Below are 70,428 nucleotides of genomic sequence, written 5' to 3' on the forward strand. Positions count from 1 at the left end.
AAAAGAGAAGAAGTAATGAGCATCCCATTGTAGAAGCACCAGAGAAGGGACAGCCACTTCCTGGATCCTGAAGATGGCCTCATCATGGGCATGGGTTCCTTGAACCAAATGGCCATGCAGAGCCATTTCTTATCTCAAATTCTGTGACTTTCCATAAGGAGATTGAAGGGAGAAATGCATAGGACTTTTGGGGTGTGGAACTGATGGGGTAAGTCAGGGTAAAGGAAAGAAAGCTCTTCCTTACAGAACCCACAATGCTTCAGGATGGTGAAATCCAACCATTCAAAGGAGCCACCTAAAGCTGTGAACTCGGAGATTCTCAGGACAATTGCAACTGGGAGGAGTTCACAGGTAGAAGTTCAGAATTCTGGGGCAGGGGAATTCACACCTTGTCTGCGAGGCTCTAGAGGGGTGGGGCTGCCTCCTATAAAAGGAGAGCCTTCTTCTGCTCAGAAGCACTGCTTGGAATAGAAGTGAAGTCTCTTCATCTCAGCTGCTGCAGAAAAGAAGCAAGTGGAGAGAGGAGAATGGCTGCTGCTACTGCAGAAATGTTACAGCAATTGCAGAGCCAGATCACCTGTAGCATCTGTTGGAACTATTTCTGTGAGCCAGTCAGCATCGGGTGTGGGCACAGCTTTTGCCGAGCATGTCTCCCAAGCTCGACAGCTACAGCTTTCTCCTGCCCTGAATGCAGGCAAGTGTCTCAGGTCAGGGACTTCCCATTAATTAATGGGAGCCTGGTAGAGCTGACTAAACTGGGCAAACAGCTCAGTTCCCAGCTGGTGCAGAGTGCTGGAGGACAGAGGCGCTGTGCCACTCACCACCAAACCTTGGAGTTCTTCTGTGAAGATGAGCAGATGTTGCTCTGTCAGAGATGTTGCCAAAATCCAGAGCACGGGGCTCACAGGCTCTCTTCTGTACAAGAAGCTGCATCCAATTGCAGGAAGAAGATCCAGCACCTTCATAGTTGCTTACAGAAGTACTTTAAGGAAACTAAGAAACTTCTTGTTAAGGAAAAGAGACCTGTTATTGACTGGCAGGAGATGATCCGCAGAGAATACCTGGAATGGGATTCCTTCATGTGGCCCGAGGAATGTCATCATCTGGAAAGGATGAAGCAAGAAAAGAAGAACAAGAAGGCCAGACTATCCCAGCAAAGGAGAAGCCTTCAGGACCTCATGCTGGATCTCCAGGAAGCAGAGTGCCAGCCCAGTCTGGATCTGCTGCAGGATGTCAAGCAGTTGCTGCAAAGGAGCGAGTCCGTGTTGTCCCAAAGGGCCAAGGCACTCATCCCAGAGGTGAGAGTGTGTCCCATCTCTGGCATGATAGAGACGCTCAATCAATTCAGAGTGGACGTCAGGATGGAGCCCACATCAGCCAGTCCTTGCCTGATTGTGGCCGAGGATCTGAAGAGTGTAAGAGCTGGAGAAGGCTGGCAGCTGGACAGCCAATCTGCTGATGACCCCGATCTTCCCATTGTCCTTGCTGAGAAGGCCTACACCTCAGACAGACAGTACTGGGAGGTGGATGTGACCCAACTGCCTCAGTGGACACTGGGGATTCACACACCCTACTTGAGGATAAAAAGTCCCGGGAGAGTAACTAAATGTGTCTCTATCTTTTTCCTGAGATGTGTCAGGAAGGAAGATGGATACTATTTGCAATCTTATCCTGGATCATTGAACCACAAACTGAAAGGTCCTATTCCCAGGATTGGGGTATACCTGGAATATAAAACTGGCACCCTCGCCTTTTACAATGTTCTCCAGAGTTCTCTTATTTATCAGTTACCTGATATTTCCTTTGTAGCACCTGTTACACCCATGTTTTCTCCTGGCCCCCCACTTCTAGGAACAAAGCCTGGTGCCATGATTCTCTGTCCAGTAGATTCTCATCTTTGTGCTTGCTGCTATTCATCTCTCTGAGCCTTTCTCCAAGGAAGAATTCTTAACCCACCACTAGACTTCCTGGCTGATGTTTTTCCATTTCCAAACTTCCCCTGCAAGAGAAGGAGCATCACCAACTTCTAGATGGCTTGCCTTTCACCTGCAAGCTGAAGAGGACTATTCCCAAGTATGTTGTGCCTTCTGATTTCAGTGGACGCTGTCTATGAAATTTCACAATATATCAATTCTTTTTCAGCAGTTAAAAACATAATGAACAACTCACATGAGGACTATGGCTTTTATAGCCTTCCTAGAATTTATCAAAGTTCTTCGAAAGCCATACATTTCAATCTTTTTCCTCTCCTATGCAACTCGAATTACTGTTAACCCTTCTTTTGCCTCGTTTAATAAAAATGTGAAATGAATTCTAGCTTTTGGTGTGCTTATTTGTATTTTTCTTAATGTTCAGTTCTTTCCTTTGTGTCAAGCTCTTTGTTTTCTCCTTTGCGGTTTTCTGGAAGCAAAGTTATTTGTTACAATGAATTTAACTTTTCAAAAATTATCTTCATCTCTAAAGAATCTAAAACATTTTAAAGAATCTAAAAAACAACTTCCTGGTTTCTCTCTGCCCCTTCTTGGCTCTGTCCCTTCCACTGATTGTGTTTTAATCAACCTCATACATTATAAAAATTCAACAACAGGAAATTATTAATGGGGAATTGTTACAACTCATTACAGAAGTGAGAGATACTTTATTAGCCTTAGAAAATCACAAAGTCTGCCTAGTATGGCAGCTGATGCCAAAATGTGACTATAGATTTCACCCTTTGTGTGTCACTGCTGTAAAGGTTAATGAATCTGACTACTCTTAGGACAAGCTAAGAGCTCATTTGTTTAGGATGTTTTAACTATACTAAAATTACCATTGACATGGCAGCTTTTGAAAAAGAATCATTCACTCAAAGAAAGAACACTGGGAAATGAATGTAAACTGTTTGCAGTTTTGCTTTTCTTCCCGGGTTATTTTTACCTTCTGAATCCAATTCTCCCTGTGCAACAAGAGAACTGTTCTGTTCTGCACACATATATTGTATCTAGCATATACTGTGACATATTTAACATATATAGGACTGCTTGCCATCTGGGGGAGGGGATGGAGGAAGGGAAGGGAAAAATCGGAACAGAAGTGACTGCAAGGGATAATGTTGTAAAAAAAATTACTCTGGCATAGGTTCTGTCAATAAAAAGTTATAATTATTTTTAAAATTTTTTTAAATTAAAAATAAATAAATAAAGATAAAAAGAATCATTCAGAACATGAACCGAGCTTCTATAGATCAGTCAGACCTTAAGGGTATTGCTGGTGACATTTGGAAACTGTTCCAGCGAACCCTGCCTTCATGGCATTGGGTGCTCACCTTCCTTGGCCCTATTCTCACTGTGCTATTGTTATTCATGCTCTGTGGCCTGATCCCTTGGTTTTGTGGAGTATCAGGGGGTATTTACAAGCAGAGAGCAGTCACTAATCACCAGATACATCTGCAGCAAATAAAAACGGGAGAGTTGTGCTTCTCCAGGCCAATACACTTGCTTAACTGAATGGAAAAAAAGAATAATCTTCTCTTAGCCCCTTTTCTTGGAGGCCTGGTTATTCATTCTTGCTACAACTAATTAATGAAACATTGTTCCTCCTTTTCTTTCCCTTCTCATCTTTCTTTGACATCTTTTGTCTTTCTCTTTATTCTATCAATAATACCTACTAACCAACTGCTTGTCATTTGAGTCTGAATAAAATTTTAAATTCTAATCTTCATTCCGATCCATAAGATATCCAGTCAAGTGCACCAAGGTGGAAGGAATTACTTTCCAGCTTGATATTAGGATTCTGGATTGAGAAATTATCCAGTAATTTGGCATTTTGAGTAGAATTTATTGGGATTGCTGGTAGTAAGAAGGAATTTCCTTTTCTGGAATTACTGAGATAATACATATTAGTTCTGATGTCCTTCTCACATCTGTGTTTTGTTTTGTTTTGTTTTGTTTTTGAGGCCTGATAACTTTAATGCAGTAACAAATCAAACACTGAACAAATTCACAGATCATCATGTCACAGAACATTTTTTAACCATAAATTAGATAATTCAAGTTTTAATGGCCAAGTTTTAATTTTTGTGGTGTTCTTCTTTTGTATAATATATGATGGTTCTCTCTAGGAGCAGGTTTCTTGGGGAGGTTTTCTGGAGGCAGCCTTAGTTTTGGTTCAGAGTAATAATCACCCCAAATGCAGCCAGCTGTTAAAAATCCAAACGTTTATTTTCTCCTTCCAAGTCATATCTCTTTCCTTGGGTTCGAGTAGCTTTCTTAAAGGCCTATCTCACTCCTTGGTTCCAAGAGCTCTTGCAGCGTGTCCTTTGTAGCCTCCAGATTCCTTTGAATCTTGGTTCTGAATCTTCACAACCGTGGCCTCCACTCATTCCAGGCTCTCAATCTCCCAGAGTGCTCTTTGACCCTCAGAGCTTCTTGCTTTTATGCTGTACACTGAGTACATACCAATCATTATATCACTGGGAAAACATTATTTCTTGTAGGATTAAATCAATTCTAAAACATTGTCTCCTCAATTCCACTTAGTACCTTGTTTCAAGTTCTGGCCCATAACATCTCCTTATAGGATCAGATCAATCATACTGAACCATGCTAAATTAGGTAATTATTGTCTCTATCAATTCTAATGACTTAACACTTTGTCAGGATTCCAACAAATTTTCTTTAAATTCTTACTTTTCTTTAAATCTACAAATATCCCCCTAAAAGAAGCCAAATCAGTCCAAGCAATCTGTCATCCGGACGAGGCTCAAAATGTGGCTTGTTTACAGACCCAATTTAGTTGGAAATGTACATGGTCTTTGGATGTATCCAGATTGAACCATATGTACCTGGCACAAATCCTGTCCAATACGGTTAAGAGTCTGAGACACTGTTGACGAAGTAGACATCTATAACAGTAGTGACCTTGCACAGTGAACCCTTGATGGAAAATGCTGAAATGGAACAAAAAATCTTCCAGGTTCCAAGCATCTTTTTTGGACTGACTCTAATGTTCTTTAGAATCTTAACAGTAATATGCCTCCAATTGTTATGATATACAAGAATGATTAAAACACAAGTAGTTGAAAGGGCAGAGCCACGATGGCAGAGAGAAGCCAGGAGGTGTTTTGTTAGATTCTTTCGAGTTCTTTAGATACCTTAAGGAGATGAAGAGAATTTTAGAAAAGGTAAATTCCTAGTAACTACTCTCTTTGCCAAGAAAACCCTAAATGGGAAAACAAAGAGCTTGACCCAAAGGAAAGGAATGAACAACAAGAAAGGTACAAATAAGCACACTAAAAGCTAAAATTTATTTCACTTTTTTATTGACTAGGTAGGAAAGGAAGATTAACTGTAATTCGAGTGGCATAGGAGTAGAACAGCTTGAAATCTATGGATCTCAGAGAATTTTGATAAATTCTAGTACAGTTTTAAAAGCCACAATCCTAATGTGTGTTCTTGTTTGTTTGTTTGTTTGTTTTAACTATTGAAATACAATCACTTTATTGAAAAGTTTCATAGGCAATATACATTGAGAATAAAAAGGCACAAAACACTTGGGAACTGTTCCCATCAGCTTGAAGAGTGAAAGACAAGCCATCTAGAAGTTGGTGATGCTCCTTCTCTTGCAGAGGAAGTTTGGAAATGGAAAACCACCAGCCGGGGTGCCTAGTGGTGGGTTGAGAATTCCCTTTGGAGAAACGCTCAGAAAGAGGAACAGCAGCAAGCACAAAGATGAGTATCCACTGGACAGAGAGTCATGGCACCAGGCTTTGTTCCTGGAAATGAGGGGCCAGGAGAAAACATGGGTGTAACAGGTGCTATGAATGAAACTTTAGGTAATTGATAAATAAGAGAACTTTGGAGAACATTCTAAAAGGAAAGAATGCCAGTATATTTCGATTTGAACCTACTGAGGATATAGGCTGTGATCATGGGAAAAATCATTCAATGTTCCTGGGTTCAGTTCCTTGACTGCAAAATCAACAATACCACTTATATTACAAAATTTTTTGTGATCAAATAAAATGCTTCATAAACCTTAAAATCCCCACATAAATGAGAATTACCATTGTTACTTGAGGTCTGTTGCATTCTATTTATCATGATTCCTAATGCATAATAAAATACCTGGCACAAAGGCTTAATAAATGCTTGTTGGTTAATATAGGGAAGTAAGATGACTAGAAAAGTGCATTTAGAAATGAGAGGAAAATAAAATGCCTTAGCACTTGTTGCATCTTCACTGCCTTTCAGTAGTTGAAAATTCTGTTATAGGCATAGCTTAAGTCCTTTGAAGCAGGCATTAGTCACACAGTAACACCTGTGCCAATTGATACTGAAAAATTTATTGATCAGTTCTCTTCTGTTAGGAGCTAGCCCCTCCTCCTCCCCATCCCCCTCCTCATTCTCCTCTCTCTCCACCTCCCCTTTCCCTGGCCCTCCCCCTTTCCCTCCCCATCTCCCTCTCTAGTTCTCCCCCTCTATGTGTGTCCACTTGAAGAGAGCAGGAAAAGGCTTTTGTAATAAGGAGATAACTTGTAGATGGCAGCAGGGAGATGGAGGTCCTTGATTTCTTCACTTTTTTTCTTAAGAAAAGGGACCCAAAGTTCTGGATTGAGCAAACTACTTCCTCCCTCCCTCTCTCACGGAGGCACACAGACTCCGGTTTAGCATTCCATCACGTCCTGCTACTCTTTTCTATCCCCTTCCCTCCTTCAAACTTGGTCCATTGCCAAACGCTCATCAACTTCCTGACAAATTATCTACTATGGTTCATAGCCCAACTCATTTTGCCAGCTCTATTATTAAATTCATCAGTGGGGAGAATTGGTAAACATCTCCCCCACCCAGAGGTAGTATTAGGATTGCAGAAGAGGGGGATGAGACCTTCCCTCAATCCTCTAGTGAGCCTTAAAGAGGTGTTCCCTTTTCCAGTGTCTGAGTTGATTCCAACTGGGTAGATCCACACCTACCAATGGAGTCTCCCTGTTGTCTATAGCACATAACAGCAGATTTTTCCCCCCTCCCAATTGCTCAGCCCTCTATAACTGATTAAGCTTTAGGGATATGATCTTATTTTTCATATTGATTTTAATGGCTGACAAAGCGATTTAATACAAAGAAGCTCTAACTAGCAAGACTTAAGCATTGGTAGCTTGCCATTGTAGAATATTTATCTTAGTTAGATCTCCTAGGTCCTTTCATAAGCTATTAATCAAAATTGAATGTTAAAATATTTTCTGGTTTAAAACTGTTTCATCAGAAGCATCAATCTTACTCCAGTCTACAGATTTGGGAAAAGCTTTAGGAATGGTTTCTAAAAGGTTTTGGATAGTCTTTTCTGTTTTGTTAAGTAAAACTTGACAAATATCTTCTAGGAGATGTTTCCAGTCAGTGATCCTACAACAGTGTTCTGCTTCCCTGGGACATACCAGAACCTGCAACAATTGATAGATGTCAGGGAGGCCAGGCTTATAAAAAGAAAAGATGAGTTGGAATTCTCAAAGAAAACCTCCTGAATCTTCCTCGATCTTTGGAAATTCCTTGGTCATAGCCCAAAGTATTCTAATTTGATTACATTCTCTCTTCCAGATTCTTTTTTATCTTAAAGGAAAGTAGGGATACAGGGGCTAAAACCTCAGCATTCTCTCCCTCCTTTTTTCTTTCCCTAATCTTATCCTGAATAGAGGAAGTCTTACTGGAAAAGAATGGATAGATTTTCTCCAGGCTGGGTGGTTTGGTCTGATTTGCACACAAATCCCTGATTCCTATTTCAATTTAGCAATATAATTTTGACTATCATTTTGAAGAGCACAGATCTTTTTTGTCCTTTCTCCATTCTTTTTAATTCAATTTAAGATTTTCTTAAAGGAATCCAAGTTACAAGAAACTTTGCATTTATTAATTTTGAGTAGCCATTAAGTATCAAGGCTAGTCATTAAACACAAGCAAAGGTATATGCGAATGAGGAAAACTGACTCATTGCAGGTTGCTGATTGGTTCTTTGCAACAAATAAGTTTATTGTGTATATAGAGCACTTGGCTGGTAAGGTAACTCATTGAAAACAGACATATTAATCTGAGGGGTACTTACATGCTTCTTGATGCTATCACCTCTTAATCTTTACAAGCTTTCCTTTCTTAGTATGGAAAATAGAGGTAAAATCTATACATGTCATTTTCCTTACCAGATGTGATAAAGATCCAGGAATATCATTTATGCAAAGTGCTCTGCCCATCTAGTTATACAGAACTATAAAACCATCAGAGGAACATCTCCCATAATTCAATTACCAGAAAAATGAAATCTTGCTAGTTAGAGCTTCTTTGTATTAAATAAGAAATAAGCCAGTTTTTTTTTGTTGTTGTTATTCCACAGTAGCTTTTTAGACATTTTCAATCCTCACACTGGCAGCTGTGGAAAAGATGAGTTAGAAAATAAAAAGACATTTAACTAGGAGACAGATGTGGAGATCACTGCAATAAAGAATAAGTCATGAGAAGTTCATTGTAAGTGCAATAGAAAAATGGACAGTGATTTCTTAGATATGTTGTCATGGGGAGGGCCTTCATGGGTGTGTTGAAATAAATGACTGGAAAGGTTCCTTTCAAATCTCAAATCCTGTGACTCTTCATGAATGGATTGAAGGGAGAGATAAAGAGACTTGAGAACTGATAATGTATGACAAGGTAAAAGAAAGTAGGTACCTATGATCTCTTCTGTTTACAGAAGATCTGTGCACGAATCAGATTGAAAAATTGAACTAAACCTCCATGTTTTCATAGCATTCTTTCTAATAGACATAAGAGCACTCTCAAGATGATGAAGCCCATCCATCCAAAGGAGACAAGCAGCGGTGTGAACTCTGAGGACCACAGAGCCACTGCAACTCCAGAGTTAACAAGTTGAACTTCAGAATTCCAGACTAGAGGAACTGACATATTCTCTGGAAATTCCTAGAGGGGTGGGGTTATTTTCTATAAAAGAAAAGCATGTTCCTCTTCTGTCCCCAGAAAACTAATGTGAAAAGGAAATCAGAATTAATATATATTGCCTGTGTAATCCTGGAGGGCAAATTTTCTTCTTTACGGCTAGCAGTCCTAATAAATCCTATCCCCAGTGCCAAATAGTTCAAGAATTTCTCAATCCAGAGGTCCTGATTTGCTGCTAGATTGTCATTCCTCCTACATTGGTCCATTTGACTGGATGTCTTATAGATCAGGAGGCAAGATTAGAACCTAAAATTTTAATAAGTCTCAAATAACAGGCAGTAAACAGTAGACAGCATTGACCAAAAGAAAGAGAAAGACAAAAAAAAAAAAAAAAACCACAAAGAAAAAAGAATAGGAATCATCTATATAAATATGTTGAGAGCAATTTTTCATTTGAAGCAAGAAGCTAGAAATCAAATGGATATATATCAGTTGAGGAGTGACTGTACTTGTTATGATATCAAGATGTAATAGAATATTCTTGAAACGTAAGAAGTGATGAAGAGCACAGTTTCAGAACATCAGGGGAGGAATTTCACATTTGGTCATCTGGATAAGATAGGAACTATAGACAGGATTTAGTCCCCGCTCCCCCCGCTCAGGAGTTTAAATAGGAATACAGTAAAGTATTGCTAACATATATATATATATATATATATGAGCTTGTCAATATCAAATATATTGCTTTTTTAACACTAGTTTTTATTTTGAAAACACGCAAAAACATGACAATTGTGGAAATGTGCATGGACACATTACATATGGTTAATCTATTGAATTACTTGCCATCTGGTAGAGTGGGTGGGAAAAGGAAGGAAGAAAAGATTTGGAACACAAAATTTTACAAGGGTGAATGTTGAAAATTATCTATGCATATGTTTTGTAAATAAAAGCTTTAATAAAAAATAAAAATTAAAAAAAACATATGTAGGGATAGTTTTCAACATTCTCCTTTGCAAAACATTGTTTTCCAAATTTTTTCTGCCTTCCTTTCCCCTAGATGGCAAGTAATCTGTGTTAAACATGTGCAGTTCTTTTATACATATTTCCACAATTATCATGCTGCACAAGAAAAATTAGATCAAAAAGGAAAGAATTGAAAAAGAAAACAATAAGCAAGCAAAGAATAATAAAAAATGGAAATACTATGTAGTGATTCACATTCAGTTCTCACATTACTCTCTCTGGATGCAAATGGCTCTCTCCATCACAAATCTATTGGAATTTCTTTGAATCACTTCATCATTGAAAAGAGCTACATCCATCAGAATTGGTCATATAATCTTGCTGTTACCTTGTACAATGATCTCGTTCTATTCACTTCACTTAGTATCACTTAATGTAAGTCTCTCCAGGCCTCTCTGAAATAATCTTGCTGATTATTTCTTATAGAACAATAATATTCCATAGCATTCAAATACCATATTTAATCATTCTCCAACTGATGGGCATCCATTCAGTTTCCAGTTTCTTGCCACTACAAAAAGGGCTGCTATAAACATTTTTTGCACATGTGGGTATATTGGTGTTAATAAAAACTTCTTTCAAGCCTTTAGTGGGTATGATAATATATATATTTTTTAATATTTCCAAATATTTCTCACTATATTTACTCACATTCTCTAATATTAAATGTATTAGGATTTTGATATCTTTGTAAAAATAGTTTGATTATTTTTAAAATAAATTTTATTGATCACTTTGTTTTTGAATCTTCTTACTTTCTTTGCTTCTCTGAGATCAGTCCTTTATAATTTTAATAAATTTAATATTTATTAATTAATTATATAATATATATATAAATTAATAAATAAATTTAATAAAATTAAAAGGGAAAATGTAGATTAGAGGTGGGATAGAGGGGAGTAGTCTCTTCAACAAAGGTAAACAATATACTGATGTCGTATTGTGGTGAATAAAATTACAACAAAGGCAAATTTTTCTGTGAGACAAGACATTTTTATAATTATAATACAGCCACATGTAAACTATTTATAAGATGGGTGACATTGATAGGGAAAACCCTGAGCAATTTATTACTTAAGCTATCTGGAACTAAAATAGTGGGACTTTGACTTCTATCCTCAGTGAATAGAGACATTCAGGGCCAACAGGACTTTCTAAACTTAGGTCTGTTTTCCTTCTCATTGATCTTACAGTACAGTATTAGGACTTATTTTAGCAAAGATGAGACAATGCTGATTGGCAAATTGGCAGGCAGTGTGACATTTAAGTGCAGATGATCAAGTCTCCCTCTGCCAATGATAGAATATTCATTGCTAGCTGGACTTCAACTGCCTCTAATAAATATTCCCTGGAAAATAAAACCACTCCAACCCCTGTTTGATCTTTCCCTTGGAGATCAAGCCACAACCAAATGTCAAAGGAAGAAGCAAAGGTAGTAGAGTTGTCCCTTGGGGAGAGCCCAGTATAAGCTAGTTCTTTTTATTATCAAATAAACAAAAACAAGGGTACCCACTTTAAACTAATTAATATGTAGATACTCTGGGGAACTAGGACAGGAAAAGTATCCTTTTGAGTTTGGCTAAGAAATGGGTTTTGGAAAAATAGAGGTGGAGGAGAGGGGAGAAGATGGATTACAAAGTAATATTAATTATCAAATGATAGAACACAGTATTAATTTTCTTCCAGATATTATAAATATTATTCCACATTTATAATTCTCTACTTTGGAATAAAGGGTGGAAGAAGTTTCTTTTTATAACTATTTTTTGTATCCAATTTTGGTTATTGTAAATTAAACATATTTAATTACATATTTAAATACAAGGTGTTCTGCTTAGTATTTAAAGTTCTTCACAACCTGGTCTCTTTCTGTCTTTTTAGTTTTTGTGTTTTTATATTAGTTTACATTACTCCCTTCCATGAACTTACATTCTAGTGATTCTATCCTGCTTGTTCTTTCCCATAAACAAACACACATTTTTCATCTTTGCACAGACCTAACCTTTAGAATAGACGTTCCTGACTTCAAACAAGATGAAGCTTAAACACTTGAAGTTTAAGAGAGGAGAGTTTTTTCCTCTTTTACCATTGTTATATTTGGTGGAATAAGTGACTTGTAAGATAAAAAGAAAGTTAAGGGACTCTGGCACAATAAGGAAATATTTGAAATGTGACATGAATCTAGGTGTTCTTGATACAGAAGCCATCTCCCCATATGTGTCATCACACTTTGTCTCTCTTTATGTCCATTTCTAAAAAAAAAAAAAAAAAATCTCTCCATGAATGCTCATCAGCAGAATATTGTTTTCCTTCTCCAGAGTTCCCTCCACTCTGAATTTCATCTTCCAATAGGAGCAGTTGAAAATGCTAGATTTTAGCAAAGTTGCAGGATACAAAATAAACCCATATAAGTCATCAGCATTCTTATATATCACTAACAAAACCCAACAGTTAGAGTTACAAAGAGAAATCCCATTTAAAGTAACTACTGATTGTATAAAATATTTAGGAATCTATCTGCCAAGGGAAAATCAGGAACTATATGAGCAAAACAACAAAACACTTTCCACACAAATTAAGTCTGATCTAACCAACTGGAAAAATATTAAATGCTCTTGGATTGGGCAAGCAAATATAATAAAGATGACAATGCTACCTAAATTAATCTATTTATTTAGCTCTATACCAATCAGACTCCCAAAAAACTACTTTGATGAACTAGAAAAAATAACAAAGTTCATATGGAAAAGCAAAAGGTCAAGAATTTCAAGGGAATTAATGAAAAAAAAAATCAAATGAAGGTGGCCTAGCTGTACCAGATCTAAAATTATATTATAAAGCAGCAGTTACTAAAACCATCTGGTATTGACTAAGAAATAGACTAGTTGATCAATGGAATAGGTTAGGTTCAAAGGACAAAACAGCCAATAACTTTAATAATATAGTGTTTGACAAACCCAAAGACACCAGTTTCTGGGATAAGAATTCATTATTTGACAAAAATTGCTGGGAAAATTGGAAATTAGTATGGCAGAAACTAGACATTGACCCACACTTAACACCGTACACCAAGATAAGGTCAAAATGGGTTCATGACCTAGGCATAAAGAATGAGATTATAAATAAATTGGAAGAGCATAGGATAGTTTACCTCTCAGACCTGTGGAAAAGGAAGGAATTTATGACCAAAGAAGAACTAGAGATCATTATTGACCACAAAATAGAAAATTTTGATTATATCAAATTGAAAAGTTTTTGTACAAACAAAACAAATGCAGACAAGATTAGAAGGGAAACAATAAACTGGGAAAACATTTTTACAATCAAAGGTTCTGATAAAGGCCTCATTTCCAAAACATATAGAGAATTGACTCAAATATATAAGAAATCAAACCATTCTCCAATTGATAAATGGTCAAAGGATATGAACAAACAATTCTCAGATGAAGAAATTGAAACTATTTATAGACATATGAAAATATGCTCCAAATCATTATTAATCAGAGAAATGCAAATTAAGACAACTCTGAGATACCACTACACACCTGTCAGATTGGCTAGAATGACAGGGAAAGACAATGCGGAATGTTGGAGGGGATGTGGGAATACAGGGACACTAATACATTGTTGGTGGAATTGTGAACACATCCAGCCATTCTGGAGAGAGATTTGGAACTATGCTCAAAAAGTTATCAAACTGTGCATACCCTTTGATCCAGCAGTGTTTCTACTGGACTTATACCCCAAGAGATACTAAAGAAAGGAAAGGGACCTGTATGTGCCAAAATGTTTGTAGCAGCCCTGTTTGTAGAGGCTAGAAGCTGGAAAATGGATGGATGCCCATCAACTGGAGAATGGTTGAGTAAATTGTGGTATATGAATATTATGGAATATTACTGTTCTGTAAGGAATGACCAGCAGGATAAATACAGAGAGGACTGGCGAGACTTACATGAACTGATGCTGAATGAAATGAGCAGAACCAGGAGATCATTATATACCTCAACAACGATACTGTTTGAGGATGTATTCTGATGGAAATGGATCTCTTCAATAAAGAAAGCTTTAATTGATCAAAGATGGGCAGAAGCAGCTACACCCAAAGAAAGAACACTGGGGGATGAATATAAACTGAGTGCATTTTTGTTTTTCTTCCTGGGTTATTTATACCTTCTGAATTCAATTCTCCCTGTGCAACAAGAAAACTGTTCAGTTCTACACACATATATTGTATCTAGGATATACTATAACCTATTCAACATGTAAAGGACTGCTTGCCATCTGGGGGAAGGGGTCGAGGGAGGGAGGGGAAAAATCGGAACAGAAGTGAGTGCAAGGGATAATGCTGTAAAAAACTACCCTGGCATGGGTTCTATCAATAAAAAGTTATTAAAAAAAAAAAGAAAAGAAAAAAGAAAATGCTAGATTTTTAGAATGTCCCCTCCCCTATATTTGAGAAGACTCCACTATCATCTTTAGTCCTGTCAGTTGATCCTTCGCAACTTCCTATCTATTGGATCCTACAAATCCAATCCAAGTAGTTTCTGAGTTTGAAAAACCAAACTCTTTTTAATGTAGCTTAAAACTCACTTTCTCCCTTTGGTCATTTTAGAACTTAGAATGATTTGCAATGTGGCAAAGGATGAATCCTAATTCCCAAATCTTAAAATTTTCAGATTTAACAAAAACAAATGACTTTAAGTACTGCTGTAAATTGTATGTCTGCTCTCTTCCACTGATCTACTTTTCTATAAACAAATCTGATAATTACATCCAAATCATAAAATTTGAAGTCTATTATTGCTAAACCTCCTTCTTTTACTTTTTTTTTTCATTAATAAGATTTTATGAAATGAATGAAGGAGAAAGTAATAAATGTTGGAGAGGATGTGGGACAAGAATTCACTATTGGTAGAACTGTGAAGTATTATGAGCCAGAATTTGATACAAGGTGATAACTCACGGAATTGATGGAAGCAATGCTTGTGTTCTTGGCTTTGCACCTTTGAGAGTTCACTTGTGAAGAAAAATCTGAAATTTTGCTCAAAGTTATAAAACCATGTATACCCTTTGACCCAGCAATAGCACTAATACCTCTGTTGATTAAATGAAAAGATGGTAAGAGAAAAAGGAAAATAATCTATATGTTCTAAAATACTTTTAGCAACTCTTTTTGACGGCACAGAACTGGAAATTGCAGAAAAGTCCATCATTTGGGGAATAGCTGAACAAGTTATAGTGTGTGATTGTAATGTAATACTGCTATGATATAACAAATGATAAGTTCAATGATCTTAACAAAACACAGAAAGAAATAAAGATGCATGAAATGAAAAGAACCAAAAGGATACCGTATACAGTAACAAAAATATTGTTTTAAGAAAAACTGTTAGTGACTTTTTGACTATTAAAAATTCCCTATTTCTTTCAGTCTTTCAGAATAGACTTTTTGACTATCATAAATTTAACTGTAAAAGATATATGCAGGAATATGTCATCTGCACACAGTTAAAGAGCTGGTAAATAGAATTAGAAGAATGGTGTATGTATACACATTCATACAAACACATACACACACACACACACACACACACACACACACACACACACACCATAAACATATTTGTGCCTAATGGTAGCAATTTCCAGGATGGGAACAGGGAAAGAAGAAAAAAGTGAAAAAAAAGACATTTACTAGATAACTTTATTATACACTTTAAAGGATTTTTATGTAAATCCTTTCTTCCCTCTCTTCCTTTATGTTCAGAATAAAATAAAAATAATTGCAGTGTGCAAAATTAGCAGATCAGTAAACTCTAACTACATTCTAACTGAGTAGATCTCAAATTCACACTGAATATCTAAATTTCTGAAGATACCTAAGGCTGAAGTTGGAACACCTCCTTAACTGTGGTGTTCTCTTTTTTTGTATAATATATGATTGTTCTCTGTGAGCAGGTTTCTTGGGGAAGTTTCTGGAAGCAGCCTTAGTTTGGGTTCAGAGTAATAATCACTCCAAATGCAGCCAGGTGTTAAAAGTTCAAATCTTTTATTGTCTCTTCAAAAATAACCCAGTTAGTTTTCTTCTCCCTCCTTGCTTCCAAGAGCTCTTGCAGTTTGCCTTTTAGCTCTTCCAGCTTTTGCCTCTAGGTCAACTCCAACTCGTGGCTTCTCAATCTCCAACTGACGTTCCCCTTTCAGTCTTTTCAACTGAACTCTCCTGACTGAGCTCAGCTGTTTTTATGTTTTTAGAGGTTTAAATTCTAAGGTGAGAGATGGGAATTTGAATATCTCATACTGAATATTGACTTGTGAATCTCCCAAAACTGTGAACTAATGTGTGTGAGCTAATGTGTGAACTCTCAAAGGTGCAAACCCAAGCACACAAGCATTGCTTCCATCAATTCCGTGAGTTATCACCTTGTATCAAATTCTGGCTCATAATATTTAACCAAGTAATAGCTCCCAAATAAAAGAACCAAAGGGGGCCAGTAGTCTATGTACTTCATCATTACTGTTGGACTAAATATGCTGCAGCATTTCCTTCTCACTGAAACATTTCCCCTTTAGTTTCTTACAAACAGAGCCAACTCTGAAATACAGAAAAGGAAATTAAGATTCCTAAATAAAAAAACTTTTTTATGATTCACTCAGGATACTTCCTATGAATTTCAGCCCCTCCCAACACAAGGTGGAAATTCACCTGGTCCAGCATAAGATGTGAATTCGATGCATTATTAGATTAGCCAGAATTACCTCTTTGCCAAAAGCATGGTTCTGATACTTCCTGAAATTCACATTCTTGTGTTTGCATTTACACTGAGTACCATGGAGTTCATACCTCTGAGAAAATGGTTGTCACCTCTGAGTTTATCCTTGGCTTTGGAGGTCAGGAGAATTCACACCTTGAATTCCTGAAGGAGGGGCTTCAGGAATATGCTTAAAAGTATATGAAAGGCCTAAGAGAAGACATTCAGAGTTTCCCTTTTCTGAGAGCAGAAAGGAAAGTCAGAGCAGTAGAAGCTGAAGAAAAGATCCCAGAAGAAAAAAGGAAGGTAAGTTTTTCCATTAAAAACTTCATTTCTGGGTCAGGAATGCAAAAATGGCCATCACAATATGGCAGGCATTGAGGTTGAGAGCTGTAGTTCACTACAATAAACTATAAAATTTTGGGAATGAGTCTTCTGAATCCAGCAAAGGGAAAAGAGAGCACGATTTAATATTCATGGGTTAGGAAACAACATGTCAGAACAAATGGAGAAAGTCAGCTTGCTAAAATACAAAGAGTGGTAGGAATCTGGAAAGATTAATATGTTTCCTTGTCCACCTAGTTATCTGAATTTCTCCCATTATCTATTTGGCAAATATGCCTTAGAGATAACAATTTCTTAAAGAAAGTATTCTCCAAACCAATAATAATCAAATGAAATCAAAGGTAGAACCTCATATCCAATTAATCAGCAAAGATCAAAAGAGATAGAAAAAAATAGACAATGCTGAAAGGTCTGGGAGAATATAGATGAACTGAGACACTACTGATGGAGGTGTGTTAGGTTACCCAAGTAGACATATACAATTATGCCCCCAAATGGATCTAAAGTATCAAGAATCCATAGACGTAGATGAAGAAATGTTATTCTTAGAGATGAAAGCATACAAAGAAAGAGTATCATTAAATTCAAATAGTCATCACATCATTTTTTTCTTGTAGTGCAGAATTAGAAAGACCCTTGGTACTATAATTCTGTGATTGGATAATCCATATATGGTAAATGAATATATTGGAAAATTATTGTAAATGCAAGAGAGAAATAAGACAAAATAAATGATGATGTGTGAATTAGGAAAACCAATATACACAAGGAATGTATCTATTAACATGAAAAAAAGGAAATGATAATATTGAATTTATATGGCTGTGGTGGTCCAATTAGAGTTAAGAAAATTTACTTCTTTCATATCTTTGCAGAAACATAGTGTATTATGGGTATGAATAATTATAAGTACTGGTAGATATAGTAGACATGTTAATTGGTTATGGATAACCATTGTTTTGGAGGTCTTGGTGTTCTGAGAGAATTGATGTGGTGAGGATAGATTTTTCACACTGAGATGTGAAAAAGAAACAGGACAATAAAATTTAAAAGAGAAAGTGAGAGAAAATTAAAAGGTGAGAATTTTTCCAGAGATACAATTGAATAACTGAAATGACCGCTGGGAAAGACAATAATCTTGATGAAAAAATTCTAATACAATCAATGCTAAACATCTCATCACAAAAGGCCTCTCATCCTCTCTTCCTGAATCCACCTTATATCTGAGAAAAAATGGCCCATCCATTCCCCATGAAGAATCCTGGTACTATCTCTACAAAGTCACCTAGGAACTAATAGCCTACACAACTGGAAAGATTAATGCATTTGGACTGCTGATGGTGAGCTTTCAGATTGGAAATGGTTCCTATTCTGTGATGTCAAGGCTCAGATTTTTCTCGGAAGCTAAACCTAATGGACATGGTTCAAGATTCTCAGTAAAAGACTTGTGTTTGTCTTGAGTCAAGGGGCAAGTTTAAATTGAAGGAGATGCATCCCTAGACTATAGCTACATAAGACCAAACTTTGACCACCTCCCAACCACTCCATGTGCTCTGGGGGCTGCTAGCCTATAGTTTGCTAGCCTAGCTATAAAAATCCTTGAGAAGGTTTACAGACTTCAAAAAGCCTCAAAAATCTCCAAACACTATATATTTTTGGATGGAGATGTCGAACCAACTAGCTTAAAGAAGCAGAGTACTGGAGTGGAACAGAGGTGATTGCTGATGAAGAATGTGAGTGAGGTGTTACAGGGGATAGACTGCCTGGGCTGGAGTCCATAAGAATCCTTATCTTGAGTTCAAATGTGGCCCTAGAAACTTACTGGCCTTATAATCCTGGGCAAGTCACTAAAATTTGTTGTTTCATCTCCTGTAAAATGAGCTGGAAAAGGAAATGGCCAGATCACTCCAGTATTTTTGCCAAGAAAACTCTAAATAGGGTCACAAAGAGTTAGATATCACTAAAAATGATTGAACAGCAAAGAATCCCATCCATCTGGATGAGAGGGTAACTTGGCAAGTCTAAAACTTAAGGTTTTTTTCTTGGGGCAGACTGGAGCCACCATGGACTGCCATTTCCTGACTCTCATTCACAAAATATATTGATTTTCCAAAATGTGTATCTCAGTTGCTTTACACAGATAGTAGTATCTCTGATGTCATGACTGCTTGCACATGCAATAACTCTCGACTAAAAGAAAACAATTCTCTTTAATTTAAAAAGACCTGAATTGGTAATTACTTCCTAATTACCCTTAGGTACTAAGGAAATAACTTTCCAGGTTAGTCAATTTCCTCTTTTTTTCCCTGAAAATAAGACTTTCAGCTTAAATGACAATCTCTGCCTGATATCATTTGCAGTTGCTCCCTCAACCCATTTTCACAGTTATGGCTACCCTTCAAGTATTTGGTAAAGTGTGTTTGTCATCAACTTCTCTTTCCTACTAGTGAACTGTTAGAAGAGTGGGATCATGATTTTGTATTGTTCTGAATCACTCAAGACTTTGACAAAACCTAAAGCTTAGTAATCACTTAATAAGTAGTTGATTGATTGATTGATTGATGAGTAAACACTGAGATTCAATGTGTGCCTAAGTAAAATGGGGAATAACAGGATAACACATTACAAAAGTTGTTGTTTTTTTTTGGGGGGGGGTGAGGGGAGGAGTGAACAAAGTACCCTATATTTTACAATTGCTGTATCCCAGGACATATCGATTATGAGGGTGGGAAAGTGTATGGGGAAAACATAAGCCCCAGCCCCTACTCACTTTGGTATTGTGTGCTGCTCTAGTTTAAGACATAGTCACAAGCTGATTTCAGATGCTTAGAGGCTCCAGAGGATATCCAAGGTAGGTGTCCCTCTGAGGAAAGGTTTTGTTGTTATTGAAGATCTACAATTTAGAAAGTGCTGGGAACCTTAGAGGTCATCTAATTTCATCATTTCATTTTACATAGGGAGAAACTGAGACCAGAAGAGATGTTTTTTTTAGTGACTTGTCCAAATTCAGTACTAGAATTTGAGCATAGTTTCTGCCTCCAAATTTCTTATTTTCCCTTTGTAACAGAATGTTTCATCTATTATTATTTATTGCTATTATTAGTTATTATGTTTATCATTTTATTACATAAGTGGCATAATGGGTACAGCACTGGGACTGGAATCAGGAAGACCTACTTTCAATATCCAACCTCAGATATTTATTTAGCTATTTAATTCTGGGCAAGTTAGTAAACCTCTATTTGCCTCAGTTTCCTTGACTGTATGATTAGGGAAATAATATCCCCTAAATCTCAGTCATTGTGCTGATCAAATGAGATGATATTTATAAAGTTTCTAGCACAGTACCTGGCACATTGCAGACACTTAATAAATGTTGATTGATTATTAGTTGTTGTAGGCCAGAAAATTACAAAAGTAGTAGAAAAACTCCAAGCATGATTAATCAATTCATTAGTGAATCCAGAGGTCCTGAATTTAATTGAATCTAAGATCTTCCTCATTATCAGAGGCCCCTCTTCTTGGGTGCTAACTACATTTATATACTCCTAAAATAAGAAGACATTACAATTTACTGCTTCCTCAATTCCAGAAGTGGGGAAATGATACAGATGTCTATCAATCATAATTATATCAGCAGACTTTTTACAGGTCATGAGACTTTCCACAGGTCATAAATTCTAGGTGATCCAAAGATCCTAACAGCCTTTCAACAACATCTCAGGGCATTCTACAAGTGATGACCCCCTAGGGTTTGACCAATACTAACCTACAGTCTAAGGAAGTTGTGAGCTTGAAATAAAGATCAGTAGGGAGTGGTCAGAAGCGGTTCATAGGAGGGAGGGCTATTGCACTAGCAAGTGAATCTTATTATAGCCATTTTCCAAGTCAAGGAAGGGAGCAATGCAACAATTACATGCTATTACATTGCTAACAATAGGAAACTAATTGAGAAACATAATGAATATATCTTCAATTCAAAGAGGATTAATTCTCCATATTCTTATCCTAACAGCAATTTAAAATTAATCATTCTGTTTGATTCACTAATACAATCACTAATACTCATAAAATCACAACAAATTGATTAAGTACTGATTGATTTGAATAAGAATATCAAAATTATCTCACATAGCTTTGGAAATAGGAGAGCTTTTCTGGTTCTGAGCAAGTCACTGGGCCTTTTATCCTGAGGTTCCCCATCAACCATGCAGACAATATCATGTACTTGATAGGGATTTTGTGTGGACCAAAAAAATAATAATAATATATGAAATGCATCTTAAACGTCTAGGCCCAAACTAGATGTTATTACATATTATTGTGTCTATCTTTCCAATTGATGAAGTCTATAGTTATTAGAGACTTTGCCCAGGTTTATGGAGGATATCATCAATTATGATTTTGCTTGCTATGGTGTTTCATGAAATGTGCTTGTTTTAAACTTCAGAAATGAAGGAGTTGAAATATTCTTACAGTGCCTTATTTTCTCTTTTCAGGATCATGGCTGATGAAGTACAAGAAGGTTTTTGTGTTAACTGCTTGAATGAAGTTATTAACCTAATCACAGTTGAATGTGGACATATCATTTGTATGTCTTGCTTAAGGAAAAATACCTCTCCATCTTCTTGTTGTACTACATGCTGGGAATTTTCTCAACTAAGAGCTCATCAAGTTGATATTGTCATGTACCCTGAAGGGGAAGGCATATGTGAGATACATAGGGAAGACCAGAAGCTGTTCTGTGATAGGAATAAGACCCTACTCTGTGTGACCTGTTCTAAGTCAGGAAGTCATGAGAACCACATACACTGGCCCATTGCAGTAGCTGCTCTTCGCTACAGGGTGAGTCAAACACAGATCAATGTCATTCCTCCAGGTGACTTAAGAAGTTCATTGGCAGTGATTTTCGATGCACAATTTAATTGTTTCTACATTAATTTATCACTTGGATCTGAATACTGTTATATCAGAATGGATTCAGACAGCTTCTCTTTCCTTCTGTGTCTCTTCCTTACAAATAAATGAAATAGTACCAGCTTATCAGGGACACTGAGTTTTTTAGTTTCAAGTATGTCACAAAACTCAGGCTGAGAAAAGAGATTTCCTAACTGTTTATTCCTCTTTCTTTTACAGAAGAAGATACAGAAAAAGATGGAAATCTTGTACAGAAAGGTCAAAACCATTCAGAAAATTTTATTAAAAGAGAAGGAGCAACCTCTGGTCTGGGCTGTGGTATGGAATGTAGGTATCAAGCTACCTTCCTCAATAATATATTGAATATCCCCAATCTCAGATGATTTTCATTAAAAGCCTCCCAGCATTATTAGGTTTGGAAAGTGAGGAAATGGAGGTTCATAAGTATTATAAATAATATATTGTATATCCCCAATTTCAGATGATTTTCATTAAAAGCCTCCCAACATTACTGGACTTGTTTGGAAAGTGAGGAAATGGAGGTTTTAGAAGTAGTATCTCACTTATCACATGCCACTAATGAGTTCAATTTTTTTCAGCACTTAAGTGTATATCTACTTTATTATTATTATTATTTAATGGTATTTTATTTTTCCACATATATATAGTTTCCAACATTAATTTTTGTAAGATTTTGTGTTCCAGATTTTTCTCCCTCTCCTTCCCCTTCTCCTCTCCCCCAAACAGTAAGCAATTCAATAGAGGTTAAATTGCAATATAGGTGAAATTTTTCTAAACATGTTTCCACATTCGTCATGCTGAGCAAAAAAAAAGGCAGATACAAAGGGGGGAAAAAAAACAAGAAGCCAAACAATCCTACAAAGATGAAAATACTATGCTTCCATCATATTTAGTCTTTTTTTTCTCTCTGAATGTGGATTGAACTTTCCATCACAAGTCTCCTGGCATTGCCTTGAAACACCTCATAGGTGAAAAGAGCCAAGGCTATTACAGTTGATTATCACATAATCTTGTTCTTACTCTGTATAATGTTCTCATGATTCTGTTCACTTCATTTAGAATCAGTTCATATAGGTTTTGGGGGGTTTTTGTTTGTTTGTTTGTTTGTTTTTTGCTGAGGCAATTGGGATTAAGTAACTTGCCCAGGGTCACATACTTAGGAAGTGTTAAGTGCCTGAGGCTAGATATGACTTCAGGTCCTCCTGACATGAGTTAAGAAACCTAGTATGAAATAATGAAGGTATCAAGTCTCTCTAATAAACTAGAAGAGGTTTCAAAATGGTAAATATTATGATATGGTAGCTGACAAACATTAAATTAGATGAATGGATTAGTTAAATGACAATTTTGGGGGGACAAGAAGGAGTAAAGAGAAAGTTTGGAATAAGTTGTTTGTTGGTCTTAAGAACTCTAAAAATTCAAACTGGAAAAGCCTTTTGATGTCATCCATAAATAGTAAAGCTCTGATCTTAAAGGATAAGACTGAAATCAGAGGCTAAGTAACTTCTCCCAGTTCATACAACTGGTAAGAGAAGAATCCTGGGCTTTTGACTTCTGCTTATCCCAATGCTCTTTGTATCACACCACATTGAGGGGGCAGGGAAGGGGATATTTGAATGCTGCCCTTGATATATCACCTAATGTCTTTCTTTCAGAACCATACAAACAGAGGAGTATTTCAGAAGCAACTTAAGCAAATACGGGACTATCTGACAAGGAAGAAGAAAGTGAAGGAGGAAAATGTCATTCTGGAGAAGAAAAAGTTCCGTGAACTCAGTCAAAGACTGAAGGAAATAGAGGCTACACAGGAACAACAAATCATGGAGGAAAAGAAAAAGTGGGTGGCCATGTTATCTAGCCAAAGTAGATTCCTAACAGCCATAATTACTGAGCTGAAGGAAAAGATGGAGAAACCAGATGTAGAAATGCTACAGGTGAGACTATGGCAAACTCATCATGGAAAGTTGTTTGGGGGACAAGGAATCTAGGACATTTTCTTTCCCTGACTTTCCTATATCACAAAAGATTTCTTTAGGGATCTTCCCTTATCTCCTGCTGTATTCTTATATTTCCTGTGGGGGAAAAGAGTGGATTCACTCCTGAGAGATGAGATATCTAACTACAGAAATGTTTGCTGGAGAGCACCTGGAGGGCTCTGGGTACTGGTGCTGAGTTCAAGTGATCAAGGATCTGAAGCATAGGAATGCTCCTCTAATTTAGAGCTATCATACGTGTAATAGCAGCAGATGGAATAAGAGACAGTACAACATTCATGGTTTCCATGCAGCTGTACAGATAGCTCCAGGAGATTTCCACTCATTCCCAGGAAGCTTTTAAAAACAATTATCAATACTTTCTATTTTTTTCCATGTGATAGAGAATACCTTAATGAGTCTTATCACAAAATGACCTTTTCTTGACTACATTTCTTCTGGAACAATACAGGAAGTGCTCAAGTATCTCCTGGCATGAGAAGAAAATTTGTATTCAGAATGTAGCTTTTCAAAAATGGAATTCAGTGAAATCAAGAAAATAATAAAAGATTAGTGAAAGTCCCTGTTCAGGACTGGGAAGCTATGAAGTTTTAGAGATTGGTATCATGGAAAGGTTTTAGGAGAAATGATTCATAAACAATACTGACCTTTTTTTTCTTTCCAGGATGTGACAGAGACATTGGAAAGGTATGTTTCTTTTTAGAGAGATTACAGATAGAGTACAGAGCTTAGTTTAAGGCATGGTGGAAAGGGCTCGGGGATAAGGGATTGTACCTCAAAAGAGATACAGGTAATAGGGCATTTAGGAAAATGTATAGCACAGCCTGTTAAGTGTCAGTGATTTCTCTTTTATATAGGAGTAATATTGAACTGAATTTGCAACCTTTTGTACCGACTGTGGATGCTTCATATATCACTGTGGTGACCAAATTATTAAAAATAATTCAAAGTAAGTGTCAGCCCTGTGGGCAAGAATCTTTAAGCTTTTCTCAAAAGAGTCCTAGAAGGAATACAACCTTTCTATTAGAAATGTGATCTGGAATATCTTGTTCTCAAAGTTCTGATATCCTTGTGTCTTTAACTTGGGAATTACTCTCAGTATAGATAAGCTCATTTGCCTAGAATATGACAAAAAGTAGAAATGAGAAACTGACAGAGTAATGTTGGGGAGTGGGGAGAATAATAAGAAGAAAAACAAGTGAAAAGAGAAACAAACTCCATGAGATTAATTGAAAGCTCTTTCTTTTGGGTGCTTCCTGGCTATATTTGATTAGATAGAACTATATTGGGATAGTCATGAAGCTTCATTGAAGTGAAATCTTGCTTGGAGACAGGAGAGCAGATTTTGGGGAGATGTTAGAGGTATTAGGATATTTGAGCAGGAGCTAAGTATTAAATAAATTCTTGTGTTCACTTTTGCTCATTCATGAAGGATAGAAAACAACAAGTAATGGCACTTAGAAAAATGTTTTCCTAAGAATCCAGACAGAGAACAATCTTAGTAAAGAGTCACTGTGCCCCTTTCCTGAAATTTATAAGATGAACAAGATGGACGAGGCATTTGAAGATATAGCAGTCCAAGGGGAAAGAAATCCCTGGATCAGTGTTATAAACTATTTTATTATTCCTGACACTATCATTGAAGCCTCAGAAAGCCTCATTTTCTAACCCTTTATTTCTTCCTGGATCTGATAAATGTAAGGTGCATTGTATTAAATGACTTTTATGAGATCCTTTCCAGATCTATTAGAATGTGTTTTGGAGATGAAATAAAAATCCATGAACTCTAAAGATGCATGACTATATAATGACTCCTCTCCTTTGGAGGTTACTGTCTGTATACTTGGGACATGGTGAGGAGACATAAAACTTTGATATTCAGACCCCAAGAGCTCTATGAAATGAGGGGATTCCTCAGATAGATCTGTGTTATGAAAAAACTTTCAAATATTTGGGGAACACTCATCTGTACCCTAAGAACCTATTGTTCTAGTTAATAGAAACATGGAGACATTTCCTCATAATGTTGCTCTCTATGCTGTGTGATGAACTGAAGGAATGAAAGAATTTGGGGAGGTAAAAGCTGATACTCTTCATGATCCAATTTACTTTAAGATATTTAAAAAACTAGAAAAGTGAATCATTGGCTTTTACCTTTACTTAATAACTTTTACTTAAACAAGCATTTATTTAATGGGAAAGCATAATTTAATCCTCTGCCTCTCTTTAGAGGTAGAGAAATCTGGGCACTCCAAGCCCAGGAAGTAATTGTTGCCTCTACAAACAAGAAGTCATTTATCTGTGAATACTAATTCTCACAGCTAGAGTTATCTTGGTCTTTACTGCAAGCAGGGAGAGTTCACACTGCTCCCTTTGCCATTTTGCCTTACAAATAGAAAGTTTTCACTTCTTCTTTGAAAGCTTTCTTTATTCCTTACATGGATGCTCTAGAAATAGATATGGCAGTGTATTAGAGAAAAATGAAATGCCTTAAATAGAGAGCTCTGGTTCTCAGAAAGGATTGCTGTTCCCTTTCCTAAACATAGCATAAGTATATACTGAAAATTCTTGCTCTGGAAATGTCAAGAGAATTGCATAGGATGCAAGTAAGGCTTCCCTCTCAGTAGGGATATTGAAATCCTTTCTTTTCAACTGATATTATTCCCTTGTTATAGGACATAAACTGTCAGAGAGATGGAATTTCTACGATTTGTCTGAGGAGAAAAAGAGAGCAATCAGAATTGTCCCTGGCTTCTCAGGAAATACCTACTTTGTTTATATGTTTGGGAGTATTCACACTGAGGATATCAGAGGAAGAACATTTTTTATACGCACTTAATCCTGGGATGAAATTATTGAAGAATAAGGCTATACAAGAACAATCATTAATTTTAGGAATTGCATTCGGAGTAATCAATCATCTAGCTGGCCTTTTAACCCCTACTAGAATGGTATTGTGAGAAAATATCTGTGCACACAAGTTAAAGTGGTTCTGGATGGTATTGAATCTATGTATTTTAATAAACTTAACATCTTGGCAAAAATTCATGTCATATTGCTTTCATATTTGGTCAGTCATAAATTATAAATGTAAAACAACTTTTTTTCCTCAATAATATTTTATTTTTCCAAATACATATAGTTTCCAGCATTCATTTTTGTAAGATTTTGTGTTCCAAATCTTTTTCCCTCTCTCCCTTACCTCCCCTTTTCCCAAGCAATAAGAAATCTAATACAAGTTAAACACAGATAATCCTTTTAAACATATTTCCTTTTTTATTATATTGTACAAGAAATGTCAAACCAAAAGAGAAAAAAAATGAGAAAAAAAGCAAGCTAACAAATAAAAAGGAGAAAATACTTTGCTTCAATCCACATTCAGTTTCTTTAGCTCTATTTCTTGAAGCAGATGGCATTTTCCATCCCAAATCTATTGTAATTGCTTTGAATCACAGGATTGCTGAGAAGAGCCAAGTCATCACAGTTAATCCTCACATGATCTTGCTATTACTGTGTACAGTGTTTTCTTGATTCTGTAGAACAAAGATTCTTAACTTGACAAAAATAAACCTTTCTTCTCTCCCTGCCTTTCTACCAAAAATGTCACTGGATAAATATTACAGGATCTATGAATGGCTGATGTTTTACCAAGAACAGCTTCTGAAAAAAACATTCCCTTTAGTACTGGAAAGTGTTGTGAAATTACACGTCCTAGTTTACAATCATTATTTGAGAACTTAACTCGATGTAAAAGCTAGCTTAATATATGCAGTTACTGAATATTCACTCCAATTTTCACTATCTGGGATATGCTTTTGATTGCAGGATAGCCAGATAGAAGTAGTAGTGGCCACTAGATGGCCCTATGCATAATGTTTTTAAACCAAAGTTCAAGTCTGTCCTCACATTTACTACCTGTGTGATTATAGGTAAGTCATTTAGTTTCTGTCTGCCATGGCCTCATCACCTGTAGAATGGAATAAGAAACATCTACCTAACAGGGTTGTTTTGAATATTAAATGGGATATGCAATATAAAAAGGTTAAAATTTGTAAACTTTAAAGTACTTCATAAATGCTAGCTATTATTAGTAATCACTTCAGACCAGCATTTTCACTTATCCCATTGAGAATAAAGCAACAGGGGCAGCTAGATAGTACAGTGGATAGAGCACCAGCCTTGAAGTCAGGAGGAACTGAGTTCAAATCTAGTCTCAGACACTTAACACTTCCTAGCTGTGTGACACTGGGCAGGTCACTTACCCCCAATTGCCTCAGCAAATTAAAAAATAAATAAATAAATAAATAGAGAATAAAGCAACAACTTTAGTCAGCTTTGTATTACAAATGGAAACCTGAATATGAAGGTTTGAATTCAATTTCCACTGACCAAACTGAGTAGATCTGTGTAATCTGGGCTAAATCCCCAGCCCTGGTTTTCTGTTTTTACCCTTCCATGAAGACAGAAATTTTAATCTCTGCACTCTGCACTGCCTTGTGAGAATAAACAATAGATTTGAGTTGAACTAAACCTTTGATTTAAAAGGGGGTTATCTGGATAGGATAAAAGGAGAAAGAGAATAGAATAAATGGGAGGAAATACAGTTAGCAATAGTAATTGTCAAAATATTTTCCCCTGAGGCAATTGGGGTTAAATGACTTGCCCAGAGTCACACAGCCAGAAAGTGTTAAGTGTCTAAGGTCACATCTGAACTCAGGTCCTCCTGACTTCAGAGGTGATGCTCTATCCACTGTGCTACCTAGTTTCCCTCTGTCAAAATAATTTTGAAGCAAATTTTTCTGATAAGGCCCCATTTTTAAAACATATACAGAAATGAGTCAAATTTATATTAAAAAAAAAAGATCCATGTCCCAATCAATAAACGATCAAAAGGTATTATTTATGCCAAAAGGGCTAAAAAATTATGCATATTCTTTGACTTAACAATACTACTAGTAGGTAAGAATCCCCAAAGAGATTAAAAAAGAAAAGAAAAAGAAAAAGGACCCACATGTTCAAAAATATTCATAGCAGCTTTCTTCTCAGGACCAAAAATTGGAAATTGAATGGATGCCCATCAATTGGGGAATGGCTGAATAAATTGTAGCATGTGATTATGATGTAATATTATTGTTCTATGAGATATAATGAACATGATGCTCTGAGGAAAAATCCTGGAAAGCTCTGTATGAACTTAAACAAAGTGAAATTTATTATATATACAAAGTAACACCAATGATCTGGGATGATCAGTTGTAAATTCTCCACAATACAATGATCCACGACAACTCTGAAGGACTTATGATGAAAAATATCATCCATAGCAGAGATGGAATTGATTGTGTCTGAATACACAATAAACATTCTCTTTCTCTCTCTTTCTGTGTGTATGTAGGGGTATGTGTGTGTGTGTGTGTGTGTGTGTGTGTTTTTAAAAAATGTTCTCTTGAGATATTCTTTGATTTTGGGGATGGCAGGTCTATGTTTTCTTGTACAACATGACTTTTATCAAAATGTTTTGCATAATTTCACATGTTCTTAATAAGCATTAGGGGTGGGGATAAAGTAAAGAATCTGGCACTGAAAAGTCTTAAGAAGAAATGTAAAAAAAAAAAAAAGTGCTTTAAATATAACTGAGGCATTTCAATTGATCAATGATGTACAGAAGCAGCTACACCCAAAGAAAGAACACTGGGAAATGAATGTAAACTGTTTGCATTTTTGTTTTTCTTCCAAGGTTATTTTTATCTTCTGAATCCAATTCTCCCTATGCAACAAGAGAACTGTTAGGTTCTGCAAACATATATTGTATCTAGGATATACTGTGACAGTTTTAACATGTATAGGACTGCTTGCCATCTGAGGAGGGGGTGGAGAAAGGGAGGGGAAAAGTCAAAACAGAAGTGCAAGGGATAATGTTGTAAAAATTATCCAGGCATGGGTTCTGTCAATAAAAAGTTATAATTATTGATAAATAAATAAAAAGAATTAAACAATCAATTAATAAATAAATATAACAGGCAATAATGTTGAGGCAAAATATTAAATAAATAATTTAATTTTTAAAAATGTGGCGTAGTCATAGGAGTGGCATAGAAAGTAATAGAAATATGAAATTAGCATCATGGGTATATATTTTTTTAAATGAATAAAAGAACAGAATGAAAGTCGGGAGGGATAGACAGTTTAAAAAACAGTATTTCATTAATGCAGACTTTAAAAAGAAAGGTAAGCAGACCTGTGAATACAGATTTATAGCTTTCAGCAAAAAGTTTTTTTTTTCTTTTTTACATATGGAAATGCTCTTCTTATTTCCTTTTGGCTAAGTCCAGAATATTTTTTTAATCAGATCAAAATAGTATTTGAAAATTTAAAAGTCACAGTAACCATATGTTTGAGAATTTGAGGCCAATATTACAACTTTTATTCACAGTGTATTATTTTTTTTCATTTAATCTAACAAATATTGTCATTGAATCTAAATTTTTAAAATGACTTTATCATTGTCCTGGCAGCTTCAGAGGTTGTTATGAGAAAACAACTTTTTGAACACATAGCCAGAGAGTTAAAATAAAGTGCTATCGAAATGTGAAAAAATGTCTTTTATCTTTATTCAAATTACTAATTTCTTGACTACTATATACAATGACTAATAAATTTTTCCAGTATATGGCCTTTGTTGTTGGGGTCCCCAGTTAGTGCAGACCTGCTGACACTAGCTGGAGTCTGAGCACTTATCCACAATTATCATTGCTTCTATGACCTTCATACATCTCGGGATATGACAGAGCAATCTGACACCACTTATGCAGTTAGAGAAGCTTTATTGCTTGGTTACATCATCTTGTCTCTGCTTCCCTGCTTCCTCCCTCTCCCTCTGCTGTCCTGTTCTTATATTCCTCTCATCTCCCCTGCCAACGTGCCCCAACAATAAGTATGTGTATAGCTTGTGTATCCAGGAGCCCAACTCCTGAGACGGTGGGGGCGATCTCTATTTGGTACATGCTCGATGTCTGTCCTGGCGTGTCTCTGGGGTGTGTAGCCCAGACCTTTAGCCAGTGAGGCAAGACCCACACCTGAGGCTTCAACATCCATTCCCAAGAGTGAGCTGACTGAGATCCAACCAGCCAAAGATCACAAGGGTCAAGTTTGCACAAGACTTATCTTTGCACAGACTTATCGCCTACTCTTGTTATTCTGTTCCCTAGCATTCTTGTTGCTGGATTCCCTAGCAATTGCTCCTGCCCTATGCCTTGAAAATACTAAGCCTCATGATTAAACCACATTTTCAGCAGAAAGAGCTAAAGATTTTTAGTTCACCTCCTCAATCAATATGCACCCATCAGAAGTGATGGATGAACAGAAGGGTTCATCCTTCTGAAGGATTTTCAGAATCCTTCTGATTCTGAAGGGTTTTAAGGAACTTCAAGATCTCCTTTTGTGTCATTGTGGGCCAACCCAATTAGTTAACTTGATTCATAATTACCCAGAAATTCTGTGTCTTGAGTTTCCACTTGACTCAAAGTACAAAATGAGCTCTTTTGGGCCAAATACACACTTGGGGCTTCCTGGTCTGTTCTTCGATGCCAGCTTCCACAGAGCTTATATAGCAACCAATAGGATAATAGAAAGATGCCTGGGTTCAGACACTGGAGAGATGTGACTTCACATCCTACCTTTAATCTTATTAGGTCTGATTATTGGCAGGTGACCTAATTATATATGACATAGAGAGATTTTGGATTGAAGAGATCTAGCTGTCCAAATGCAATGATGGTACCAGTTTAGGTTAAACTTCCTGATTCTTTACTTTTCTATTTTCAATACGAATAGAGATAAATTCTGAGAAAATATTGAAGTCACACATTTACAAGCACTCCAGATTTTCCCCAGCTTACAGACAACAAATCATGATGAAATAAATATAGAACAGCAAAAATCAAGGGATAAATCAGTTGTCTTTCTAAGACAGCTTGAGAACACCTAGAAAAAGAGACTATCTCCAAAGGCTGAGGTGTAGTCTGAATGGAAAGCTTGAGGTAGACATCACTGAATTACCAAATGGCAGACCCCAGAGCAGCTCTGTCAGGAAGGGAATTGGGTGAGAAGACCATGGGAAGATAGGAACTTTTGCTTCCTAATTTCTTCCACCAAAAAAGACAGCACATTGCCTCAGATGAAACATTGAACAGCAGAAATAAACAAGATATGGGATAAAACAGTCATTCTCCTAAGACAACTTGAGAAGGGCCCCCAAAAAGATCAGACTTTCCAGGTCACTGTCAGTCTGAGGGAAGTACAAATACCTACTGGCAGACTCTGAGGAATCATTAAATAACAAACCCTAAGGACAGATGGGTCAGGAAGCAGCCTCAACCTCAGAAACTTTCACTTCATGAATAGTGTGCAAATATGAAGGTTGAATGGGAGAAGATTCAACAACCTGTCTAGGGATGCCAAGTATACCTGTGCTGATCAAACTCATCCTATGGAGTGGCCTAAGGGGAAAAGGAGCTAGCACATGTAGGTGAGTGTAGTAGCAAAGGGACATGGACCCTGCTGGTGAGCACTTAAAAGGAGAGCAGAGTCCATAGTTTCAGTTTTAGAGCAGAGAGGATAACTGTAATTTGCAGTCAACAGAGGGAATGCAGGGAGCAAGAGTATCTGTAGGACTTCAAGGGTAGAGTTCCTAACTTAATAGTAGAGAGAAGGACCCAAGGCTGGGCCCCAGGACAGACCTTAGAAAATAGCAGTATAAAGGACCTGCGGCTTATAGCATTATTTCTCATGTGTTGGGATTAAAACTTACTTATATTAATAGCTGTTAAAAAACAAAATAAAAATAAGCAAAGGAGAAGGAACCTAATTATAGACAGCTATTATGGGGGATAGAAAAGATCTGTGTTCATATTCAGAAGATAGTAGCACTTAAAAAAATACTTTTTTTTCAATGAGAAACATCAACTGATTCTAAAAACAAAAAATAAGTTCTTGGCAAGAACTTAAATAGGACTTTTAAAATAAAATAAGAATGATAGAGAAAAAATTAGAAAAAATAAGAGCACTCCAAGAAAATCATGAAAAGAAAGCAGCCAACTTGAAATAGAAAATCAAAATCTTAAAAAAGAAAATCATTCCTTGAAAACTACAATTGGACAAAGGTAAGCTAATAATAATCTAAAATACCAAGAAATCACAAAAGAACATTTAAAATTTCAAAAAAAAGTCAAAATTCAAAAAGTAAATGAAAAATAGAAGAGTGGGAAAAATCTCAACAGATAGAGGAGAAATAGTTTGATGATATGAAAATTATGGTTAAAAAAGAAATCTTGACACAATGTTACAAGAAATTATTCAGGAAAATTACCCTGAAGTTCTAAAACAAGGGGGGGAAAAAACAGAAAAAAAAATCCACTGACTACTAACTGAAAGCATTTTCAAGAGAAAAATTTACAGAAATATTTTATCCAGGTTTCAAAGATCCCAGGTTAAGAAAAAATATTTTAAGCAACAAGAAAACAAATCAATTTAAAACAATTTAACTATAGTGGAGCCAGACTTAGCAGCAACTTTGTTGAAGGACTAAAGGTCTTGTAATATTATATTTAGTAGAGCAAAAGAGGTGGAGTTATAATTTAGGGTAACTTACTCAGCAAAATTAAGTATAATCTAAATGAAAACAAATGGACATTTCAAAAACTGAACTTTAAATATTGATCAGAAAAACACAGAACTCAGTGGAAAAGTCAACATATAAGATCCATGAGAAATATAAAATAAACAGTAAAGATCAATTATAAAAAAACTCAATAAAGTCAAATTGTTTACTTCTTATATGTAAAAATGTTATTATTACTTTATGATTGTCTTCATTATTTGGGCTGTTTGGAAGAAGGCTTGGATTGAGTAGTGTGTATTATGAAGTGATTCTAAGAAAATAAAACTGTTGGGATGTAGAGGGCCAGAAGATAAGAATCCATCCCAGGTCTTAAGTATTAACCATGACTTGGCTCAACAACATCTTTTCTATTATTAATAGCAGAGACATAATTGGTAATACTATAAATTGAAATTTTAGTGACTGAAACAAAATGCAAACACTTCTCAATAGACTAAAGATAAACCTCTGAACTTAGTATAGGAAAGAATGTCCACAAGGAGACTAAAGGCATTTGGGGAAAAGATACCTGAGATAATATTTATTATACCATTAATGAACTTTACCCTGATACATATCTCAATGTGTATCTCAACAATTTACACCTCTGTTTGAGTAACCAAGATCTGGGCTTGAGAGGTTTAATCATTTTCACCATAGTAGATTTTGTTAGGCTATAGGAAATTTAAAAGAGTTTACTTTGTATCAAACCTATAAGCATTTAAGATATATATCCATGGTCCTGATCAATAAAAATTGAAGAGTTTTATCTGAATTCTTTCATCTATGCTCCTGATTATCATGCCCTTCATCTCACTATAGGAGCTGGGACTCCAACAATGGCTCCCCAACAGGGACAGAGTCTTACATGAATGGAATTTCACAAGTGGACAGAGCTTCTGTGGAAGGGTGCCCTCTTTAGACACGTGCATATTCAGGTAAAGGAGGAATTAAATAAGAACAAGTAAGGATAAAGTGAGGGGAAAAAAGGTGATCACCAACAGGCATTTTATTACTGGAAATAATTTGGCATTAGAAATAGCTTTTCATCAGGCTGACATACAAAGAGGATATCAAATATCAAATAAATATAAAATATAAGATATCAGATATCATTTAAGAAAATATATAAGATAAAATTTTAAGACTGATTCTTGTCTGGCTGATGCAGTACAACATATAATTAGAATGGGTAAAATATCAATCAGGCAATAGGGATAGAGAATACTATCTGGAAGTATTTAAAAAATTAGTTAAGGGAAAAGGATTGTTAATTAGCACAGGACAGTTACAAGAACTCTTGTTATCTCTGGTTTCCTCAAGAGGGAACAATTGATTTAGAAAAATGAGATAGGAAAAGAAATGGAAGATTATCTAAAAGAAAAGGGATTTTTCTCCGTATTTTCTATTTGGCATATTTTTTAAATATGCCCTCAGCTATCATAGATAGTTCCTTTACATAAAAATGCCCTTATTCTTCCACCAATACTCTGGAGGAAGAAGAAATGAAAACAATTGTAGAAAATATAAATACTAAAAAGAAGGAAAATCAGTACCTCTCTTCCTCCCCCTGGCTTCCTGTTTGGATCTCTCTCATAAACACAAAATCAAAGAGAAGCCAAAGTCCTATGAATTGATAGGGATAGTTGAGCAAGAGATTAAGAAACTAAAGAAAAAAGAGAGGATATCCCTATTGAAATGTAACTAGCCTTCCCAGTTGTTGAGGTTCCTGATCCCAATAATCTGAATCTAAATGTAAGAGAATCTCTAGATTTCAAGCTATTAAAGCAATGATAACAGGCTGCCAAAAAATGTGATTCCAATAGTCCATGTCTCCATGTTCTGTTGGACTCAGTCTTACCAACCACTCTGACACCTTTAGATTGGTGTTCACTAGCAAAAACCACTCTAGATGGAGGAGACTATTTGACATGGAAAACAGGATTTTTTTGAGGAATGTCAAGAACAGGCTAGTATCAATGACTGTACAGGTATCAGAATTTCCTTTGAAATGTTTACTCAAATGGGGGAATATAATTAGTAACAGAATTGATTAAATTATGAACTTATAACTTATGAACAGATAATGAAAGTAGCTAGATCAGCATGGTTAAAAATACCGAAAAAACTTGATAGGGGTACATCATATACAAAAATTATACAGAAATCAGATGAACCTTTTGCTGGTTTTGTAAATAGCTTAACAGAGGCTAGTCAACGTTCTGTTGATGAGGAGGAAGCAGCTCAAATTTTACTGAGGCAACTTAACTTTGAGAATGCAAATAATGATTGCAAAATAGCTTTAGCAAGGAGAAAGCCAAAAATGAGTTTAGTAGAAATGATTCAGAGATGTCAGAATGTAGGAACCTCGACTTTTCAAGCAGCAGTTATGGCTGCTGAATTAAATCGAGTAAAGTCCCAATCTCAAAAATCCTCGTAGATGCTTTAATTGTGGATCTCTGGTCACATAAAGAAAAATTGCACTGTTCCAAAGACTGAATCTCACCACAATTCAGCAAATAAACCTTTGATTTTATGTCAAAATGCAAAATAAAGGAAGACACTGGGCATCAGAGTGCTACTCACAGTATAATAGGGAAGATGAGCAGATACACAGAAACTGCTCCTGGGGTCAGCTCCAGCCCATAAAACAATAGGAGGTGCACTCTCACTTGTTTCCCCTCAAATGATGCCCGGGAACAACACTTAGAATCAGACTTACTGACAGTGCAGAATTTAATGCATGCTACCCCTAGACTTATCTTCTTCAGTTTCACACAGAATTACTGACAATATGGGAATATGCTCTCTCCCTATGGGCATTACAGGTCCACTTCCAGCCGGTATGCTAGGGCTTATTATAGGATGTAACTCACATTCTTTGCAAGGACTTATAGTTGTGCCTGAAGTAGTCGATGCTGATTCTCTAGGGGAAATATGTATCCTTGCTATGCTGCTCCTCACCAGGATATCTCAATTAAAAAAAGGCTGGGGGGAGTGGGGGGAGGAAGGGGGGGAAGGATAGCACTGTTTTTAATAATACCTTATTTTAAAAATAGGAAAAGAATATTTTTAAAAACTGGGGTGGTGAAGGTTTTGGGAGCACAGGAAAAGAGGCATTTTGGATGCAATCTATAACTGACTCCAGGGCCAATTTTAAAACTAGAAATAGAAGGGAAAATATTAGTGGACACAGGGGCTGATAAATCAGTGATATCACGATGCTTCTGGCTGCAGACATGATCTAAGATACAGGTACACATTTCTTTACAATGTATAGGTGATGTACAAATGCCAGAACAAAGTGCCAAATGGTTAGTCTGCAGAAAAGAGAATAAAGAAGGACAGTTCAAACTTTATAGCCTTCAAGCATTCCCTATTAATTTATGGAGGAGAGATTTGTTAAAAGGAATGAATGTAGTCACACAATATTTTTCATAGGGATCAATGATCAGAAAATACAAGTACCTAAAATCAATTGGAAAGAAGGGCCACCCATAGGAGTTGATCAGTGAGTGGCCCCTAACAAATGAAAAATTAGAGACGCTTCAGGAAATTATTAAAAAACAATTACAGGCTGGTGATATAGAACAGTCAAATATCCCATGGAACTTGTCCATATTTGCTATAACAAAGAAATCAGGAAAATGGAGAATGTTAACTGATTTAAGGCATATTAATAATATAATGGAATCTATGGGCAGCTTACAACCAGGAATCCTCTCACCCAATATGATTCCTAGTGAATGGCAAATATGGATCATTGATATTAAAGACTGTTTTTATTCTATTCCTTTAAGAACTGAAGACTGTCCTTATTTTGCATTCTCATCGCCGTCTACAAATTTGAAAGAAGCTTACTTAAGATTTCAATGGAAAGCTCTTTCACAGGACATGAAGATTTCCACTAGGTGTCCACTAGGTGGCAGAAATTATAGCTCCTATTAAAGCGAAATATAAAGAAACATATTGTATATTATATGGATGATCTTTTATATGCCTATTATGATCAGAATATTGCACAACAAGTATTAAGGGACACGAAGGAGGCTTTGGAAAAATACGGATTCAAGATAGCTCCAGAGACAGTACAATTAGCCCCACCCTATTCATATTTAGTACAGATAATTGAAAAACATTAATAAGGCCACAAAGAATAGAAATTAAGAGATAAGCTACTCTAAATGATAATTAAAAACTATTAGGAGATATTAATTGAATAAGACCATACTTAAAGCTAAGAACTCATGAATTGATAAAACGATTTGAAATTTTACATGGGGATCCTAACCCAAATTCAAAGCGAAATCATATAAAAGAGGCTGAAACTCAGTTACAAGTAGAAGAAAAAGCAATAAATTCTTGTTATTTGGACAGAATAAATTTACAAGAGAAAGTACAGATATCAGTAATGGCTACTCCTATTTTTTTTTCAGCAATACATCATACACAGGAAATTTTAGAATGGGTTTATTTGGCTAATCAGACTCAAAAAAGCCTTTCTACTTACTCTCAGATGGTGGCGATATTGATTCAAAAAACTTTAAAAAGACTTTTACAATTAACAGGAGACCTCCTACACATAATTCATCAGCCAAACTCTGAAGACCAGGTTCATTCTTTATTAGCCTCTGATTATGATTGGCAAGTTTTACTAACTATGTACCAAGGTTCAATAGATAATATTTTTCAGCTACCTATTTTACAATTCATGGCTAAGTATGAATGGATATTTCCACAATTAACCATAATAAATCCAATCACTGAAGCAATTATTTTATTTACAGATGCTACTAAGAAAAAAACTAGCTTCCTTAAATATGCCACCAAATACTAAACTTATTATTCACACTCCATTTGAATCAACACAGGAAAATGAGTTATATTCAATTATTTCTGCATTACATGTTGCTCAAAAACCTCTTAATATTTTTTCTGATAGAAAATATCCTGTGTATTAGGTAAATAATATAGAAGCACCCCAAATAAGATTCTCTAGCATCTTAATGATTTACCAATTGAGCAACTTCAGCATGTCATAGGAAATAGGAAAGCACCTTTTTTTTCTGTATGCATATATTCTCACATACTGACCTTCCAGGAGATATAACAGCAGGGAATGCTGTTGCTTATTTTCTAACACAATCCTCTTGACTAACTATGTCTCTTTTTGAGGTCAAAAACTCTCATTCAGGATTTCATTAATCTGCACAAATGCTGTATCAAATATCCCTAAAGAACAAGCAAGACAAATAGTTCAATCTTGCTCTCATTGTATTTCTTATTTACCTTCTTTAAAATCTGTTGCCAAAAATCCCCGAGGCTTGGCCCCTTTTGATTTATGGCAAATGAATATAACCCATTATCCTTTTGAGTGACTTAAGTATATTCATGTCATTGTAGACACTTTCTCTTCGTTCACCCTTGCTACCTGCCATATGGGGAATCCACAGTTATGGTTATTGATCATTTACTATGTTGTTTTTCTGTTTTGCAAGTTTCACATGTAATATAGACAAATAATGGCCCTGCTTATACTACTATTGTTTTCAAAAAAAATTGTCTATCATTTCATATTCAGCATGTAACTGGTATACCTTACAACCCCTACTGGCCAGGCCATTGTGGAACAAAAGCATAGAGACCTAACCACAATTTTAGAAAAACAAAAAAGGAAAAACTGGGACACTGATGCATTGTTGGTGGAATTGTGAATGAATCCAACCATTCTGCAGAGCAATCTGGAATTATGCCCAAAAAGTTATCAAACTGTGCATACCCTTTGATTCAGCAGAGTTTCTACTGGGCTTATACCCCACAGAAATACTAAAGAAGGGAAAGGGACCTGTATGTGCCAAAATATTTGTGGCAGCCCTGTTTGTAGTGGCTAGAAACTGGAAAATGAATGGATGCCCATCAATTGGAGAATGACTGGATAAATTGTGGTATATGAATGTTATGGAATATTATTGTTCTGTAAGAAATGACCAGCAGGATGAATACAGAGAGGCTTGGAAAGACTTACATGAACTGATGCTAAGTGAAATGAGCAGAACCAGGAGATCATTATACATTTCAACAACAATATTGTATGAGGATGTATTCTGATGCAAGTGGATTTCTTTGACAAAGAGACCTAATTCAGTTTCAATTGATCAATGACGATAGAAGCAGCTACACCCAAAGAAAGAACACTGGGAAATGAATGCAAACTGTTTGCATTTTTGTTTTTCTTCCTGGGTTATTTCTACCTTCTGAATCCAATTCTCCCTGTGCAACCAGAGATCTGTTCGGTTCTGCACACATATATCGTATCTAGGATATACTGCGACTTATTTAACATATATAGGACTGCTTGCCATCTAGGGGAGAGAGTGGAGGGAGAGAGGGGAAAAATCGGAACAGAAATGAGTGCAAGGAATAATGTTGTAAAAAATTACCCTGGCATGGGTTCTGTCAATAATAAGTTATTATAAAAAAAATAATAAAAATCTCCCTCATACATGATGTTTTCCCTTTTTAGATTGTAAGCTACTGTAGGGCAGGAACTTTTTTTCTTTTTCTTATCTGTGTTCCCAGTGGTTAGCACAGTATCTGGTCCATAGCGCTGGTACTTAATAAATGTTTATCAAATTGGGGGAAAAAAAAGGGGGGGGGGGAGGGGGAAAAGGATTAACAGCTGATTAGCAATAGCATTGTATACTTTAAATTTCTTAACACCTGATTCATATGGTATTACACCAGCAGAAAAACAATTTAAAGTTTTAAAACAAAAACATGACATGGCAAAAAGAGTGCCAGTAATGTGGAAAAACCCTAAAACTGAAAAATAAAATGGTCCAGATAAATTATTAACTTGGGGACAAGGCTATGCTTGTGTTTTCCCAGATAATACCCATAAACCTTTCCTGAGACTCTGTGAACTTATTGAAACATCAAATGCAACACCTGGGAATACAACCTGAAAGAGAAAGGAGAAAAGAAACTGGAATCTGTTGCCAAGGCACAGGAGAGCTAAAGGAGGAAAAACTACTTACTTTGTCCACATTATTGACTATTCATGTGGCAGGAGGACAAAAAGAATACATGCATTGGACTTATGTACCAAGTCCTCCAATACTTCGAGTAGTTACATGGGCAGATAAACTCACACCCTTATGAACTACAAATTCAAAGCTCTTGGGAGGAGTACAGAAGTCTTATATGCAAGAACCAAAGATTGTTATTAATATTACACAGGCAGTTACAACCAGGACAGCTATATTTTTTATAGAGTAGAGAAACCAATAGAGAATGATTTTATGGAAAGTAATGATAATCTTGTTTCTGTCTGTCAAAAGCTGGTATATAAAAACTAAAAAGTTGTGGAAAATGTGGGGGGGGGGTGACACAATGGTGGTATATTTCTAAATTGTATACTAATTATACAGATAATGATGAGAATATTTCTAAATCTAGTTATCCGTCAAGTCCTGAGAAAAATTGAAATTTATGGCAAGAAGTAACTCTTTCTTCCTGGAACAAATGCCTCATGAGCACACAAAAGACTGCTGATAACTTGTTTTCCTGGTCAGGACCTAATACAGAAGCTTCTATAGGAAGGTTTGTGAAAGGTATCATTTATTCCAGCAAAGCAATAGTTTATGAGAATTTGTGGAGAATTATGGCAGCTATGGGGACTATTTTTACATCTTAGATTTGGGATTTTACAGACTTACAGAATATTCAGAAGTATACTATATAGGCATGTTTAGAATATCCACAGATGTTTCTCACTACAAATACCATTTTTAAAAATGGCACTGTGATTCAAATCAGGAATGTTCCAGGAGGATTTATTTATGTAAAATGTTACAATTGTATTGTAACTCAATATCTTACTGCTGATTCACTATTTATAGTTGTTGTTATTGAACATCCATCCTATATGATGGTACCAACATCAATTAAGCATAACTGGTATAGGTCCGCAGGTGAACAAACTTGGGATAATACTAAAAAAAGGTTAGAAGACATTAGCAATAGGAAGAAGAGATTTGTTGAGTTACTTACTATTGAAATTCTAGCAGCTATATCAATAATCACATCACTTGCTGTTTCAGCTATAGCTCTTATAGAATCTGTTCAAACTGTTCATTTTGCAAATAAACTAGCAAAAATATATCACAAGCCTTTAAACAACAGATTAATATAGATAATGAGTTAAAACAAGAGTTGAACTTAGTGAAATAATCATTAATTTGGTTAGGAAATCATATAAATAATTTAGAATCTCAATTACAGTCATCTTGCAATTGCAGATATACTCATGTATGCATAATTCAGATAGGACAATGAAACCACTAATGTGACATGGCCTCAAATTAGAAACAGAATATATAGGGCCATATATGACTCTAACCTCACTTGGGATATATCTCAGCTAGCTATCCTAGTAGAACACATAGAAAAGAGTAGTATCTATGGAATTGATCCTGATAGTGTTGCTAACCAAATATTTGAGTGATTAAAAAAGATAAATCTTGTAAACAATTTGACTTCTATGCTTTTGCATTTTGTTCCTCTTGAGTGTTTTGTTTTGCTACTCATTAGCTTAGCCCCTTGTGCTTTTAAATATGTTCTGTGATCATTCTTATCTATGAGAACTGAAGTCCATAGATTTCATAGATTTTGCTTCCTACAAATGAGACAGGAAAGGAAGAAAGGAAGAAGAAAGAAGAAAGAAGAAGAAGAAGAAGAAGAAGAAGAAGAAGAAGAAGAAGAAGAAGAAGGAAGAAGAAGAAGAAGAAGAAGAAGAAGAGGAGGAGGAAGAAGAGGAGGAGGAGGAGGAGGAGGAGTGGGGAAGGACAAGAGTTAACATCTTTATCTAGAAGGTTATAAAAGGCTTACAAATTCAGAAAGAAGTAAGAGGACAAGGAGGTAGAGTAGGGGAGAAGATAAGGAAAGGACTATTAGAGGGGTGGATTGTTAATAGTAGGCTAAGGTATCAGGCAGGAGTAGAAAGAGAAAAGTAAACAGGATAAGAAGAATAGTGAGGAAAAATAGGAAGCAGGGAATTACAAAGGTAATGCAAAATATATTTGAGACAAATTTACTGATAAAATGGAAATGGATAGCAAATTAAATTTCTGAATTCAACAATATGTTGCTTTCAGGAAACAACAAAAATGAGAGATATACACAAAGATAAAATAAAGAACTAGTGTAGAATTTATTTTATGGGGGAAAACAAAAACAGTGATTATGATCTTAGACAAAATTAAAGTTAAAGCAGATTTAATCAAAAGAGAAAAATAGGGGAACTACACTATGTGGCACCAATATTTTCAATATTGTTTTAGATCATTTAAAATAACTAGACATTATTAAGTGTCTAAATATACCTGCCAAAACAGATATAGGAACTATATAAACATAAACATAAAATACTTCTGATACATTTGAAGTCATATTTAAATAATTGGAGTAATATTTATTGTTCATGGATATCTAAAGCCAATATAATTTTTAAAAAGGCAATGCTAATTTATTCATTGCTATTCCAATTAAATTTCTAAAACATTATATTACTGAGTTTGAAAATAATAACAATAAAGTTCATTTGGAAAAACAAGATGTCAGGAATTCCAAAGAAATCAGGAGAAAAAAAATGTGAAGAAAGGAGATTCAGCAATATCAAATATTAAACTACATTTATATCTATTTACATAGATATATATTCTGCATTCAAGTGTAGCTTTCTTTAAAACGGGGGCATAAGATGGGGAGGAAACAAAAAAAAAATTAAATAGAAAGTGCAAGGTAGAGAACAAAAATAAATCTACACATAAGCAAAAAAAAAAAACCAAAACTGGGGAGCTTTGAAAATAATGTGTAGTACTTATTCTATGGATTTTCCTGAAATGGAAATTATGTTTTATATTGAATCTTCTTTCATATTTTGCTATGTACATGGCAATGTTCTTTTTCTTCTTCTTTTCTTGTTTTGTATTTATCTTTAAAATGAGTTTAAAAAAAAGATTAAAGGAAAGCAGACTTGGCCTCAGGAAATTTCACCTCAAAACTCAGGTAAGGAACCGCAGATGACTTTGTTGGGGAAGACTGAAAGATCCTCACTATTTCTGGAAGCCAAATCTAGCAGTGTAAATCAAAAGTGATCCCAGGTACACCATATGTCAGGTTGCTATAATTATTTAATATAATAAAATGAATACCTAATCAATTCCACTGATCTATTACTCTAATTCTTATCCAGTGCTAGATTGTTCTGATAATTTCTTCTTTATAATAAAATTTGAGATCTGGTAGGTTTAGACTACCCTCTTTCATATTGTTTCATTGATTCCCTTGATAGTCTTGAGTTTCTGTTCTTCCAAATGAATTCTGTTATTTGTTTTCTAACTCTATAAAATAATTTTTGATACATTGATTGGTATAGTACTGAACATGTAGACTAATTTAGGTAGACCTGTCTTTTTATTATATTAGCTCAGTCTATCCATGAGTAATTGAAAATTTTTCCAATTGCTTTTATCTGAGTTTATTTATATGAAAAATGTTTTACAGTTTTCATCATATAGTTTCTGAATTTATCCTTGGTAGGTAGACTCGCAAATAGTTTATATTGTCCATAATTATTTTAAATGGAATTTTCCCATCTATCTCTTGCTGCTAGACTTCGTCAGTAATATATAGAAATGTTGATGATATTTGAGGCTGCACCTTACAATAGACTCAAATGTGGGACTAAGAGAAATGATTATTAATACTCAATGATTTAGGAGAACCAGATTACATTATTTTTCTTTTATCCTTATTTCAAAATCTCAGTCTGAATGTTGAGCTAACTTTTTCCTCCATTCAGATCCCACCCAGGTGAAGAAGTAATTGTGCTCTACTAGGGTAAATGGGAATAAATTCTTTGAATAAATTGCTCAAAGCAAGGGCTAACATAAATAAATTTCATAATCAAAGTTCAGGTCCAGTCCCTTATTGTAATGTTCATTCTCTTGTGAATTGTTAGTCATTTAGAGTTCATTGCCACGCATGGGAACTCACTTCTTCCAATAGATTTGTAAGCCTTAAGCTCCCTGCCAAAACTGTCTTTGTCTAAGAGCAAGATGGCCAAATGATCACCCTTTTATTAAAATGTAGTATCATTTTAAAAATGATTATATTATCCAGAAATTATGTATCTGAAACATTTTAAAATACCACAGAGGCTAATGACATGTATAGATCTTAGGTCCATGAGACTGATGAAACTCTTGGAAAGAGTAATGGTGCTGTCATCAAGAAGTATGAGAATTTAGATTGAAATCATGTCTTAGCAAGAGGTTAAAATATATATATATATTAATACTTCATCACACTATTTTCTTTGACTGAATCTCAAAAATTAAGGAATCACTTATGTTCTCTAAGGCTTAGAAGGTCAAAATAATAACTAAGATGTGACATCCAAGGGCCTCTAGGGCAATCTCATCAGGTCACAGATGTTATATTGAAGCAATATTTTTTTTTTTTAATCAGTTGCCATATGAAGGTGGCCTGATTGTAAAACTGGGGAATAACATTCTCTCTACTCCATCCTTTCTTTTAAAACTAAAAAATTTTGAGCTAAAAACTTCTCAGCTATTATCTTCATCCATATTCGCAGTGGGAGAAATAGCAGCAGCAGCATTTTAGTAAAATAAATCTTTTCTGTTTGTTTTGTTTTGTTCTTCTGCAAGAGACCCAGAGATTCTGCTCATAAAATACAGGGATTGCTTTGTGTCCCACCATTTAGCAGTTTTTCACCCACTACCTTTATGTACATACCCAAATGGAAGAATAGGAAGAAGCACTAGAGAAGGAATTATATCATATTCATACTATGTCTTCCTTCCAAGGCTTTGAGACCCATCACAGCGATAAATGAAAAGTAAGATTAGAATCTCAAACCAAATTAATGTTAATAAAAGAAAATATTTCTTTGTGAAATTTAGATTAGAAGATTCTACCCAGATTCCCACAGTATTTAGAAGAGACAAAGACTCAAGTGTTTAAGTGCCCTTAAAAAGTCAGTGCAGTGCCCACATAGATACTCCCTACAGCTCTTGTAATATACATCAAAGAGTTCCAATCTAGGATATGTAAAATTACCCATGCATATAACTTGTAAATAAGAAGCTATAATAAAAAATAAATTAAAAAAAAAAAGAAAAGAGGTCAAGAGAACTCCAGTACGAGTGGCCACTTTTTTCCTGCAACAGGGAATGGACAGTCACTTCTTGCATCCCTTATTATGAGGATGGCCTTCATGTGGGGGTTGGCCTAAATGATCAGAGAGGGTCCTTTCAAATCTCAAATTCTATATCTTTCTGTAAGTGGACTGAAAGCAAAGGATGCAGAGGATACTTTAGAAGACTTGGGAATTGATTAGATGTGGCAGAAAAAAAAAGGAAAGAACCTGTTGTACTCAAATCAGATTTGAAAATCCATTGAGCTAAATCCACACATTTCCATAGCACTCCTCCTTTAGGTATGGGAGCACTCTCAGGATGGGGAAACTTGTCCATTCAAAGGAATCAACCTGAAACGGGGGGCCATCTCCTCTCATCCTGATCTATAGCTTGACATTGAACCCAAATGACTTTGGAGAAAATAAGGCTGGAAATTTAAATTTGATTTAAATCATTTAAATCAAATTCATTTGCAACTTATGGAATCACCTTCCTAATGACATGGTCCTTATGGAGATGGAAAGACAAGTGGGAGTAAAATAAACTGCCCCAGTGGGTCCAAAGTAATCAACTAATACCCATTTGACTTCATTTCTTAATAATTAACTGTATATCAGTTATATATGTGTGTGTGTGTGTGTATAAAAATTTGGAAATTTTAGCTTCTTCCTCTTTTTCTTTCTTGCCTTTCTTTGCTTTTCCTTCCTTGTTGTGACCAGCACAACACAAATGGGCTAGTGGCAGTTGAAAATAAGAAGTCAGGGTTGCTGATAATTCAGCAAAGCCATTTATTAAGGGAAATCATGCTGCTTATATATCTTAAAACCATATTTTATTATGAAAAGTATTGTTCTCTATACTTCCCTTTTCTTTCCTTTCATTGCTTGGCTTTGCCTGGCTTTCCCTTTTCTTTTCCTTGCTTTGCCTTCTTGCCTTGCCTTGACTTCCCACCTTTTCTTTTTTTTTTCTTTCTTTTTTCTCTTGCTTTATCTTTTCCTTTCCTTTTCTTCACTTGCTTTGCCTTGCCTTGTTTTACCTTGACTTTTTCCTTTGCTTTTTAAAAATTTTATTTGTCTTTCCTTTTGTCACTTGCTTTGCCTTTCCTTGCCTTTTTTCTTTCTTTTTCTTTCTTACCTTGCCTTGTTTTACATTACATCTGTTTCATTACTTATCTACTCCTCACTTTAGGAGGATATCATCCCTATATCATAATTTGAACTAAAATGTCATAATATTAGTTTATTTAATGAATAGTAATAAGTAATAGTAAAAAACAATAAATTCTGCATGATACAATTCTAAATCTATAAAATCAAATAAATTTCTATAGTTCACCTATCCGATTATAGAAATTTTCTAAGAAAAAAAAAAGGATATGGTTATGACATCAAGACTTGTCCCCTTATGAACTGACATGAGTCAAAGCAGGTGACAACCTTCCTTAGCTCTATTTGATTCCAGTTAGGCATTAAAAGCCAGGTCAGAATTAATCAGGAAGGCAATTTCCTGTTCAAAAACAAAAGAGCACCATGAAGAAATTGAGACAAAAAAGATACTATTTTAAGCCATGCTAAACTCATCCCTTCAACTTTTCCCAAGGAAAAATATACAATTGTGGCAGTTCTCAAACTGTAACACATGCCATTTTCTTCCTGAATGGTGGATTATTGGTTGAATGAGCAATTTAGACAACCATATCTGAAATAAAATTCATATCCCACTCTGGATGGAGTTCCACACATATACTGAGTAAGTGACAGTTAACTCAAAAATATCCAGATTTCTGGCTACCATAAGCTTCCATCTTGAATTATCCATTCACTCCTAAGGCAAGATTGAAATCTTTGAATCTGAAGTCTATTAAAATTGAGTTGGTTCAAAGATGCAATCTTAACATATAGTGTTTATTAATGCATTCAAGTTGCATTATATTTTCTTTAGTTTTTATTATTTTCTAAATTTTCCTCATAAAAACTCACTCATTATTATGCTGAACTTGGCAATTTCCCCATCTTGAGTGGAGTGAGAAAGAGGAACCTATGTTCTCAGTCCTGTTTTCTCAAAATGATCAAGGCTGGTAAGATCTTATAATCCTGTCTGAATGTCAAGTTTCAAGAGGCCTTACTGATGATCAGGATATCTTAAAGGACCTGTGCAATTTTCCCCCAACCAGCTAATAACAAAAACGATTATGATAAACATTACCTTAGATAACCTTGTTTTTAATTTACCTAAACAATTAATTCTGTAATACAAAGTTTTGAAAATTCTTTTTGCTTCCCCAAAAAATTCTTAGTTCCTGGCCATGCTTCCACCATCCCATTACTGTGAATAATTATCTCTTATCAGTCACTGTAAAGTCTAAGCCCAGACAATGGTGAGGGTGTGGTAGGCAGTTCCTTTACATAAATCCTTGTTTCTTTTAAATCTCCCTTCCCATTTCTTAATTAAATTTTAATTTTTAATTTGCTCCCTGATTTAAACAAGATTTTTTCTTTTCATGATCAAGAAAAAGTTAATATATATATTTCTACCATATTTAACATATATTAGACTACTTGCCATATAGGGGAGAAGGTGGGGGAAGGAGGGGAAAAGTTGGAACACAAGGTTTGGCAAGGATTAATGTAGAATTGTCCACAAATGTTTTGAAAATAAAAAGCTTTAATTAAAAAAAAAAGTTAATAACAAGTTGATGTAGTCTTATCTCTTTGGGGACTTGTCACATTTTGTTGTGACCCACACAGTCCAAGGCTTTAACATAGTTTATGAAATAGAAAAAGATTTTTTTTGGAACTCCCTTGCATTATTCATAATCCTACAAATGTTGACAATTTGGTCTCTGGTTCCTATGCTTCTTGGCTATTTTTTTTTTTTTTTTTTTTGCTGAGGCAATTGGGGTTAAGTGACTTGCCCACGGTCACACAGCTAAAAAGTATTAAGTCCTCCTGACTTCAGGGAGGGCACTCTATCCCCTGCACCATTTAGCTGCCCTTTCTCTGGTTCCTGGAAACAAACCTGGCCATTTAGTTCAAATATTGCTGAAGCCTTGTTTACGGTGTCTCAAGCATAAACTTACTGGAATGTGAAATGAGCATAATTGTTTAGCAATTTGAACATTCCTTACTATTGCCCTTCTGTAGAATTGGGACATAAATTACTTTTTTTTAATCCAAGGGCCATAGTTGAATTTTCCAGATTTGCTGGTATATTGAGGGCAATGATTTAACAGCTTCATTTTGAGTTTTAAATAGCTCAACTGGAATTGCCACCTCCTCTAGCCTTATTGTTAGCAATGCTTCCTAAAACCCATTTGACTTCATTTCTTAATACCTAACCATATAATCAGTAATCTCACCATTGTTGTCTTTGATATTAAGATCTTCTATTGTTTACTCACCTATTTTTGTTAAATCCCTAGGATTTTTGTCTTTTTATGCATTTTACATGAAACTTTTCTTTTAATATCAATTTCTAATTTTCTTGAAGAGATTCTCTTGCCTTTCCCATTCTATTGCTTTCTTCTATTTCTTTGTATTGCTTATTTATAAAGTGCTTAGCATACAGTAGATGCTTAATAAATCAATTTCTTTTCCCTTCCTTTATTTTAAAAATCCTGTCTCAAAAAAAAAAAAAATCCTTTTCTCAAAATCCTGTCATCTTATTATCTGTTAATTGTAATTAACACTGGGAATGGAACCAAGATAGCAGAGAAATCCTTATATCTGATTTCTTAAAAATGTTCCCCACAACAAATTTAAAGTTAAAATTTATTTTCAAACTGAATTCTGGAGTGGTAGAGTCGATGAAAAGTTAAGGCGAGGCAATTTTTTCCCAGCCCAAGATAACTTAAGTCAGAAGGAAAGATTTACAACATTGGGGTTGTATATCTAAAGTATACACGGCAGCAACACCGAATGGGGGTCCTAGAGGTGGCTAGGACAGCGGCAACAGCAGCATTGAGAACTGTGGCAAGTAAAAATGCCACAAAAACAATTTTCTCAAGGGTAAGATAGCAGTTTAATGATAATGATGTATATAGCTATTAATAAAGTAATGGCCACCCTAGCACCTGAGCAGATTAATTTATTGGTTAGGCTAACAATAACCAATGAATAAGGTGTGTGGTCTCTCTTAATGATCAATGTATCTTGCTTCAGATTGGCCTAATAATATGACTTAAGTAAGACAATTCCAACAGGTAGACATTTTAATGAGGATGTGGATTAAGAGTTACCTCAGTTCCTATCACTTCCTCATAGGGAGATGGGATTAAGTGATACTGATAGTCAACCCTTGGGTAAACTTGTTAGCTTTGAGATGGGGTTGATTATTTACTTCTCAATTAAAAAGTGCAAATTATTTTAAGGGCCTCAACTGCCCACATGCAACCAGATTATCTAAAAAAATAAAAAATCACTTGTGTAACACCTTTATCTGTTTCAAAAAAGAATCTGAAGATAAATTTTTTACACAGGCACAAATGAAGAAAAATAAAATTATTACTGATGTAAAAAATTTGCTAAACAGGCTGATTTCAGAAAAGCCTTGAAAGACTTGAACTGATGCCAAATGAAGTGAATAGACCCAAAAAAATATTGTACACAGCAACAACAAAATTATGCTTTGATCAACTGTGATGGATTTGGCTCTTTTCAACAATAAGGTGATTCAAGGCAGTTTCAATAAATTTGGGTTGGAAAGTGATATCCACATTCAGACCTATGAAGACAATGTGAATCAAAAAGCAGTTACTTTCACCTTTTTTGTTGTTTGCATGTTTTTTGATGCATCATGGGTTTTTTCTTTCTGATCTGATTTTTCCTGCTCAGCATGATGAACATGGCTATTTTTAGAATTGTTCGTGTTTAACCTATTTCGGATAGATTAGCTATCTTGAAGATAGAGGGGGTAAAAAACTTGGAAAAAAAGATTTTGCAAAGATGAATGTTTAAAACTATCTTTGCATGTATCTGAAAAAATAAAATGCTACTAAAAAAATTCAAATAAAAAGTAAAGGAAATGGAACAAAAAGAAACTCATAATATTGCAAACCAAAGACTAAATTTATCTGTTTTACATGATAAGAATGGGATTCAGATTTAGAAATTTAGAGAATCCAGCCCAAATATCGCATGGACTATTTGTGCCCAACCTGTGGTAAAGCATTCCAAGCTCACACTGTTTGATCAACCACAATTGGGATACACTAATTTGACTTTTACATAGTGATGCGATTTTGGTCCTCTTGGAGAACAAGGGACAGCTTAACCTAAGCACCCAACTCTAGAATATTAGAAAGTCTTCAACTGCCAGCTATCAAAACATTTAGCATGAGATTTAGGGTAAATTCTGAAAAGGAAAGATTAGATGAGATAGGATAATTTAGCTTAGTTCTGTGTGAATGGAAAGAAGCAGATAGTCTCACTTCTGCCCAGGGGTTGTGGTGGATCTTGACCCATCTTTTTCATTTCCTTCTTTGGAGCTCTTTGGAAGATAAAACACATGGCAAAATTTTCCCATCTCCAAAAACTGTTAAGATTGAAGATAAGATTGCTTGTTGTTGCATTGGTCAGGATAGACTAGAGCACGGGAGAGGGACAGGAGCCCAGGACAACACAAAACATGACACAGAAAACAAACAAGTGTAAGAATTATTTTAATTATCATTCTACATAGTTAACATTGAATTAGTAAGTTGAATAAAAGTAGAATAACTTTTTTTCTCATTTCTCTGGCACCTTACGATCTCAAGTACAAATTTTAAGCTATCTACCAATGGGTCCTCAGAACAACCTTCAGAAGTAGGCAATGTGGAAATATCTCCATTTACAAATTAAAGAGTTTTGCCACCTCAAATGTATTTCATGTCATTCTTACTTTAAAAAGAACTTTCAGTTTCTAATGGGAAGGGTTTGGAAAGTTAACCTTTGTAGAAAATCAGGAATGGTTCTCAGATTAGACTAAGAGCACCTTTTTATATCAAATACAATTATCTCATTTAGTGAAGCAAGTAATGTGGACAAATGTAACATTGATATTGAATCAGTTCCCATAAATTCTCAAATCTAATTATTAAGTTCCACCAACTTCCAAATACTTTCCAGGCTTTTAAGGTTTTAGAGAAGCCATTAATTTTCTTGTTTCAAGTTATAAAGTGACTATCTGGTGATACCTGAAGACCCCTTCACAAATTAATGTAAGTAGATTCAATTATATACTAAATATATTGAACTAATTATTTCAAAATTAAAATGCTATCTTTTTTTCACATTTGCAGATGTAATATTTATACGCAGAATTTTGAGGCGGAAGAAAAGGGTTGTATATATGAAAGATTTTTTGTTCTATGACAGACCAGATAAGAATGGAATAAACAATGAGTACTTGACAAAATGCAAGAATTATAAAATAAAATATCTTTAGAACCATTCAGAAATACTCCAACCTCTGTTTATTGGCCATTTGCAGATACAGCATTTCTACCTGAGGCAAAGAGGATTGAATGATTTATTTTTCAAAAGTGGTAGTCCAGGAAGAAACATTTCTTGTATACACATACTCCTGAGATGTTTTCATTAAGAATGCTTTAAATCTAATGGAATTAGCTTGAAGATTACCATTAGTATAAACAGCGTAAGTCTTTCCTGAGGAGTCGGGTAGAATTGTGATAGTCCCCTTTTTATCTTCAAAAAAGCTGAGGGTATCACAAGTCTCCAATAGTTCAGATGCTACAAAAAAAAAAAAAAAAAAAAAAAAACAACTAGCAGTCAAAAACAACAGAATTACAAAGTCTTACATGTCAGGGAGGAGGCTTATACAGGTTCTTTACTAATTTCTCTGTTGTCTTCAGGAAATTTGAAATGATCAGAGAACGAAGCTTTGCTATGCTATGCTAGAGACAACAGACTTTTCTGGCTGAGAACCAAGACTTTTCTTTCAAGCATATTCTTTATTTCTTTAATAGACCTCTTCTTCCTACATTTTGTACATAGGTAAATGACCCCTTGTTTTAAACCAAAAATTTCTTTCCTGGCCTTTGCCAGATTTCTTCCACTATGCTGGTCTGGGTTTCCCTACTTGGTTAAAATAAAAGTCAATCAGAAGCCTAAACATAGCTGATAGTTAAGTACTTGGGCAGACAAGTCCCCCAACCTTTAATCTATCAAGTTAATTCCAACGAAGAAAATCTTGACTTATCCATTTGTTCACTGGAGCACTTGAAAAAAGCTCTTATTTTAAACATTTATTCTGTGCCCAGCATTACTCCAGCTATCCTATACCCTCAATTCACCATAGAAACAGAATTCTCTTGCTACAAATCTTATTTCTGCCTCTGAACAAAAATAAATGAGTGCCCAAATAGAGGCCTGACTAATCTAGTGTAGATGGAGAGTTATCAGTAGGACAAAGCTCTCGGTGAATCTCCTTGAATTTATGTCTTCATTGCTGGGAAGTGGGTTCCAACACTCTACCTTGGCCAGGAACAACATTCTAGATTCGGAATAGTCCAGTAAAAATGTCTCTATCTATACTAAGACATTTTCGCAAGGTAACAACACAAGGACTTCAGAGTCTTCAAAACAGAATATTCAAGACCACACTTATAACAGGCCAAGTATATTGGCCTCCTGGTACTCCTATGAAGAAAGCTCAAATAGACATAGCCAAAAGATTATCACTTACTATGAAAGTGAAAGAGTTTTAGAAATTCAGTTGCCACCTTGAGATAATAAATATTCAAATCAAGAGTGAAAGGAGCCAAACTTGGTTCTATGTAATTCCTGTTTAAAAAAAAAAAAGAAAGAAAGAAATCAGTTATCATGATACTAAAAGCCATACTTTCTATCTCTGTTGCAATCACACTCATTCTCAATCCCATGAAAACTCTGCCCCAAATTCTGCAATTATATGAACAGTTACATACCTTGCAAATGTGTTTCTCAAATCCTAAGAGGAGAAAAAGAATAACATTAGTGAAGTTCATAAATCAGTGCCACTAAAGTTGTCCATGAGAGCATCTATGAGTTCAAGGAATCCCTCTTCCCTTTCCTCCCACGGCCCTCCTCAAGGGACTTGCATTGCTCTTTTTTGCTTTTTTTCTTTCCTTTGTTCAACTCCTTTCTTTCCTGTACCTCCCCTCCCTCTCTCACTAAACTTCAACTTAGAAAAGCTAGATTTTACACACAACTTCCTGAAAATTGAGGAGAAACTCAGGCAGTCCCAGAGAAGTGTTAGAAAAAGCGTGGTCAAGTATGAAGTTTTCATCATATCTCCACATAGTTACGTGATGTTCTGAGAACCATTCAGGTATTATCTATCATAATGGAAAAAAAAAAAAAACACAAAAACAATTATTGATATAATCATTTAAAAACCTCATGAAAATCATTAAAAATCTAATGGATGGGGTTAAAGTTAGGACCTTTAAATGCTTCCAGCATTCGAGACCCAAGTTCATATCTGACATTATTAGATACATACTAGCTGTGTGACTTTAGGCAAATCACTTAATCCCAATTGCCTCCCTCTTCCCCAAAAAAAAGAAGTCTAGGAAAGGGCAATGATAGATATCATCAATTTGATGTTCCCATTTACAGGTCTTGTGAGGGTCTATTAGTCTTACTTTTAGTAGTTCCACATTCGTTTTCTGAGTCTTTTCCTTCAATATTGTGATTTTGTCTCTTAGAAATCTGACATATCTGGACGTTATTTCTTCCCATTCCTTCTGTTTCTCCATTATGTCATGCTCCTGAATAACTTCCATTTGTTGAAGCTTCTGAAATAACTTAATTAACCTTTCACTTTCTATCCCCATTACGAGGTCCTCTATTTTCGCTGTTTCCATTTTTTCCTCCTCCATTTTCTCCTTCTTTAGGTATTCCCATATAACTTGCATTTTTTGCTCAAAAATTTTTCTGGTGACATCTGTATCATCCTGCAAAGAAGAATGTTATTCTGATGTTATACATAGAACTACTTTGTGGCCTCACCTCATCCCTGCTTACTCACTGTAATATAAATGCAAAGAATATTATACTAAGTGGGAGTCAAGAGCTCAGGACTCCAGTCCCCGTCAGCTATGTATCTTTGGAGAACCTTCCTGGCTTCACTTTTCAACTCTAAAAACAGTTATGCATTTAGATGTATTTCTTTTTTCCTTTTAAAATTTTATTCAATTGGAAGAGCATAGGATAGTTTACCTCTCAGACCTGTGGAAGAGGGAGGAATTTATGACCAAAGAAGAACTAGAGATCACTATTGACCACAACATAGAAAATTTTGATTATATCAAATTGAAAAGTTTTTGTACAAACAAAACAAATGCAAACAAGATTAGAAGGGAAACAATAAACTGGGAAAACATTTTTACAATCAAAGGTTCTGATAAAGGCCTCATTTCCAAAACACATAGAGAATTGACTCAAATATATAAAAAAATCAAACCATTCTCCAATTGATAAATGGTCAAAGGATATGAACAGACAATTCTCAGATGATGAAATTGAAACTATTTATAGACATATGAAAATATGCTCCAAATCATTATTAATCAGAGAAATGCAAATTAAAACAACTCTGAGATACCACTACACACCTGTCAGATTGGCTAGAATGACAGGGAAAGATAATGGGGAATGTTGGAGGGGATGTGGAAAAACAGGGACACTGATACATTGTTGGTGGAATTGTGAACACATCCAGCCATTCTGGAGAGCAATCTGGAATTATGCTCAAAAAGTTATCAAACTGTGCATACCCTTTGATCCAGCAGTGTTTCTACTGGGCTTATACCCCAAAGAGATACTAAAGAAAGGAAAGGGACCTGTATGTGCCAAAATTATTTCTTATCTTACAAGAAGTGTGATGAAAAGAGAGAGAGACTTGGCATCAGAAAACTTGGTTTTCAATCTCTGATGCCAATTACATAGCTTTAAGCCCACTTCCTAATCCATCCAAATTTTAAAAGCATTTATCAAACTCTTAATTAAATAAGGCACATTGTTAGGCCCTGAGAATATGAAAAAGAAGAAAAATGTGTTTTGAAATATGTCTGTTTTATCTTGAAATGGACAACTGAGTTTAATTAAACTATAGTTGTATATTGTTTTCCATGCAAATATTCTTAGGTTCTCCTCTTTAAGTCATTTTTTCTTTTCAAAAAGAAAAGGACAATGTGATAATTCCTGAATGGGGAGAAAGCAAGAGCCCTCTGACTCACAGGTAAATTGATGGGAATGGGAGAGAATGTGAAAAGATTTTGTAAGTTTATAAAGGAAATGAATAAAAAAGAATGAGGTGGAAATCTAGAATATACTGATTAAGAGAAGACTTTCACTTCACTAATCTTATTTAGTATAGTTTTAAGATATATAAAAAAACATTTTCCCCATAACATTCCTGTGAGTTAAGTAGGATAGCTACTATTATCCCCATTTTACAATCAAGAAAACTGAGGCTCAAAGAAACTAAACAACATGTCCAAAGTCATGTAGCTAGTCATTAGCAAAGCCAGGGTTTGCAGTCAGAACTTGTCTATAAATCCAGCACTCTTTACCCTCTAATACATTGTCTCCCCCTAGAAATTGAATAAAATTATCAGTACTCAAAACAAAAGGGAAATGCTAGCCATGGTGTGTATGGACCAGGAAACAATCTGATACCAACCAATCTAATAGAAGGAGGCTGAATCAGGAATTTAGGTGGACATGAGTAATAAAATATTGACTTCAGTCAGGAAAATGGGCCTAGTGCCCAGATAATAAAAAGGATCTTGGTTCTCCAAAGATCTAGAAAAAAAGATTCAGCTACCTACAGATAGAAATAGGGAATAGAGGGAACTTGAATGAAAAGAGAATTTCTTTCCTATTTCCCCATTCCTAAAATAAAAATAAGAATATGATTTATACAATAAGGAAACTATGATACATTAAGGATATTACCTGTACTGAGGCTTCTTAAACTGTGGGTCATATCCTTATATGGAGTCACATAACTGAATGTGGGAATCATGAAATTATGATTTATCATCAGTAAATGTTTGATTTGTATACCTATTTTATATGCTTATGTACCGTGAGTCATGTAAAAATTTCTCAACAGAAAAGGGCTCGCAAATGGAAAAAGTTTAAGAAATCCTGACCTATCCAAGGCAATACAAATGCATAGCAATGAGATGGATAGTCACTTTAGGTGAGCAGAGCAAGGAGAATCAGTGTGGTTGATCTCAAATTTCTTCAAAATTTCCAAACTTTTATTTGCTCGAATCTCTGAAGAGACCAACTTCCTTTCCAAGAGCAATTCTAAGAGTTGATATCCCTATCCTATGTCCTCCAGGACCTGTTATCTCCTGGCTCTTTCCCTACTACCTACAAGGTCATTCAGGACTTTCTTGTCCTTAAATAAATCTTCATTTTGCATTGCCCTTCAAATTCTCATCTTATGTTTTTTTTTTTTATACAGACTTCTAGAAAGTCACTTATACTTATTGTTTCCATTTCCTAACCTTACAATGACTTTTCAATCCCTTATGATCGGGGATCACTCTACTGAAATTACTTTTTTTTAGACCATTTATTTTGATTTGCTAAATCCAATAGCATTTTCTCAGTACTCTTGGTTATATTTGAAGCTTTTTATACTTCTGACTGTCTTTCTCTTTGGCTCCATTAAGATTCCTCCAGATTCTTAATCTGCTCAAGGAAATTCATAATTGCCTTTTCTGCATAAAGTTTATGATAACATAATCATCTGATTGAGTTGGCCATGCAAACATGAAAAATGCTGTGGAAATATGCTTCTAGCTTTCCAGTCTTAAAATTTCTTAAAATTTTAAAAAATTTATTGCCCCCCTCCCATAAATAAATAACAACTTATTGCCCCCCAAAAAAATAAATAAATAAATAAAAGTTTATTGCCCCTTCATGAACTCTATCAGTAACACAAGCCTCCTTGCTGTTCCTCAAACAAGATAGTCCATATTTACATACTCTATATATTTTCACTGGTTTCCCCCTTTACCTAGAACTCTCTCCTTCACTTCTGCCTGCTGGCTTCCTGCTTCCCTCAAATTCCAGCAAAAATATCTGAAACCTTCATGGATCCCCCATCAAGCTAGTCCCACACCAGCCCTGAAGTTAGGAATACCTGAGTTCAAACCTTAACACTTTCTAACTGTGTGACTCTGGGCAAGTCACTTAACCCCAATTCCATCAACTATATATATATAATAGGAGACACTGTGTTTTCCAGAGTTAAGGAAGCAAGCAGACTGTTCTCTGAGCCTAGCACAAAAACAATCCTTTAGTGATCTCTGGATGATCTCAGCCACAGCAAAATCCCAGAATTGTTTCACACCAGATCTCAGCTGTGTATCCCTGTTCAGGTCGTGAAGTCATGCTAGAAATCAAACTTGTCAAATTGTTGTTGTCGCATCTCATTGTCAAGGCTACAAACTCCAAGGTCAACAGTTGGTATAAGTACTGAGAGATCTCCCCAGGTTGTCTTGGGAAGCCCCTAGCATGTGTGTCCTTATTTGAAAATTTGTTTTCCTCCATTTGAAAATAAATCTGTTTGGATTCCTGATTTTGAGGTCTCTAGCTTGCTTTGTTTGGCTCCAGCTATCCATGGGTTAGAGACTGTTTCTGATCAAGTTGACATCTTGGATCTCCATAATTTAGTGAAATGCCTGGAAGTAGGTGCTTAGTAAATGCTCACTGACTATTGTTATGGATGATAAAATGGTAGCAAGATAATCCAACACTTTGTTCCAAGATCATATTTCATACCAGGTCATACAATGAATGGAAGCTTATTTGCCAACTAAATCTTTTATCTGGTTAATCACCCTCCCTCTCTCTCCTCACCTCAAGTGTTCAGTGGGTGGAAGGATTTGAGCCTGAGCCAGAAATCAGAAAACTGAAGGCACCAGGCAGAGATGGAAACCAACTAAAACAGCTTAATACATATTACTGAATTTCAGGTTAGGAGACATTGCTTTGATTCAGTTTCTATACTAGTAATAAGAACAAGAGCAAGTCACGATGTTTTTTTTCTTCATCTGCCAATTATGGTTAATAATGAGAAACTTGCTGTGAAACCCATCCGAGATCCATAAATAATAAACTCTTGTTTATTGTCTGATAGTTTTCTCTTGTTTATACCCTGTGCTTGGAGTTATATATATTTTTTTCTGCTTCAGAACTCTGGCTTTTAAGTCCAACTAAAACTACATCATTTCCAGAAAAACCTTCTCAACGCCTCTTAATTTTAGTGTAAATCTGTTAATTTCTATTTATCTTTTCTGTAGTTTGCTTTGTATAGATTTGTTGTAGTGGATTTCCCCCTTAAATTATAAAATCCTTAAGAGCAGTCTATATTTTGCTTCTTTTTGTATTCTTAGCATAGTGCCTGAAATATAGTAAGAACTTAATATAGATGTTTCCTGATTATATATAAAGGACATAATCAAATACTTACAGTCCACATCACAGCCCATGCCAGAGATTTCCCCTTCTCTTGACACTGGAATTCCTGAATTTTGTTTGCGCTATAGTCCAACATTTTCATTTCTATCTGGAGCATCTTCTGTAAAAGTAACATAAATAAACATTATCAGGAGGCCTAAGGCCACTAAATTGTGAAGGGCTGAGAAACTCATGAACTCTGAAAGGCAATACTGTTTAAATGATCTGCAAGGGAGAGTCACAGTAGGAAGAAAAGCATCCCTCTGGTCTCCAATAGAGAGCTATGTACTTAAGGGCTATTTCCAAGGGAAAGTTTAAAATAGGGACAACCAAAATGATCATGGAAAGGCCAGTACAAATGTCTACCTCAAGCTACATATGGAGGATTCCCACTGACCCTTGCAAGACTCACCCTGTAGCCCACAGCAGCCACTGCAATGGGCCAATGCATGTGATTCTCATGATCCTCTGATTTAGAGCAGGTCACACAGAGCAGTGTCTTCTCATTTTCACAATACAACTTCTGGTCTTCTCGATGCAGCTCACATGTGCCTTCTCCTTCGGGGTTCATAGCAATGTCAGCCTGAACACTTTTCAGCTGGGAGAATTCCCAGCATCTTTTGCAACAGAAAGGTAGAGAAGATTTTTTCTGGAGACAAGACAAGCAAGCACCATGTCCACACTCAATGGTAACTATGTTTGATTCTAATGTCCAGCAGACAGAACAAAGACTCTCTTCCTCTTCTGCAATGTTATCTAAAAATATCCTGAGGAAAAAGAGTGAGAATCAGTGAGTTTCTTCTACTTTCATTTTGCTTTTTTAGTTCAAAACAAACATATTTCATGAAATGGAACAAAGTGATGATCAATTTTCCCTATAAACCTAGGGCAAAATCTGCAAATGTAGACATTGGCAAGAGGAAGAGTGGGCACAACTAGGGAGTATGTTATAATAACTACATCTAAATATCTATCTATATGGTACTTTACATAGAGTATCTTGTTGTTTCTTTGTCTTTTTAAACTAAGGTTTCAAATAAGTCTGGGTGTGACTGAGGCTACAGTACCCATTCAGTGATTAAGAGATAATTGAGGTATGGAATCTCCTTGTTCATCTAATTAGTCCAAAAAAACCCCTAAACTAATAAATGAATGAATGGCTCTGGGAAGACCGTCAGATATTATTTAACTATGGTGAACATCCAGTTACCTATTTTTGCGTGGTCCAAGGGATGTATTTGACTCAGCACTGAGATTAAGTCAGACAAGGGTCTGAAATTCAGTCATTCTAATCCCAGGATTTGCACTCTGGTTATACCAAACAGTGACCAAATAGCACATAAACCCCTGTGAAGTAGGTACTATCATTTGCATTATATTAGAAGGAAATTGAGATGAGAGGTTTGGTAGCTTGTACAGGACAGACATTTAGTTAAAATTTGAAATAAGATTTCAACTCAGGTCTTCCTGAACTGATAATAGATTACTAATCTCTATTCACCAAAGCATGAAAGGAACCCTATCCCTAGCACTTCTCATTTCTCTCAGTAGAATTCCATCTGGGATGGAATCCTCTTCCTTAGACAAGTACAAATTCCACTGTAGAAAACTGTTGTTGCTGAAGTCATTTCACTTGTGTGACTTTTCATGACTCCATTTGGGGTTTTCTTGGCAAGGATACCTAAGTAGTTTGCCCATTTTACAGTTGAGGAACTGAAGCAATTGGGAAAGTCACTTATCCCAAACCCCTAACACGAGCCAGTTAGTATCTGAAGTCAGGTTTGAACTCATGAAAGGGAGTCTCTTCCTGATTTCAATCTCAATGTTAATGAGCCATCCAGTTACCCCCAGGAAACTATAAAACTATAAATTACGAGTCAGTTTCCAATTTGTATTACCATATGTTAGAGAACTCATTTTTTCACCTGGAGTATCCTTCATAGATGAAATCTTAAGTCTGGATAACAAACAAACACTAAGGGCTTTGAGATTTTTTTTTTTTTAAACAATAAGAGACACACTTGTTGGCATTAACTGACCCAGCATTACAACAGACTTCATCCTTACACCCTCAGAGCCCCCAACTTCCTGATATAGGTTAGTTGGACATGAAGGTGCCATAGCTTTAAAAAAGAAGTACATTGAGGAATAGAACTGTACAAATTAGAAAGGACCTTTCCCTTCTGTTTATAGCTCTATTTTTTATTAGCAATTGTCATCCTATGGATTTAGTCTTGATATATAAGGGCTGAAACTAAGCAAGCACTTACTAAATGTATACTAATTGTAAAGCCTTTATCTTGTAGATACACATAAAATTCCTACATATGAACACTCATGTGTAAAATTCATATACCTATATACAATTATCCCACATTAATTTTACAAAATAATATAATGGCACACTATTGATTAACTTTATTGGCCTTTTTTACTAACCCAACTTCTCCCTTAATGTTCCCAATTTTGATAATAAAAGTGTTTTAATAGAAATATTACGGAATTTAGACTAGAATTCCTAGAGTCAAATCTTAGCTCTAGAATTTTCTATTTAACAAGGGATATTTTAGGTCACTTAAATATATTTTGATCTTAATTCCTCCATATGTAAAAAAAAAAAAAAAAAAAAAAAAGGGGAGGAACAAAGCAATTCCTAAAATTCCCAGACATTTCTAGATATGGAATCTTCCAAAACAAAAGAGCTTCATCAGAAGGAAACTTACCTTGGATATTGCAACAGCAATGCAGGTTGGGGAAACATCTTAGCTCCAAGTAGAATACACTACCAAAATGTCTCGTGGCTTGGCTTTTTATACGTTTTCCAGGTACTTCCCCCCTCCCCCATCAGCCGTCTCCGGTGAGTGAACCACTAGGCTAAATCAATTATAAAAACAAAAGCTTCTTTTCCCAATCAGGAAGATCCCTTAAGGGTTGTTGTTTTTTTGGTGGGGTTTTTTCCGGCTTCCCAGACCTCATAGCACCCTAATTCCACTGAAAGAGTTAACTTTTCAATCAAATAGTTAGCATTTATTAAGTGATTACTAAGTGCTAAACTTTGTGTTAAATCTTGTGAATAAAAATAAAAATAAAAATAGAATTCTGCCCCTCAAGGAGCACATGCTTCTGGGAAAGACTATATGAAAATAGGTAACTCTTTGTAAAATGAGAGAAGATACTAGTTGTGAGAGTAGAACGGGAGGGAAAAGGCCTTTGATAGAACTTGGAATGTGAGCAGAAAGCTTTGTTTTTAGAAAACAAGATTTTAAGGGACTTACCTTCTTAGCACCTAGTAAGAGGCTAAAGGCAACACTTAGAAGCTCTGGTTTTAAAATGATTTTTAAACATAATATTTTTCCTCCTGTGAGGGATAGAAAATCCTATCCAAAAAATGACTACTCAAAGACTTCTCGAAGTAAAAAACAGAAAAGTTGTTTACTTAATAAATTCTCATGAGAATGAGCAATTCCACTATGAGGAGGGAAGCAGAGAGCTCGCGATAGAAGGACTAAAGAACTAAGAAAAGATATACAGTTTTTATAGGTTTTAGTTACAAAGGATTACATCATGGGTTGGGGAACATTAAGAGATAGGTGCCCCACCCTCCCCATCCCCCACCCCCCTCCTTAAATGAATGTTATTCGTGCCAAAAACAGCAGATTCTCTTGTTCCGGGAGGCATCAGGCAATTAGTTGTCTAAATATTGATAACTTGAACAGTGATAAATGTCATCATTTTAGGTTAAATACATATATCTAAAATCTAAGTAAATATTGGCTAATACTCAACGTACTTATGCAGGTCACAGAGACCTAGAAAAAATAAAATACAGAAAAGGAATTTAAACATCCTTGGAAGTTCTTCACTTTATCCCTACTCCACACACTCTTTTACATATAAAGACAATGTTAATAGTCATTTTTAAAAATGAGTTTCAAAACTTTTCTCTTTTCTTCTTCTCCTCTTCCCTCCCTTAATTACTAAGCAATGTTTAATCATGCAAAACATTTTTCTTGTTGGGAAACAAGAAACAGATCCAGAGAGAAAAACATGAGCATTTAATAAGCATTTCCTTATTAAAAAGGTCCTGTACTAATGATGTGGTTTATGATGTGGGGTTCAGCACCAAAAGTTGGGGTTCAGTCATGTGAAGAATTCACAGTGGCCATTCTCTTTGGCAAAAAGTAGATTTATTTAAGAGAATAGGTTACAGACAAAATGAAGAGATGCAATAGATACCAGGAATGGCAAATATGAGTGTTGAGAGAGCAAATGAAAGACAAGTTTTACAGTAGAATTCACAATTATCCAATTGAAAGGAATGGGGCATGTCCTTAGCTGGCAGGCTAAATTCTAAGTGGGACTTAGCACCGTGAAAGAGTTGTAAGGAGGAAAAGTGGGGTTGGGAAGCACAGTGGAGTTAGGAGAGACTCCACGTGGCATGGGGGAGGGGGAAGGAAAAGGAAAGGGGAAAGGGAAGGAGAAAGACCCCATGAAGCAGAATGCCTGCCACCGCAGACTGACCCAAAGGAAAGTAGCAGCCATGGGATGGCCCATAAGTAGATTTTAATAGGGAAAATTTAACTTCAGGATCATGAGAGGAATTTCTGAAAGGATCTGGCAAGGTGAGACAACTGGAGACCTCTACAGAGGGTGGATCCCAGGGGTTTAACATAACTTAAATTTCAGACTGGATAAACTCCACAAAGGGTGGGACCATGGAGCTGATCTCTATGGGTGCCTTTTCCTTGCATGCCTCAGGGATCAGTTCTTTAGTTTCTCTAGGTCCAAAACATCATTCAGGACTTCATCATTTACAAATGATATTTTGTTCTATTCAGGCAAATTCTGTCATTGGACAATTAGCAAGTGGCCAAAATACTTTTCTAATATTTCCAAATCATTTATGGAATTTTCTGACATAGAATTTCTTTTAATATTAAATTACCCTTTCAAAATTACACAAAATTAATGCAAACAAGATTAGAAGGGAAGCATAAAATTGGGAAAGCATTTTTATATTCAAAGGTTCTCATAAAGGGCTTATTTTATTTGTTTTTCTGAGGCAATTGGGGTTAAGTGACTTGCCCAGGATCACACAGGGAATATTAAGGGTGTGAGGTCAAATTTGAACTCAGGTCTTCCTGATTTCTGGGCTAATGCTCTATTCATTGTACCACATAGTTGCCCCCCTCATTTCTAAAATATATAGAGAATTGACTCAAATTTATAAGAAGTCAAGCAATTCTCCAAATGATAAATGGTCAAGGGATATGAACAGACAATTCTCAGATGAAGAAATTAAAACTATTTCTAGTCATATGAAAAGGTGCTCTAAATCACTATTGATCAGAGAAATGCAAATTGATACCACTACATACCTGTCAGATTGGCTAAAATGACAGGAAATGATAATGACAAATGTTGGAGGGGATATGGGAAAACTGGAACACTGATGCATTATTGCTGAAAGTGTGAACAGATCCAGCAATTCTGGAGAATTATCAAACTGTTCATTCCCTTTGATCTAGCAGTGTTTCTACTGGGATTATATCCCAAAGAAATCTTAAAGGAGGGAAAGGGACCCACACATGCAAAAATGTTTGTGGCAGACTTTTTCATAGTGGCTAGAAACTGGAAATTGAAGGGATGCCCACCAATTGGAGAATGGCTGAATAAATTGTGGTATATGAATATTATGGAATATTATTGTTCTGTAAGAAATGACCAGCAGGATAAATACACAGAGGACTGGCGAGACTTACATGAACTGATGCTGAATGAAATGAGCAAAACCAGGAGATCAATGTACACAGCAACAACCAAATTATACAATGATCAAGTCTGATGAATGTGACTCTTTTCAACAATGAGATGACTGAAGTCAATTCCAAGGATCTTGTAATAAAGAGAGGCAACTATTCCAAGAGAGAGGAATGTGGGAACTGAGTGTAGTTCACAGCATAGCAATTTTACTCTTTTTGTTTTTGCTTGCATTTTATTTTCTTTCTCTTTTTTTTTCTGGTTTGATTTGATTTTTCTTGTGCAGCAAGGTAATTGTATAAATATGTGTATATATATATATTAGATTTAACATATTTTAATATATTATTGGATTATTTGCCATCTGGGGAGGGAGTGGGGGGAAGGAGGGGAAAATTTGGAACACAAAGTTTTGCAATAGTCAATGTTGAAAAATTATCCATGCATATGTTTTGAAAATAAAAGGTTTTAATAAAATAGTTTTTACTATTTCCCCACTACTTTTAAATCACCTACATTTACCCTCATTATTTCTTTTCTCTCCTTAATAGAGACCTATCAGATGTAACATTTAACAAAAAAAAAAAAAAAAAAAAAGGAAGAAACAGAAAAAAGAAAAAGACAATTACCAAAACTCATCAATATATTCAAGGATTTGCTGGTAATGAGTGCCTTACCAAAAAACATGACATACTTTTAAGTTTAAAGAAATACTTCTTGCTTCCTTTATTATTATTTTTTTAATCTAGACAATCAACAACAACAACAAAATCAAACCTTGATTTGTTGTGTTTGCTAATTTCTGACGCATAGATGAAAACATAGAAAATTTAACAATTGGCTGTACCTGGTAAGAGCTGCCTCCAACACTCCTTTGAATATCTTGAGAAAATAGTTAACAATATAATAATAATTAATATTTACACAGAACTTATTATTTGCCAGTAGTTATGATCTCTTAGTATCTCCATTCTACAAGTAAAGAAACCGAGCTAAAAACACTTTAAGTAATTGTTATACATTCATGGACCATCCCTCCCTTGGCAAAAGAGTTTCTCATAGTTCTTTTCTGGGCCCAGATTATTCTTTATAATTTTTCAATTGTTTTGTGGGTATTGTTCTTTACATTTACATGGAGTAATCATTGTCTATATTTTTTTTTTATTATTTACCTCATTTTACATGAAGTCATATTAAGTCTTTGCTTGTGTAATATCCGGTATGTATGATTTGTAGTGACTCGCTGATACCTGTAGTATCAATTTCTCCCATCCTTCTCCAAAAGAGAAAACTTAATTCTAATTTTAATTAATTTAATTTTAGTTTCATTTGTTCAAGGGGGAAGCAGGAGGTTGGTATTAGAGACTCAGGAAAAGTCTCAGAAAAAGGAATTACTGGGAGAAGAGATATCCATCTATTCCCTCCACTAGAGTTGGTATAGGGAATATAATTTTAAAGTTCAAACTAATTTTTTTTACTTTTCTTCACTAATTGAGAAAATTTCAGTTTAGAGCCTCTCCCATTTCTCTTGTGGTATCTCTGGCCATTGAATCCCTAAAGCAGTGGTTCTCAAACTTTTGTTTTCAGTATCTTTATCCTATTAAAAATTATTGAGCATATCTCCAAAGTGTTTTTTGTTTATCTGGATTATATTTATAGGCATTTACCATATTGGAAATAAAAACTATTTTTGAATTTGTAGACCTTCTAAAAGGGTTTCAGAGATCCCCAGGATTCTCTAGACCATACTTTTAGAACCACTGGAAGTCTTTAAAATCTGCTTTCTCCAAATCCACAGTAAATCTATAGCTGGATTTCCTCTCATCTATCATATAATTTAGAATGGAGGTGGGGGTAGCATTTCCACCCCCATGTCCATGGTTCTCATCATTTCTGCCCCAGTAACTAGTTCTTTTTTGTTAGTAAGAATTCAGTTAGAGAGAATTGATTCTTGTTAAATGAATACATTATAGGTGAATTAAGTACAAAATATCTCTATAAAATTTATTCATAGTTATACTATGCCTTCTTACTCACCTTTTCTTATTTCTTAAAATACTTTTTCCCTATTCATTTTTTTTTAAATAACATCTATCCACCTATGTTTATTTTCCAATTGTGAGCTCATCTTAATCAATCTGAGTAATACCTATAAGGTTAAGTACCATTCTAAGCATTTAGACTTGCAATTTCTTGTTCACTAAATTTTAGGCATTTTATTTGTGTATAAACAACAGATAATTAGATTTTGTTTTATCACATCCATCGATTTTTTTCTTTATTGAATTGTTTAGTACATTTACATATAAAGTTATATTATGTTTATATTTTCTTCCATTTGCTTCTAATATTAGCTTTTTTCAATTTTAAGATTCCCCCCTCTACTTCCATATATCACAAAACAAACTTTTTTCATATAAACCTCTTATGTATTTCTGATTATTTGTGCAGCATTGATATGTCTCTCTCATACTATCATATTAGATCACAAATTGTAATATAAAGTACCATATCTGCTGAAATTTTAGTTTTGTATTATCCAGCATTAGTAAATGTGCTGTCTCTGTTCATAAATGTTCAGTGAAATTATTATCAGAACCACCCCAAAGAAAATATGTACTCATATTCCTCTCAGGAGTTTAAAGTATGAACTTGACTCACAGAGGGCCAATCAGTGAGAGGATGGAGTATCAATCCCAAAGGAATCTATGCTTGTCATGAAAATTCTGAAAGAAGAGTTCAGAATATGATTTTTTTCTCTCGGTCAAAGGAGAGGGGGGAAAAAAAATCCTACATTTGCATAAGTTTCTTGCAGTCTTGCTTTGTTTGTAGCTTTCCCACTCACTTTACTATCTTCATTTTCTTCTTCCCAGTTGTCCTCTTTTCAAGACAATTCTCTCCTCCCTTGTCTGATATGGCCATATGGTCTGATAGGTCATCACACTACTATCTATCACTGCTAAATTTACAAGAAGTAATTTCCATTTTCTCAAGGCTATCTCCTTCCTCAGCTCCCATTTCCATAACTCTAATGAAATTGTTCTCTCAAACCTCACTGATAAACATACTTATGAAATTTGTAGTTTAACAAGAAACAAAAGAAATTAATACTAAACATTAGTCCAAAAAAGTGAATCTACTTGGTAACAATTTATATTGAATTTAATTTAATTTTTAAGTATGACTTTTCAGATTCTCCCTCTACGTTACCAAGAAGAATCCTTGTTTCTTTCCATTCTGTTTTTTCATTTATATAGAAACAGTTAATTATTAATACTCTCTTCTGATGTTTTTTTTTTGGGGGGGGAGGGTGTAAGGGGGTAAAGGATCTTTGTGGTAAATTAAAAAATTCAGGGTTTTTTGTAATTCTGCATTTTTGTCTTAGCATTATAGTATTACCGCCTCACCAATAATTTAATAAATCTCCTATTGTGAAACATTTAGATTGCTTTTTATTTTTATTTTTTTGCAATTACATGTGAAACACTGATTTCCACTGAAGTCTCCCACTCTCGCTATTTACAAGATTCACTTATTATATTAGTATAATACCATAATATGACTATAAGTATATCGGTTTAACCTTATAGTCCCACCTGCCCATGACCAGCCAAAAATTTGCAATCATGTCCCTGATGTTAAATTATCCCTTATCAAATCTGGCTGTGGCCTATGCCATCTTAGCTGAATCCTTTGGGTCAGTCTGTGACACTCTGCCATAGTCTTTCCTTTCACTCCTCCCCCATGCCATATGGTGTCTCTCCTTTCAAACTCCATTGTACCTTATGGTTTCTGTCTCTTCCTCATAGCTAACTTTTTTTAGGGTGCTAAATTCCTTTTAGGATTTAGCCTGCCAATCTCATAGAATGTTCCCTTTCTCCTGAGTAATTGTGAGTTCCACTAAGGAGCTTATTTTTCCATCATTAATTATGTGCTCTACCATTCTGTTGGATATTTCTATTGTAGCTCTCAGTTTTGTCAGGGACCTTTTTTCCTAAATAAGCTTATCTTTTTCCAAAAAGAATGGCCATTGTGAATTCTTCACATGACAAACCCCCACATTTGGTGCTCTTTAGATTATATCATCTGGTGCATACAAAACACATCATTTTCTCTAACAGCCACATCATGGGGATAAATTAATTATTTTGGTGAAGATAATAGCTATCCCAATAGTTCATAACTCATTTGATTCTTTGCCCTCTTCCTCTGGATCCCAAGTATTTGGGATCTCCTACCATTCACTTAATTAGCATTAGATGTAAAGATATTTATTATAAACAAACATCAACAAAAAAATTTAATAGTAATGTTAACATTTGCATGGCTAGAAAACTCAGTCTGAAGATTATTTTATATTATGCTGAATATTCACCGGGATTATCCCCAGGAAAGAGACTTTACACTTCAGCTGTAGCTCTAGTAGGAAAACACTTTCAAACCTTTCACTCATTCAAATTTATGTTAAATGCATTAAGGAGATTGGGTGGGGGGAGAGGGAAACACCTCTTAGCTCCATCTCCCGGGGGCCCCAAGAATGAATACACTTGAGTATTTATGACTCTTGTTCGGTAGTAACTGCAGCAACTCTATTTCAATACTTGCTTATCTCATGAAAGTTAGCTCCCTCAGGTGACTCTCTGCTTGAAGTATGGTCTATCCAACCCCAAATCAGTCACTCCTCAATGAGCTAGTGCTGGTTAAATTTCCAATCCAAATTTCCAGCAGTCAGATCTTTTATTGTCACAAATTATAGATGCCATCTCTGATCCTTCAGAAATTCCACTTAGTAATAGCAAAGGCCACAGAGAACAACTGAAGACCCTAATCCCTGAAGAAATTATTATTTGACCTTTTAAAAGTTCAATTGGAGATCTCAGTCCTATAGCTTTTCATCACAATATACTACTGTTTTCATCATCACCATTCAAGACTATTTAATGGTGCACTTTCATGGTTGCAACCCAAAGATATTGAACTGGTAGAGGGAAAAAACAAAAAGCTTCTGACCAATGGAAGAAAATGATAGATATGTAATTCTACTTTGAAAACTTGGAAAAGTTTTGTTTGTATAGTCTTTCAGACTGTACTTCCATCAATGGAATTACTGGGTTAATTACAAGGAAATCTTACTTTTTTAGAAAAAAAAATAATGGCCATCACATGTTAGGATTCTTACAAGGTTAGTAAGTGGAATTGATGAGATAATGATTCTCTAATTTACATGTACTTAGAATTTACTATAATTCCACAATATTCACACCTTTAAGAGAGCATATATAATGAGGAGCTCTCAGGGTTAAAGAAAGAAGCCCACTAGAAGCTCTCAGGCTAAGAGACAGATTTATTCCATGGTCCA

The 70,428-nt window shown here is 35.3% G+C and overlaps 1 protein-coding gene across 1 annotated transcript; it reads right to left on the reverse strand.

The window, feature by feature from the left end:
- Positions 1 to 51,546: 51,546 nt before the first annotated feature.
- Positions 51,547 to 60,066, reverse strand: LOC127558072 (probable E3 ubiquitin-protein ligase TRIML2). The gene is made up of 7 exons (XM_051991298.1): positions 59,722 to 60,066; positions 59,323 to 59,430; positions 54,470 to 54,781; positions 54,032 to 54,160; positions 53,771 to 53,793; positions 53,530 to 53,627; positions 51,547 to 52,574 (listed from the first exon to the last, which is right to left on the reverse strand). Exons 1-7 carry the CDS (start codon positions 59,878 to 59,880, stop codon positions 52,354 to 52,356), a joined length of 1,050 nt encoding a protein of 349 aa, XP_051847258.1. The 5' UTR covers positions 59,881 to 60,066; the 3' UTR covers positions 51,547 to 52,353.
- Positions 60,067 to 70,428: the final 10,362 nt, after the last annotated feature.

The sequence above is a fragment of the Antechinus flavipes genome, chromosome 3 (genome assembly GCF_016432865.1).
Source record: "Antechinus flavipes isolate AdamAnt ecotype Samford, QLD, Australia chromosome 3, AdamAnt_v2, whole genome shotgun sequence".
In the NCBI taxonomy this organism is placed as follows: Eukaryota; Metazoa; Chordata; class Mammalia; order Dasyuromorphia; family Dasyuridae; genus Antechinus; species Antechinus flavipes.

Bases quoted from the DNA above. Each gene is read 5' to 3' on its own strand.
- LOC127558072 (XM_051991298.1), bottom strand. From the start codon at position 59,880: ATGAACCCCGAAGGAGAAGGCACATGTGAGCTGCATCGAGAAGACCAG. The intron at 54,782-59,322 runs GTAAGTATTTGA...TCTTCTTTGCAG, and splicing joins CATGGGCTGTGATGTGGACT to GATGATACAGATGTCACCAG. The intron at 54,161-54,469 runs GTAAGACTAATA...CCATTATGATAG, and splicing joins CGAATGTGGAACTACTAAAA to ATAATACCTGAATGGTTCTC.